General features: G+C 48.9%; 3 protein-coding genes across 14 annotated transcripts in view; 2 read left to right on the plus strand and 1 right to left on the minus strand.

The window, feature by feature from the left end:
* Sh2b1 (SH2B adaptor protein 1) overlaps window positions 1–8,130 on the plus strand; it is a 9,245-nt gene extending 1,115 nt beyond the window's left edge. The window contains exons 1-10 of one of the 8 annotated variants that reach the window (XM_052712185.1): window positions 1–53; window positions 1,984–3,014; window positions 3,272–3,373; window positions 3,568–3,659; window positions 3,767–3,942; window positions 5,780–5,983; window positions 6,154–6,365; window positions 6,484–6,652; window positions 7,076–7,175; window positions 7,353–7,484. The exon at window positions 1–53 is cut by the window's left edge and continues 80 nt beyond it. In XM_052712185.1, coding sequence (XP_052568145.1) covers window positions 2,073–3,014; window positions 3,272–3,373; window positions 3,568–3,659; window positions 3,767–3,942; window positions 5,780–5,983; window positions 6,154–6,365; window positions 6,484–6,652; window positions 7,076–7,175; window positions 7,353–7,371 — 2,016 coding nt within the window. In that variant the 5' untranslated portion in view covers window positions 1–53; window positions 1,984–2,072 and the 3' untranslated portion in view covers window positions 7,372–7,484. Of the gene's footprint in view, window positions 54–123; window positions 434–1,983; window positions 3,015–3,271; window positions 3,374–3,567; window positions 3,660–3,766; window positions 3,943–5,779; window positions 5,984–6,153; window positions 6,366–6,483; window positions 6,706–7,075; window positions 7,176–7,352 lie in introns of those variants that run through there. The other 7 variants (XM_052712180.1, XM_052712178.1, XM_052712179.1 and 4 more) reach the window with 7 other exon arrangements.
* A 3,980-nt stretch (window positions 8,131–12,110) lies between these two features.
* Window positions 12,111–29,817, plus strand: Atp2a1 (ATPase sarcoplasmic/endoplasmic reticulum Ca2+ transporting 1). Of its 2 annotated transcripts, XM_052711963.1 has the most exons (22): window positions 12,111–12,517; window positions 12,812–12,829; window positions 13,191–13,273; window positions 14,622–14,726; window positions 15,798–15,936; window positions 17,564–17,644; window positions 18,502–18,587; window positions 18,720–19,017; window positions 19,191–19,357; window positions 22,940–23,028; window positions 23,257–23,359; window positions 23,572–23,703; window positions 25,483–25,608; window positions 25,711–25,929; window positions 26,772–27,107; window positions 27,278–27,498; window positions 27,613–27,815; window positions 28,004–28,089; window positions 28,171–28,304; window positions 28,444–28,561; window positions 28,721–28,838; window positions 29,545–29,817. In XM_052711963.1, exons 1-22 carry the CDS (start codon window positions 12,400–12,402, stop codon window positions 29,568–29,570), a joined length of 3,006 nt encoding a protein of 1,001 aa, XP_052567923.1. In that variant the 5' UTR covers window positions 12,111–12,399; the 3' UTR covers window positions 29,571–29,817. The 2 variants fall into 2 exon arrangements, with proteins under 2 accessions (XP_052567923.1, XP_052567921.1); XM_052711961.1 differs by lacking the exons at window positions 12,111–12,517; window positions 12,812–12,829; window positions 13,191–13,273 and having other exon boundaries at window positions 14,628–14,726; window positions 29,114–29,817.
* On the minus strand, window positions 29,772–46,073 carry Rabep2 (rabaptin, RAB GTPase binding effector protein 2). Of its 4 annotated transcripts, none has more exons than XM_052711964.1 (13): window positions 45,808–46,069; window positions 45,197–45,406; window positions 39,347–39,504; window positions 36,639–36,749; window positions 36,205–36,549; window positions 35,684–35,779; window positions 35,496–35,594; window positions 32,914–33,069; window positions 31,340–31,517; window positions 31,225–31,236; window positions 31,079–31,134; window positions 30,713–30,829; window positions 29,772–30,372 (listed from the first exon to the last, which is right to left on the minus strand). In XM_052711964.1, exons 1-13 carry the CDS (start codon window positions 45,866–45,868, stop codon window positions 30,271–30,273), a joined length of 1,701 nt encoding a protein of 566 aa, XP_052567924.1. In that variant the 5' UTR covers window positions 45,869–46,069; the 3' UTR covers window positions 29,772–30,270. The 4 variants fall into 4 exon arrangements, with proteins under 4 accessions (XP_052567924.1, XP_052567925.1, XP_052567926.1 ...); XM_052711965.1 differs by having other exon boundaries at window positions 45,841–46,068; XM_052711966.1 differs by lacking the exon at window positions 45,808–46,069 and adding an exon at window positions 45,635–45,721.
* Window positions 46,074–68,909: the final 22,836 nt, after the last annotated feature.

The following is a 68,909-nucleotide window of genomic DNA, read 5'->3' on the forward strand; positions in this document are numbered from 1 at the left end:
CGCAGCTGCCGCCGCCGCCGCCGCCGGAGCTGAGCGCGGGGACCGAGATGCAGGTGGGACCGGAACCGGAACCCCCCTCTTTAAGTGCCTCTATCCTCTCCGGGACTCGATCCTGGCGTCTGAGGAGCCTGGGCGGGGGTGGGTGTGAGAGCTCGGGGCTGGAGGGGTGCTTGGCTCCGGAGAGGGCAGCAGATAGGGCTGGTCCCCCGGAGGCTCGGGCCTCGGGGCATGTGGAGGGTGTCCAGCGATTAGGATCGGGTCCGAGTGATTGGCCACGGGGCCTGGAGGGTCCGAACCTGGAGCGCAGCCTGCACCCTCCACCACCCGCCCTTCTGGAATGTCAGAACTAAGCCAAGAGGCAGGTGCACCGGGAAATTGTGACTGAGCTTTCTTGGCAGAAGAGAAACTGAGTCACCAATCCAGGAACCGCAGGGTCAGCGGGCCTGAAGGGGGCTGGGTCGGTCAGTGGTGCTGAGGACTGGGTGGGCCTGTGTGAGCCGAGTTATCCTCTGGCTGGGGACCATCTCTACTGTGCCTGCACCTCTTGGCCGGGTTCCCCTGTGCTCTGTGACTCCCGCATCTCCTGGCAGCGTCTCCATGGTTTGGAGTTGTCCCTGTGGTTGGGGCCATCAGAGGGTGTAGGGCTTAGGCTGAGGAGGAAGGGGAGGCGGGTCTCTGACTTAGAGCCGGGTTGTAGGTTTGATGAGGAGGCTGACATCACTGATAGTGTGGGGAGACTTTCCTGAGCTGTCCTGGGCATTCACCTTGCCTTATATCGTGGGGCAGGACCACTCACCGAAGAGCTACTGTTTGTAAATTACATGCCGAGCTCTGTCACTTTCTAATTGTGACTTAGAGTTGTGACACCATCAGAAGCTCTTCTCTCTGGTCTCTCTTAGAGCAAGAGCAGACAGGACCCCATAATACTATTCTCCCCCATGTAAATAGTGAAGATGGCAGTCATGTCTTGTGTGCTTACTTTGTGTCAAGCACAGACATGTACCTTGTCATTTCATTTTTCCTGACAACTGTAGCAGGTAGAGATTATTAACTGTGTTTCACAGACACAAAAGCTGGGCTCACACAGCTAACAAGTGGGCTGAGCTGGGGCTTTGGTCCAAGTCTCACAGGCTTTAGGGCATACTCCCCAGGGAGAGAGAAGTCTTGAGCCCTAGCTCCTTGTGATGTCTTACTTATGTGGCCAGTAAAGACTTGCCCTGACCCAGCACACCATCTCTTTTTCTCTAGGGCTGCTCCAGTCAGCCCTAGACAAAAGGGGGCAACCCAGAGATTGGTCTTTGGCCAATCTCCACACGGGGCTTAAGTGCTGGGTTGTAAAATCAACTTCTAAGACAGCTGATCCTTCAGTCCATCATCCTCTCATTGGGCCTATGAAGCAAGGGCTCTAAACTCTGTAATCCCGTTACCCTTTTGACCCCCTGAGACCAGAGCAATAGGAGCTGTGGTTGAGGCTGGTCCAGCCAGTCCCTAGAGACTAGAACTATGCAGTGGAAAACACAGTAGACTCTGAATTCTGGAATTTGTTTGAAATCTCTGCTTCCTATCCGAAGAAGTTATTAAGTTTTCTAAGGAAAGGTAAAATGACCTATGGAACCCACTGGAATGGCATATGGAAAGAATATGGAAAGTGTGTGGTACTTAGGAAGGCTTTGCTTTGAGAAGGGACAGTGATGGTCTGGAAGAGTCCTCTGTGGCGTAAGATGCTTCGAGGCCCCCTCTCTCCTGGATCCCACACAGGGAGAGCAGCTGCAAAGGCAGAGGAAAGATGCAGTGTGAACACTGGCCGGGCATCCCTATCCCTGCAGTCTGTGTGGGGCGTGGATCTTGAAGAGGGCAAAGCAGTTCAGTTCTCTTCCCCTGGTGCCCCTGAGGGATCTGGATGGGAGTCCCTGGCTTGGTCTGGGACACACCCCAGTCTGCCCTCTGCAGTGACTCGATGTGTATACCTCTTTCTTCCCACAGCTGTTGCCGCTCACCCCGTCTCTTCTGGCCGCTTCCTTCTTTGCTGCCCCTCCTCACAGGCTCCCCCTGTCCTCCTCCTGGGGCCCATCATGAATGGTGCCCCTTCCCCAGAGGATGGGGCCTTCCCTTCTCCGCCAGCACTGCCACCACCCCCTCCCCCAAGTTGGCAAGAGTTCTGTGAGTCGCATGCAAGGGCTGCTGCCCTGGATCTTGCCCGCCGTTTTCGCCTCTACCTGGCCTCGCACCCACAATATGCAGAGCCTGGAGCAGAAGCTGCCTTTTCGGGCCGTTTTGCTGAGCTGTTTCTGCAGCACTTCGAAGCTGAGGTGGCCCGGGCCTCAGGCTCACTCTCCCCACCTGTCTTGGCCCCACTGAGCCCTGGTGTGGAGATTGCACCACCACATGACTTGTCCCTTGAAAGCTGCAGGGTGGGTGGGCCCCTGGCTGTGCTGGGCCCATCTCGCTCTTCTGAGGACCTAGCTGGCCCCCTTCCTTCCTCAGTCTCTTCCTCCTCTACAACGTCCTCAAAGCCGAAGCTCAAGAAACGCTTTTCCCTCCGTTCAGTGGGTCGCTCAGTCAGAGGTTCTGTACGAGGCATCTTGCAGTGGCGGGGGGCCGTTGACTCTTCCTCCCCATCTGGGCCTCTGGAGACCACATCAGGCCCTCCAGTTCTAGGTGGAAACAGCAACTCCAACTCCTCTGGTGGTGCCGGGACAGTTGGTAGGGGATTGGCTAGTGATGGCACATCCCCTGGGGAGAGATGGACTCACCGCTTTGAGAGGCTGAGACTGAGTCGTGGAGGGGGAACCCTGAAGGACGGAGCAGGAATGGTGCAGAGAGAAGAGCTGCTCAGTTTCATGGGGGCTGAAGAGGCTGCCCCTGACCCAGCAGGAGTGGGTCGTGGAGGAGGGGCGGCTGGGCTGACCTCAGGGGGAGGAGGGCAGCCTCAGTGGCAGAAGTGTCGCCTGCTGCTCCGAAGTGAAGGAGAAGGAGGAGGAGGAAGTCGCTTGGAGTTCTTCGTACCACCCAAGGTGAGCCCACAGGAGGGGGGTAGCTGGAAGTGACAGCGGCTGAAGAGGTAGTGCGGCCCTGTAAGACAGCCCTTGTACGCAATGTTGGTGTCTGGGTGCAGCGCTTGCTGTGGGCTTTCATTTGCCATTGATTCTGAGACCAAAGAGCTATTCCTATTTCATCTCACCTAGGAAGGAAAGGTGGAGGGAGGGAGGGAGGGACGGACAGCTGGTCCTGGCACACCAAAGGACTGATTCGTACTCCCTTTCCCACCTAGGCATCCCGGCCCAGACTCAGCATCCCCTGTTCCACCATCACTGATGTCCGCACAGCCACGGCCCTAGAGATGCCTGACAGGGAGAACACGTTTGTGGTTAAGGTAGGAGCTCCAGGCTCTGCCCCCAGAGAGTGCCTGTGCTTGAGAGAATGCGCTTGATAGATTTAGGCAAGTGTCTTTGGCAGCAGGATGAGTATATGTCAGGACAGGCTTTGAGTCTGTCCCTGGGGCTGTTGGGTATGGCCTGTAGGCCTGGTACCCCGTCTTGGCTGAAGCCCAGCCTCTTGGCCCTGTAGGTGGAAGGCCCTTCAGAGTACATTCTGGAGACAACTGATGCACTTCATGTGAAGGCCTGGGTATCTGACATCCAGGAGTGCCTAAGCCCAGGGTAAGAAGCTTGCCTCTGTTCTTGAGGGGATCTGGAGGCGGGTGGGGAGCAGCCTTGGGTCTTTCTCCTGGTGATTTCTCCCCAGCACATTCTCCCTATCTTTGTAGACCCTGCCCTGCTATCAGCCCCCGTCCCATGACCCTTCCCCTGGCCCCTGGGACCTCCTTCCTCACAAAGGATAACACAGACAGCCTGGAGTTGCCCTGCCTGAACCATTCAGAGAGTCTGCCCAGCCAGGACCTGCTGCTGGGACCCAGCGAGAGTAACGACCGCCTGTCGCAGGGTAAGGTAGAACCTTCCAGAGCTGCTGGGCCAGGGTCTTATCCCTAGCTGCTCTACCTACAATCTGCTGATTGCTTGTTTTTGTCTCTGAACATACCATGTGCTCTTAGGTCACGGCTTGCTGTTTAGAATCCTTACTGTCGCCACCCTGCATGGTTTCCACCAAACTCCTGTCGAACCTTTCACACTCAGCCCTGTTACTTTTTCCATACGCCTATAGAATATCACTGTGTGGGGAAGTAATAGTTCTCTTCTGCAAGCTTCCAGAGTTTGTGGACATCTTTGTTTTAGTCTTGTCATGCATCTCAGCATATGTCAGTAACCTCTGCACTTTTTCTTTTGGTCTGACGTACCACTCATATACTGAGAAAGATACATGTCTGTCTGGCCCAACTCCCCTTCTGGCCTCTGCTTCCACTCTGCCCTTTTCTCCTGACCCTTGGTTCTGAGTTTGAGCTTCACAGTGCCTGGTGTACAGGCTGCATTCAATCAACAGAAGAGCTTTCCCAGACTGGGATTGTTAGAGCGAGCATAGACCTTACATCAGATTGCAAGTAGCCAAGACCACAGGGAGGAAATGGATTTCCTGAGGTTTCTGACAAAGATGGGCTATGCTAACCTAGTTCCTGACATGCCTGTTTTCTAAGCGGTGTGGTGATATGTCTACTGGCCTAGGCCTGAGGTTTGACAGATGTTCAGTCAGGCCCTCGTATATCACTAGCTGCATGCTAGGCTCTGAGATGGATAGGGAACTCAGATGTTTCAAATGGCTCCTTGGTCTCCTTGGGTTCACTGTTGCTGAATTGGTAAGACATTATTCCCAATAAAAAGCAGGTCTCCAAAATGGGGGTTCTGCTTAGTGTCCTCTGAGCAGCCCAGGCAGGGAGCATCTTGGGAACTCAGGAGGAAGGGAACAGGGGAGACAGGATAGACAGAATGCTGCACAGAGGGGAGAGAAGAGGGTGGCTTCCGGGAGGCCAGGGCCCTCGCTGACCCTGCCGCTGACCCTGCCGCTGACCCTGCCGCAGCAGTACCAGGATGTATGGGAAGAGGGCGGGCTGGAGTGACACCGGAAGAGCTCCCGGTGTGGTCAGTGTAAAGAGCCAGTCCATTTGGCCTAAAGGGTTAATAGGAAAGCGGAAGATTTGTTTTTCCTTTGTCTCTGATGATTGAACCCAGGGCCTTGCTCTCTTGGTAGGCAAGCACTGAAGTATGTTCCAGCTCTTTGTGTGCTTTAGGCTAACCTGCAAGCCTCCAGCCTTAGCCTTCTGAGTGCTTGGTACAGGAATGTACCTCCTGACAAGAACTTTTGATGGGCTTCACATTGGTAGTTTCCTTTCTAGTCTAAACAGAGGGCTCCTTTCTCCTTTTTTGTTTTTTGAGACAGGATTATCTGTGTAGTTTTGGTGCCTGTCCTGGAACTCACTCTGTAGACCAGGCTGGCCTCGAACTCACAGAGATCCACCTGGCTCTGCCTCTCGATTGCTGGGATTAAAGGCGTGCGCCACTGCCGCCTGGAGAGGGCTCCTTTCTAATGTGGACATTTTTCAAGGTTTCTATCCCTCACCCCACCAACCATTGCAATAATCTTTCAGCTGTTGATTCAGAAAAGACATAGGGACATTTGGATACTAGGACCTCCTTGAAATAACCATGGTCCTCAGCAGTGCAAGCAGTGTAAGTCAGAACCATCGTAAAAGTCGATCAGGGTCAGTCCTCCAGAGGTGTGTGGGGGCTGGGCACACAGGTGGACAGCCACCGGGGAGATGGCAGGAGCCCAGGCGTCTAGGAGAGGGGCCTGTGGCGTTCTCAAGTTTGCCCTCCTCCGTTTCTTTCAGGGGCGTATGGGGGCCTCTCTGACCGGCCCTCAGCATCCTTCTCCCCTAGCTCGGCCTCCATTGCTGCCTCCCACTTTGACTCAATGGAACTGCTTCCTCCAGAATTGCCCCCTCGCATTCCCATTGAGGAGGGGCCCCCAGCGGGGACAGTTCATCCCCTCTCAACCCCCTACCCTCCCCTGGATACTCCAGAAGCAGCCACAGGTACTGGGTGCATGCATATCTGTCCTTGGTTTGTGGTCCTGTATTGGAGCTGGAGGGGTCAAACCCAGGAGGAACCAGTGACCTGGCTGGGGAGAAGGTGTCTCAAGGGGAAAACAAGGCTGGGGAGAAGCCTCTGACACCCTGGTTTCCCCTCTCTCTCCTTCCTCAAGGGTCCTTCCTGTTCCAGGGGGAGTCAGAGGGAGGTGAGGGGGATCAGCCCCTCTCGGGATATCCTTGGTTCCACGGCATGCTCTCTCGACTCAAGGCTGCCCAGTTAGTGCTAGAAGGAGGCACTGGCTCCCATGGTGTCTTCCTGGTACGTCAGAGTGAGACAAGACGTGGTGAATATGTCCTCACTTTCAACTTCCAGGGCAAGGCCAAGGTGAGTGGTCCTGGAGAACTCTACCGGGCAGTGTTGGGGTGGATCTGGAAATTCCGCTCTCCGGGGAGGAGGGATTGATAACTGGACCTGAGCTTCTGCCTGCTCGTCCTGCCCTCAGCACCTGCGGTTGTCCCTGAATGAGGAGGGTCAGTGCCGAGTCCAGCATCTGTGGTTCCAGTCCATTTTCGATATGCTCGAGCACTTCCGGGTGCACCCCATCCCTCTGGAGTCTGGAGGCTCCAGTGACGTTGTCCTTGTCAGCTATGTGCCCTCCCAGCGGCAGCAGGGTGAGCAGAGCAGGTCTGCAGGGGAGGAGGTGCCCGTGCACCCGAGAAGTGAGGTGTGTGTGCCAGGAAGACGGGGCGGGGGGGGGTTGGAGGAGAGGCCCTGTTAGTGGGGAACAGGGCAGTCAAGGTACCTGGGCAGGGGCCTAAAAGGGACTGCAGAAGGCTGACAGGATGCAGGCAGGCAGAGGCTCCTCATGGGGCCTGGGGTAGTGGAGAGTGGGGTGGTGCATTCCCATTCCATCGGATCCTCCGCTCCATCATTGTCTGTCTCCTGGACCCATCCTCCTTGGCCTCGTCTTTGACCATTTGGGGGTTCGTGGTCTGACCCCCTCCTTCCTCCCTTGATGTCTGATGTCCCTGTCTGATCTCTCACTTTCCCCCGCCCCACCATCCCATCTGTCCCCACGCTGCCCCTCCCCCCAGGCCGGGAGCAGGCTGGGAGCCATGCAGGGGTGTGTGAGGGCGACCAGTGCTACCCCGATGCCTCCTCCACCCTCCTGCCCTGCGGAGCGAGTGACTGTGTGTAAGTGTGTCCTCTCACCACCGCCCATGACCCATCTTCCATGGAGGGGGGTTACTCAGGAGACGGGATAGGGGGGAGATAGCACATGGCTCCTTGGGGAGGCCAAGTACAGGGGAGGCCAGCACAAGATCACACTTCCTTCCACAATCAACATGTCTTCTTACCATTCCTGTCCAGAACGGAACACCTCCCGTGACCCAGCCCAGCCCCCTGAACCCCCTCCATGGACAGATACCCCACATCCTGGGGCAGAAGAGGCGTCGGGGGCGCCAGAAGTGGCGGCCACCACAGCCGCAGCAGCCAAAGAGAGGCAAGAGAAAGAGAAAGCGGGCAGTGGAGGGATCCAGGAAGAGCTGGTCCCCGTGGCTGAGCTGGTCCCCATGGTTGAATTGGAAGAGGCCATAGCACCAGACACTGAGGCTCAGGGTGGTGCTGGCACTGGTGGGGACTTGGGGGTGTCCCTAATGGTGCAGCTCCAGCAGCTACCACTAGGGGGCAACGGAGAAGAAGGGGGCCACCCCCGAGCCATTAATAACCAGTACTCCTTTGTGTGAGATACCTGCCCACCCTCCATTTTCCTGCTCCCGGCCTTAAGTTATGAGACTGGGCTGGGTAGGGACACCGAGGAAAGTGGGAGTCCCCTCCCCACATGCTTCCTGACCCTTGTCAGCCAAGGGCATGTATGTTGGTACAAGTAGAGGTTCAAGAGCCCTGTTAAGTCCCCAGTTACTACACTACAGGTGCCCTTGCCTCGAGGCCAAGGACTTGGGCTCCATTACCTCCCTGAGGGGCTCTTATGGTCAGCCCCATCATTGGGGGCTACTTCCCCACTAATAACCCCCCAACCCAAGCAAGGGTGAGGGGGAAGGGCTGTCAGTTATATTAAGGTTGTTGTTGTTGTTTTAAACAAAATGGAAAAGCATAAATAAATAAAGGGTTTATCTTAGTTCCATCACGATGGCTGTGGCTAGTGTTTGGAGTGGGCTTGGGACAGGCAGATAAGTCTGTCTCGGGTCGTTAAAGCTGTTTTCTGAGCTCAGAGACCGAAGAGCTGGCCTGGATCCAGTCCTTTCCACCTCTAGTCCAAGGCCTTCGGAACCACCTCTCTGAGTCCGCTGGGCCGCTGAGTATTGAAATGCAGAACTCAGCCGTGCTTCTTGGGGGTTCCAGCGTGTTTGGTTTTTCAGGGTGAGGGTTTCTTTGAAGACAGTGTCTTATGTAAGCAGAACTTGTGACCCTCCCGCCTCAGCTGCCTGTGTGCTGAAGGGATTATACTGCTACACCCTGCCAGCTTGCTCTTTTAATGGGACAAGACACTGAAAGATGGGATTCATGATCTCCAAAGACCTTTGCTTTGCTGAACTTTCTGAGTGAGCTTCCTATCCTAGGAAGAAAGTAGGCAGGAGATGCTGGAGCCAGAGTTGGAGGAGACTAACTGCAGCAGTCCGGGTCCGACTGCAGAGGGCCAGGGCCAGGCTAATTGTCCCTTTGTCAGTCAGGCTGGAGACGATGACAATACTAGCTCTGAGTCCTGGGGCTGCCTCTCATTTGCTATATGGACTTAGGGCAAGGCAAGCAACTCTGTGAAATGTGAAACTCCATCTTAGTGGGTGCTGCTGACATGATTTGGCTAAAAGTTTCTCTCCGTCTGAGTTTATACACGTCTCAAGGCTTCCCTTGAAAGTCGCAAGTTCCAAGTCGGGCAGTGGTGGCGCACACCTTTAAACCTAGCACTTGGGAGACAGAGGCAGGTGGATCTCTGAGTTTGAGGCCAGCCTGGTCTACAGAGTGAGTTCTGGGACAGCCAGGACTACACAGAGAGACCTTGTCTCAAAAAACCAAAAAAGAAAAGAAAAAGAACCAAAATCGCAAGTTGCAGTTGTCTGCGTCCAGCTCCTACACATCGCCCATCCTACCAGCTGACTTCCCTGAGGTCTCGGCTGTTGGCATGGGGTTTACAACCACCCCCACCCCCACCAAACTCCCGTTTTTAAATACAGACCCTTCCCTGAATACATCTTTCGGCACTGCATCCATGACCTCCAGCAGGGGTGCCCTGGCTTCCCAGTTTAGAGGTGAGGGCCGGGGTGCTAGAAGGCAAGCAGGATCTGTAGACTGTTCCCTCCCTTCACCTTACTGCTGTCTCCCTCCCCTCCCCCACCCACTGTGTTACCCTCCCACCTTACCACTGTCTCACCCCCTCCCCTAGGAAAGTGGAGTGGCCGATCTTCTGTCCCTCAGCCTCTGCCCCACCTCCAAGAGGCCCTACCCACACTCATGACCTTGCTATTCTGAGCCGTGTTGGTTCTGTGGGGAGATGGACAGCAGACAGCTGAGCTCATAGGCTATCTAGGGTGGGGGTTGGTGGGGGAAGCCTGCTGGCTCTTGCTTTACCTTATCCCTGGGGCTCCCCAAATCTTGGCCTTGAATAGGGATTGGATTGGCCTTGTTGTGGAGGTTGGGTGGAGGGCAGCTTTAGACCTGGGTGCTGTGTTCTCCAAGTGAGATTGTTAGACGGCCAATGGCCATTGAGGGCTGTAACACCTCAGAGTGGGAAGGCCTGATCCTCTCCTAATCTCATGGCAACTGGTGCTCAAAGGCTGCCCTCCCCCATGCCTCAACACCTTCAGGGACTTGCCATCCTGGGGTGGGCAGAAAGACACCCCCAGATTACCATGTCCTGGCTAGAAGAGCCCAAGAGACAGTGAGATTCCCTGTAAGGATGTGGAACTGGACAGGGATGGGCCCGGCTCTGCCTTCATGCCCTTCACAGCCTGCCCTCTCCTTTCCTCAGCCTCAGAACTCAGGAGCAAGAACACCTTCAATCTTGGTGTAGTGGGAAGTGGTCTGAAATTGCCTCATCGGCCTTCTCCCACTGCAGATCACAGTGCAGAGGTTTCCCTGCAGCTCTGGCTGGTAGCTTCCTCTCTGGCCTTCATTGATCTATCTGGGAAGCTGCAAGAGGTAGAAGTGATACCCTCAGAGAGCCTCTCTGGCAGGAGTGTCCTGCAAAGCCGCCTTCTCTCCTCACTCCACTTCTTTGAAGCTCTCGTGTCCCTATTCCCCCTCTCCATGTTTGGACATTCCTGCTGCGGGAAGACAGTGGCCCTGTCACTCCTCCAGATGCTCCTGGGGAGAAGCCAGTGAGGGCCCAAGCCTCGATGGCTGTTCAGCCGGCCTCTGGCCCCAGATGGAGGGTCCTGGGCCAAGTGGAGATGCCTTTTTATGTGACCCCCTACATTCCTACTCCATTGTCTAAGCCCCTCCGCCTTAGGTCACAGCAGGACTCTACTTGAAGGGGGAGGGGTTTGTGGGAACTGTGAAAAGAGGGCGGAAAGGAACACCTTGTCCTCACTTCACCCTCCCCCAAGTCTGGGCAGGAGGCAGGATGCATCTGAGGCTCAGCCCTTCATTTCTGTCTGTCCGTGTTGACCACCCCTCACCCCTCACAAGTGGGCCTTTTTCTGCTGGGCTCTGCTGCTGTATCGTTCAGTCTGTCCTGGAGCCCAGGTGCGGGAAGTCCGTCTTGGTTCTTTGCAGGAAAACTGAGGCCTGGGTAGAAGTGGGACCTGTGCTCCAGGGCTACAGTACCCTCACTGACCTTTTCATCTCATTCCCATGGAAACGTCTCTGCCTCAGTTTCCTCCCTGCTTGCATCCTGGCCCATGTACCATGTCTGCTCCTCTAGCAGCTACCTTGGAGGAAACCAAAAATGCCCCCACGGTGAATCGGGGTCGGGAAGGGTGGCTCAGAGCAGCTGCTCTTCGGAGGAAGCTGACACCCAGGCCAGCCCTTCAGCGACAACTTGTGGCTTTGCACCCAGCCCCCGGGGCCCCGCCCCCCAGACTGCACTGCCAGGACCCTGCTGTTTCTTTTCCCTCTTCTCCTCAGACTGAGGAGAGTCTCTGCTGTCTCCTCTGCTCCTACCTTGGCTCTGTCCTCATTCCTTCATGACCACCCCTCCCTGCCTCTCTCCGGAGCCTCCACTTTATCCAGCTTCAGGGGTCCCGTCCTCGGGAACTCTGGCATGGGGGGTGGGGGGTGGGAGGTGGGGGGTGGTGGTGGGCAGGCCCAGCTCCAAAGCACTCCTAAACCAGGCCTGATCCCCACTCTCTCTGTGGGCTGCTGCGTCAGGGCCAGAGCTGCTGAGACCCCCACACCTCTGGGGTCAACCACGAGGCCCCTGGGATTAAAGGCCAGCGTGGGATGAGGAAATTCTCATTCCCCTGCCTCACCCTGAAACACTTATCCCTCCACCTCTGCCATCAGCACATTCTGTAGCCTCTTGGGTTACCTGGGTGTCCCATTTTCCTCAGGGGGGGATTCCCTGCCAGTTTCAAGGGGAGCTGAAGGCTGTGTTCCCAGAGGCTGAGCTACAGCGGTCGTGGCGGGGGGAGTTTAGGAGATGCAGACAGTCCTGGCCTTGCTTACCAGGGCCTGGACACTAAATCCCTTGTTGATGGCTGCAGCCGCCCCTCCCTGGGGTAAGGTTACGGTTTGCCCCGTCCCCTTGACAGATCATCTCCCTTCCCTACTTCTCCTTATCTCTCTGGAGCCACTTCCTCTGTCCCCCAATGATGCTCTCCCTTCTCCTTTGATCCCCCAAAGACTTGGAATACCCCCCCCCCCCCATTCTCTGAACACATAGGCAGGGGAGGAGAGTGACTGGGAAGGGGCTCAGGGTGGTCAAGACAGGAGAGGGCTGAGGGGCCATGAGGCCTAAGGGCAAAGAGGGGTGGTTGGGTGAGCTTGGAATTGGGCATTTAGTGTAACTGGGGAAGTTGAGGCAGGAGGGGCAGGGTCCGTAGCAGATAATAGAAAATGACTTTTTTCCCTGCCCCCCCCCCCCCGGGGCTGGGGCCACCCTTGTGAGTGACATCTCAGGCTGCGGCCCCACTGTTCTTCTCTGTCAGCAGAAATCTCTCTCTCTTCTGACCCCTCCTGCTGGGGTCTCAGCCAGCCAATCCCTGATCTGGGGGAAGGGGGAGCCAGCCCCCCCACTCCCTCATAAGGACCAGCTGGGGGCTGGGGGGGTGGCCGGCTGCTGCAAGTGAGACCCGGGGTCAGAACTTCGTGGAAGGAGGAAGAATCTGGGGGGGGGCAGGCAAGGAAAAGGAAGGAGCCCAGATCGACAGACAGGTGGACGCGCTGAACAAGTCCCCCCTCCAGTGAGAGGCCCCTAAGAAGGAATACATTGCCCCCTGGCCCCCAGGAAGGGAGCACAATGGAGGCCGCACACTCCAAGTCCACAGAGGAATGTCTGTCCTACTTTGGGGTGAACGAGACCACAGGCCTTACCCCAGACCAAGTAAAGCGGCATCTGGAAAAATACGGCCCCAATGGTAAGTATCCCTCCGAGGAGAGGCTGGCATGGCTGCCCTCCAACCCCCGCTAGTGGGAATGCTTCCTCGGGGGCCTGTCGGGATGAGCAGGACAGTTGCCTGCTTCTTGCAGGAGGAGGAGGATACTAAAGAAAACAGTTTTAAGATCTGGAGTTTGGGGAGGTTTTATGGGGTGACCTTGAACTTCAGATGCCCTTTTGAAAGCCTGATTCTCTTAGCCACAAAGTTCGGGGTGTAGGGACATGAGGCTGGACCCCTACTAAATTTGTCCTTTTCTTCTTTTTCCCTGGGTAGAGCTCCCTGCTGAGGAAGGTAAGTTACCTGAGCCTTGAGCCCTCCTGAATGACACCCCTCTTATGTGCCCTATTCCCGGCTCCCCGCCCTCTCCTTTCCAAGACCCACAGCCCTTACCCAAAGGGCAGATATTCTTCCCCAAAGCTTAGTGTCAGACATCTCCAGATGCTTTTTCCTTGAGACTTCCTGTCCTTGAACAATTGTGACAGATTTGAAGAGTCTTTGGGGGTGTTTTATCTCTTTCTCTCATGTCAAGCTGGGTGCCCATCAACCTAGAGGTCCAGGGCACTCTAGACTCTGGACGCTAACCCTCCAGAGCCACAGACCTTCATCTTTTGGATCTTAACCCCTGGGACTCCTCTTCTTGCCTCTTCCCCAGGCAAGTCCCTGTGGGAGTTGGTGGTAGAGCAGTTTGAAGACCTGCTGGTACGCATCCTTCTGCTGGCCGCCTGCATTTCCTTCGTAAGTGCCGAGGGCAGGGGGACTGTCTGAAGAACGGTGTGGGGCGTGTGATCTGCTTGTGGCTACCTACCTACAATCCTAGATGCCCTCATCTATGCCCTAAGCACCCTATTTTCCATGCCGGGGCTGGGGGTGGGGTGCTGATTTGCTTCCTCCCCGGCAGAGAGGTTTTATTTTAAGCCCTGAGAGTGTTCTCAGCCAAAACACTGAAGCTAAGCCACCCTCCCAGCTTCAAGGGTTTCAAGGGCTCAGGTTACCCCCTAAACACAGGGCTCCCAGCTTCGATGTGGGCTGCAGTGTTCACTGTGGGGGCCACTACCGCTCCCTTCCTGTCCTGGTTGGCCCCCACTTTGCTTCACCAATCCTGCCCTGCCCTCTCTGACTTGTGATGCTGATCGGCCAAAAGAAAGACTTGTTCGGAGATGTGGGGAAGGTGCTGCTGGTACCGCAGTACCTGCCCGTGTGCCGTCCAGCCCCTCCAACCCTCCACACCCCACCCCTCAACTGTCCCCAGCCTCTACCACATCCCACTTCCATTAGGGGCTGGCACTTGGTGCCTGCTTCTCTGACCCAGCCTGCTTCATCCTTACCTCTCGGTGTCTCCAGCCCCCTCAGAGCCTTAGCTATCCCTTCTCCTTGTTACATCTCCAGTGTTCACAGCCCCTGCTGCTGGCTCCTGTCACCCACTGTCCCAGCAGTCCGTCTTATATTTTAGAGTTTCTTTAGCATCTTAGCTGGAAAATAAGGCCTAGGAGGCAAAACACGTCAAGCATCCATGGAGGCCCCGTGCACCCTGGGCCTAAGCTGGCAGCCTCCCTTCTCTCTCCTCAGATTTGCTCCTTGACATTTGCCTGTGCCTGCTGCCTGGCAGTGGCAACAGCTGGGGTGGGGTGGGTGCTGGAGGCCTGTAACCCTACTCCCCTCCTGTTCTCTCATGAAATTGGAGCTTCCATGCCTTGGCGGGAAGGGAGGGCTGTGGGTGGGCTGGGCCCTTGGAGGACCATAGGGATTTTCCTACTGGGCTTGGGTCCCTGTGGGATGGATGTGGCTGTAGGGGTAGTTGACCCTGGATGTCCTGGCAAGGTTTGCTTACAAGCCAGCGGTTTGGTCAGGGATACCTGAAGGCATTCCCAGTTAATCCCCACGCATGTGTGTCTGCACGGCGGCGTATCTGCACAGCATCACAAGGGGGGCTGTGTGTGGGGGTGCTTGGAGCTCTGCAGTGTGGAGAGCCTCACACTCCTACACACTGTCTGACCTCTGCAGTGGTCTTCTAAAGCCTTCCCGTTCCCTTCTTCAGTCGTGGGGGGCCTTGTCAGCACCTGTTAACTCTCCCTTCCCCTCTCAGGTGCTGGCCTGGTTTGAGGAAGGCGAGGAAACTGTCACCGCCTTTGTGGAGCCTTTTGTCATTCTCTTGATCCTCATTGCCAACGCCATTGTCGGGGTTTGGCAGGTTAGTGTTGACCCCTTCTCCCCACTTGGGTCTCAACACTGGGCAAGGGGCCAGGCCTCCTTCCAGTTTCCTCCTCCTCCATCATTTCCTCCAGCTTTGCCCGCTCCTCTGGTCTTCTCATTCAGTTGGGACTGGGAGGGAGTGTTAGAAAAAGCTGGGAAAACTCACATGCTTACTGTGTGACCCTGAGGAAATTCTCCATTCCCTAAGCCTGTCTCCTCACCTGAAAATAGGGCTAGTAAGCTAGGTGTGCTGGCACACGCCTACAGCACTCCAGAGGCCCAGTCAGGAGACTCGAGGTCTGGGCGAGCCTGGACTACAATGTGAAATTCTGTCTTTAAAAAAAAAAAGCTATGCAAGGATGAGCACACTCACAATCCCACTACGCGGAGGAAGGAAAGGGGTCGACGTCAGGTGTGGTGACACACACTTTCAGACCCACAGTTGCAGGGGCGGAGGCAGGTGGGTCTCTGTGAGTTTGAAGCTAGCCTGGCTACAGAGAGGATTCCAGGCCAGGCAGGGCTCCATAGTGAGCTCCTGGGTTTTTTGTATTGTTTTTTAAAAAAATGAAAGAAAGAAAGAAATAGAACAAGAAAAGAAAAGAAAAACAAGACCGATAACTGTGTTCCTCAGGCCTGATACAGTTGAAAAGAACCTGAAAGTCCATGCATGGCACATAGTAGGCACTCAATAAGTACTAGTCTGATTTCCTTCTTCCCCTGACATTACCAGTTTACTTTCCTTGCCCCTTGCTTTCTGGTTTTTGTTTGTTTTGTTTTTACTTTTTAAATTCCTTTCCTCTTGGTCCAAACCCTTCCTTCTCGTTTTTAGCCACTGGGGATATTTTGTACAACAAATGCACCCCTGCTGCGGTGTGGGGTTCTGTCCACCTCGTGTGCCAGCCTTTTCCGAAATGTCCTTCTCTCTGCTAGGGTCCCGATTGATCCCTGATTGATCCCTGTTCCTCCCTCTGCATGTCCCTCAGCCTTCCTGCATGTACTCAGACCAGCCTCCTGCGGGTCCAGGACTTCCTCCCTCTCGGACTTCACGCTGGTCTGCTCTCTTCCTCAGGAACGGAATGCAGAGAACGCCATCGAGGCCCTGAAAGAATATGAACCCGAGATGGGGAAGGTCTATCGGGCTGACAGAAAGTCAGTGCAAAGGATCAAGGCCAGGGACATCGTCCCTGGGGATATTGTGGAGGTGGCTGGTAAGTGCTGGGATGGATGGTCTAGGAGGGAAACCTTGGGTCTGAGGCCAAGAAGAGAGCCGGGGGCCTGCCAGCCCTGTTTCTGTATCTGTGAGGATGGTGGCGTCTTTGCTTCTCCTTCCCAGACTCCTCAGGGGTCACTCCAGGACATTCAGGCCACAGCACCCCTCCCCACTAGAGTCTCAATAGGAACAGCTAGTCCTGTCCCTCAGGCAGTAGACAGACCCCCTGTCCCCCCTCCTGTCAGCCAACACTTGCAAGCAACAGGTGGAAGCCAGTTCCTGCCAATGGCCTCATCTCCACCCCTTCCCGATCCTGGCTCCCCTCTCCTTCCACCCACCACAAGCTTGGTCAGCTTTCAGTCTTGACCCCTCTGTGCCCTTGAGGCCTCTCAAAGGGGAAGGAATGAGAGTAGAAGGGAGTAGGGGTGGGGTGGGAGGGGGACTGATGACTACCCCCACCCCCCACCACCATGTAAGGGTAACTCCTAGTGCTCTACGAGCTAGGAGCACGGGACCTGAGAGGAGGCGCTCAAGGAGGGCCCTGCCCCCTCAGGGACACTTAATGCCGGCTCGGGGAGGGGTGGGGCTGGGTAGCTAAGATTACTGGGATTCTGCCCCCTTCAGCGCTTTTTATATTTGCCCTGAGCAGGCCTTTCCACCACTTTAGGTACCTAGTTTGGGGAATGTATATTTCTAAGCTTCCTTCCCTCAAACCATGTCACCGTCTATACCATGTCACCACCAGGAGAAGCATGGGGTGGAAAGTTGGTGGGCTGAAGGCCCCCAGCTCCATCACAGGGCAGCCCTGCTATGGTGACAGTTTGGGGTCAGTGCCATGAATGTCTATAAATACCACTTGGGCTTTGGTGACAAGGGTGTCTGCCTGACTCCATTGCTGACCTCCCTCTCTCCCCCGGCTTCCTCTGGCACTGGAGGAGGGACCTTAGAACCAGGAGAAAGGGAAGCAAGTGAGCTTCATCCCAGTTCCACCCGTGGGACCAAGGTGGCTTTAGGCGGAGGCCTGAGGAGGGGTGTGTGTCCCCCCAAAGATCCCGAGTCTGGCAGTGTCTTCCTCAGCCCCTGCCAAGGTGCTTCCACAGTCCGGCCTCCCACTTCCCCCCCGTGAAGACCTGAGCCACAGTCAGGAAGGCTCCTGCACACTTCCTTCTGTGCGTCCTGCTCAGCGCCATGCTCCACTTTCTCTCTCGCTTGGCCTGGATTTTCTCAGCACCCACCTTGTTCTCCGATCCTCCGTGTCACCCTGTTTTTTCTGCGTTACGTCATTACATTTCCTTCTTTCCCTTTCTCTCGTTTCCCTTTCTCAGTTTTCGCTGGCTGGTCCCCAGCTTTCCTTTCAGTTACATTCAGAATACATTTAATGAGCACACACCACACTCCAGGGATCTGTGAGCTTCCCTTCTCAGGCTTGCAGCCAGTGGGAAGAGAAGCATTCCGTGGGGGACAACAGGATAGTATCTCTGGGGTGGGGATGAACTGGGACTCTTGTGCTGAAGGCCTGTGAATGGCTGGATGCTGTAGGGTTTGAAGGATGATGGTGTGAGGGAGGCAGAGATCGGGAAGAAAGAAAGCTCCATTCCCAGCTGAACTCACTCCTTTCTCTACAGTGGGGGACAAAGTCCCGGCCGACATCCGCATCCTCTCCATCAAATCCACCACTCTCCGGGTTGACCAGTCCATCTTGACAGGTAGGCTGGCTCAGGGAGGAGGGCGTAGTGCGGGAGGAGCTAGGTAGACAGAAAAGGTTTAGGTGGATGAAGCGGGACACCCCACAGTAGGACCTCTTTAGCTCTGAGGTAGCATCCTTGGTGTGGTTCAGCCTTCATTCTGTCACAAGGGGCATGGGAGAGGATGTTTGTGACCATTTTCTATATAGTCTTTGCCCTGCACCTTCTATGTGGACATAAGAACTCACCTCCGCCGCCGGGCAGTGGTGGCGCACGCCTGTAATCCCAGCACTTGGGAGGCAGAGGCAGGAGGATCTCTGTGAGTTTGAGACCAGCCTGGTCTACAGAGCTAGTCCAGGAAAGGCTCCAAAGCTACAGAGAAACCCTGTCTCGAAAAACCAAAAAAAAAAAAAAAAGAACTCACCTCCATCACAAATTGTCCTGTCCTCTCCAACATCCCGAAAAGTCCTCAAATGAGGGATTCTAGGATAGGGTGGGGACTTTGGACACACTTTAAACTCTGGGAAACAGTGTAAACTGGGCCCACAGCAGGAGGACCTGAGCCTCTGTCCTTGGTGGGGAGGCCACACTGGAAGTCTCCCAGGAGTGTGCTATGCAGCTGACAGATGCTTCACGTCCACGGACTTATTTGATTTTCACCAGGACACGAGGAGCAAATGGAAGTTAAGCGATCAAAGTCACACATTAGGCTTGGTCAGTGTCCTTTACCTCTAAGGCAATGGACTTCCTACTTGTCCCAGTCACCTTCCTCCAGAGGCAAGACTGCCGGAGTGTTGGCTTTGCTGATTGCAAAGTGTCAGAATGTTAGGGACAGAGACATGCCGTCGCCTGAAAACTCTTTGGTCCTTTCTCCACAGGAGAGTCTGTATCTGTCATCAAGCACACAGACCCTGTCCCTGACCCCCGAGCCGTCAACCAGGACAAGAAGAACATGCTCTTCTCAGTAAGCAGTCACATGACCAGGCAGAGGAGCTGGGTGTGGAGGGGAGCATGGCAGTGGAAGAAGAGATGAGGCCCCTGGCCTGTGGCATGAGGCCTACCACTTGCCTGACCCTCTCTTTCCTCACCTTCCCAGGGTACCAACATTGCAGCCGGCAAGGCCGTGGGCATCGTGGCCACCACTGGTGTGAGCACTGAGATTGGCAAGATCCGAGACCAAATGGCTGCCACTGAGCAGGACAAGACCCCACTGCAGCAGAAACTTGATGAGTTTGGGGAGCAGCTGTCCAAGGTCATCTCCCTCATCTGTGTGGCTGTCTGGCTTATCAACATTGGGCATTTCAACGACCCTGTCCATGGGGGCTCCTGGTTCCGGGGGGCCATTTACTACTTCAAGATTGCTGTGGCCTTGGCTGTGGCAGCCATCCCAGAAGGTGAGACAACCATCCCTTGGTCATCAGCTCTCTCCTTGGCAAAAATAGCTCCAGATAAAGTAACCGTGACAGGTCCCGTGGAGGTCCTGGCAGCTTTGGTGGCTGTTATGTAGCAACCACACTAGGTCTCCCTTCTCCTGGTTTCTTCGCTCACACCATCTCCACCCCCTTAGGGCTGCCTGCTGTCATCACCACCTGCTTGGCCTTGGGTACCCGCCGGATGGCAAAGAAGAACGCCATCGTGAGGAGCTTGCCCTCTGTGGAGACCCTGGGCTGCACCTCTGTCATCTGTTCCGACAAAACAGGGACTCTCACCACCAACCAGATGTCGGTTTGCAAGGTCAGGAGAAGCATGGGGGGGCGGTGACATGAGCCCTCTGAAGATGGGCTTCTGTGTTAGTGGCTTCTCAGTGTGGCCTGGGAAATACTCAAGGGTAGATTAAGTGCCACCCTTAGATCAAGGAAAGGGCCGTATTAGTTTGTTTTCTGTTCCTTTTTATAAAACTCTGACTAAAACCAGCCTGGGGAGGAGAGGGTTTATTTGGCTTATGTGTCCCAATCACAGTCCATCACTGAGGGAAGTCAGGGCCGGAACTCAAGCAGGAGCAGAAGCCGGAACCATGGAGGAAGCTGCTTACTGGCTTGCTTTCTGTTGCTGTGATCAACACCATGACCAGAGGCTGGAGAGATGGCTCAGAGGTTAAGAGCACTGGCTGCTCTTCTAGAGGTCCTGAGTTCAATACCCAGTAACCACATGGTGGCTCACAACCATCTGTAGTGAGATCTGGTGCCCTCTTCTGGCCTGCAGGGATACATGCAGGCAGAACATTGTATACACAATAAATAAATCTTTAAAAAAAAAAAAAAAGCCATGACCAAAAGCAGCTCTGGGAGGAGATGCTTTATTTCATCTTATAGCTTACAGTCCATCGTTGAGGGAAGCCAAGGCAGAAGCTCAAGCTAGGAGCTTAAAACAAGCCCCATGGAGGAACAGAGGAGTGTTGCTCACTGGCTCGCTCCCTGTGACTTGTTCAGTCTGCTTTCCTAAACACCCCAGGATCACCTGCCTGTGGTGGGCTGGGCCTTTCCACATCAGTCATGATCAAGAAAATGTCCCGACAGGCTAATCTGATGGAGGCAGATTCTCAGTGGAGTTTCTCTCTTCCTAGGTAATTTGTGTCAGGTCAACAACAACAGCCACCCCGAGCCTTGTCCCTGTCCTGTGTGTCTCTCTGATCCTCTACACTAGCCCATTCAGGGACCTCCTCTTTAACCCCACTTTTCTAGCAAGTCAACTGAGGCTTAGGGAGATTTAGGGGTTCACTGAAAGATACAAAATTTATAAATAGCAGAGCCGGGCATAATGGTTCCTGCCTGTTATCCTTGTACTCAAGAGGTAAAGGCAGGGGCATTGTGAATGTGAGGACTGCCTTAGCTATGTGCTTAAAGGCTCGATAGGCCCTGCCTCCTGTATCTAGAGTCTCAACTACTTGGGAGGGTGGGGTACAAGGAACACTTTCACTGAAGAGTTCAAGGCCAGCCTAGCAACAGTGACATTTTGTATCAAAAAAAAAAAAAAAAAAAAAAAAAAGCAGCAGAATTGAGTTCCAAACCTAAGTACTTGTGGCTCAGTAGTTTCTGTTTGTGCAAGCCCATACCCCTAGAGTGACCACTTCATGACAAGGCCAGCAAGCCTGGCATAGGTCCTAAGCAGCATTTCTTTAAAAAATTTAAAAGTATTTATTTATTTCAGAAAGAGTGTATGTTATTCTTTTTCTTCTTTCACCACGTATGTTTCGGGGATTGAACTCAGATCATCAAGCTTGGTGGCAAGTGCCTTTACCCACTGAGCCATTTCACTGACCCCTAAACAGCCAGCCAGCCCTTTTCCCTTTTCAAGACAGTCTCTTTACATAGCCTTGACTGGCCTGGAACTTGCTATGTGGTCCCAGCTGGCCTCGAACTCACAGAGCTTCCTGCCTCTACCTCCTGAGTGCTAAGACTAAAGGTGTGCACCACCACACCTACCCAGTATTCTTTTTAAAAAACAAAAATAGATAAGGTTATAAAATAAGCCATTGATTGAAATACAGCTCTCAAAAAAAATTTTAAAGCAAATGTGTAATTCAGCAACATCTGCTTTATTATTCAGAATAAGCTCCAGCAGTGGGTACAGTGTCCAAGAGCTGCCGAGTGTGAGGTGCTCTGGAAAGCAGGGTGACAGACAGGCATCCGTGGTCCTGTCCTACAAAGCCACAGCTTGGTTTAGAGGTTTTTGTGTTTTTTTGTCAGGGTTTTTCCAGGCTTGTCTTGAACTGTCGGCCTCAAATGATCCTCCCACGTTTGGTCCCCAATAGCTGGGCCTACGGGTCTGTGCCACCCCACTCAACCCAAAGCCCCAGGTGGTGCTAATTCTGATGTGATCCATCCACTGTGTTCATAACTGGAAGACAATGCTTCATGTCAGAAACAAATAAGAGATTTGAATTTTTTTCTTTGTCATCTAAGAATATCAGCCTCTCTCTTTCTCTCTCTTCCCGGGGTAGGATCTCATGTAACCCAGGCTGAGGCTGGCATTGAACTCCTGATTCTCCTGCCTCCCTCCAACTCTCAAGAGCCTGGATTGCAGGCTGATGCTACCACGCTTAGCTTCATGGGCTCTTTTAGGTGTTAGCCGTTGATGCCCCACATGCCCTAAACAGAGTTCTGTGGAATATTGTGCCTTTGACATAAAAATGGCTTTTCTGTAGGGCTGAGGACATAGTTCAGTGAAGAGTGCTAGCCTAGCATGCACAGGCCTGTCTTCTAGCCCCAGCACATAGGGATGAATGAATGAATGAATGAATGAGTAAATGGATGAAAGCCTGGTGTAAACAATCAGGCCTGACACAGGAGGATTGCCAGGAGTTTAAGGCCAGCCTTGTGAGTTCCAGGAGAGCCTGGGCCATAGAGTGAGATCTTGTTTCAGAAAGTAAATGAACACTGGGCAGTGGTGGCACACGCCTTTAATTCCAGCACTTGGGAGGCAGAAGCAGGCGGATCTCTGAGTTCTGAGTTTGAGGCCAGCCTGGGCTACAGAGTGGGGACAGCCAGAGCTACACTGAGATACTTTGTCTTGAAACTGCCCCTGCCAAAAAAATTAAATGAACAAAAATAAGTAAATAAATAAAATTTTAAAAATGGTTCTCTGAAGAACAAAGAGTTTGTAGTAGGATCAAGATGAAGTGAACATGCTGGGTGGTGGTGGTGCACACCTTTAATCCCAGCACTCTGGAGGCAGAGGCAGGTGGATCTCTGAGTTCGAGGCCAGCCTGGTCTACAGAATGAATTCCAGGACAGCCAGGGCTACACAGAGAAACCCTGTCTTGAAGAACCAAAAAGAAAGAAAAAACCAAAAAGATGAAGTGGACAGCGTGGGCAGAGTGAGTTGCTATCCTGAGCATCATGCCCTCTACCTATCTCTAACACATGGGCTTCACAGCCAGAACGCAGGCTTGTAGGAGGTGGCTCTTGCTCCCCTATAAAAATGAATTAAGGACAATGCCGTAGGAAAAGGACTCACATTTTCAGCTCTTCCTGCAGGAAGCTCCAGCATCAGCACTGGAGCTGTAGATGGAGCTGCTGCTCACTTGCAGTACCCCAAGCTGGGGTACACTTGGCCCCAGTCTCCATCACATCCTGTTGTACACATCTATGAACTGATCTGGAGAAGGCCTAGCATAGCCCTTGGTAACTGGATTTTAAGGCCTCTGACAAGGAACATGGAGAATTCTTGCAAAACCCTGGAGTGACAGGGAGCAGTACAGGTCAAGGAGGAGAGAATTGGGGGGAAATGCTGGGAAATTTGCTTAGTCTGAACTTCAGGATGCCTGCGCTCAGGGATGGGGATGTGAAATATCTGTGTGGCCCTTCTCCCCTGCAGATGTTCATCATTGACAAGGTGGATGGGGATGTCTGCTCACTGAATGAGTTCTCCATCACCGGCTCCACCTATGCGCCCGAGGGAGAGGTGTAAGTCATCCAGGAGTGTCCTCAGGGCTGTGTGCAGACCCCCCACCTCCTTTACTTGGGATGTCCTCCTACTTCCCCTTCCATCTTCTCTCCCACCCGACCCTCCACCTCCGAGTTCATTACTGTCTCCTCTCGCTCCCGATGCCCGTCTGCTTCTCTGTGCTCTCTACATCTCATGCTCTGTTCTCCTCCATATCTCTCCTGTCTTCCTTCCCACCTTGCTGCCAGCTTGAAGAATGATAAGCCAATCCGAGCAGGGCAGTATGATGGGCTGGTGGAGCTGGCCACCATCTGTGCCCTCTGCAATGACTCCTCCTTGGACTTTAATGAGGTAACCTTCCACCCCCAAAGCTCCCCCTTCCGTTCCCGCAGCTCGGAGTCTGTGCCTCCTGGGCGTTCCAGGAGGAAGGGGTCTTAGGGAGCAAACATAAATGCAAGGGGAGTGCTTAGCTTCTTCTTGTCCCATCCAGATGAAGATGGGTGTGTTGGGTGAGGACAGGAGATCCGGGCACACACTTCCTCTCCCTCCTCTGTCCATTTCAGACCAAAGGTGTCTATGAGAAGGTGGGCGAGGCCACGGAGACAGCCCTCACCACCTTGGTGGAGAAGATGAATGTGTTCAACACTGAAGTGAGGAGCCTCTCTAAAGTGGAGAGGGCTAACGCCTGCAACTCGGTGAGTCAGGGCGCCCTCCATAGGCCTAGACCCAAGATCCAGGCAGACCCAGACAGACAAAGCCTTGTGTCTATGCTGGAACCCCAACTAGGTAGGCAGTGGCTTCATCCACAGCTTTTCCAAGCCAGGCTGAGCTCTGGTGAAACTCCTTTTCCCTATAGTGATATGGCTCAATACCCTGGAAGGTCACTTCCTCTTGTTGTGACCCAGAGTTGGACAGAGCTGGACGAAAACCATGGTGCCGCCTGCTGGGTTGGCCCTGAGTTCAGCCACAGCACCTTGGTTTCCATCAGCTCTCAGGTCTTTGGTGTGGTCTGGGTTGTGCAGCCATCGATCCCACAAGGTGAGGTCTTCTCCAGGGCACATACCAGTGCTACCACTCACTGAACTCCAGCTGTGAACGCTTGCTGGTTTCTGAGTATCATGTTACTTACAGCTCTCTTTCTTGACATCCTCCAGCCTCAGTCTCCCAAGTGTTGGCATTAACAGTGTGCACCACCGTGGCTGGCTTTCCTCTGTCTCTTCCTATACTTCTTCATTGGTACTAGGAAATGGAACGCAGAACTTATATGTACTAGGCACATTTCTTTCCTTTTTTAAAGAAAATATTACTTCTGTAAATTTTTCCTTTCTTGTACGTGCAAGATACACACTGCTGCTTTTTTTTTTATTATTATTATTTCTTTGTGTGGTGAAGATGTATGATATGTCGTGGGGAGCTGTGTGTACTATGGTGTGTATGTGGAGGTCAGAGAACTTTTGGGAGTTGGTTCTTGTCTTTCACCATGGGTTCTGGAATCAAACTCAGGCTTGTGTGGCCATCAGGCTTGTGTGGCCATCAGGCTTGTGTGGCAAGTGCTTTTACCCACTGAGCCCTCTCTGCTCTGCTTTATTTAATGTAACAAACAAGCGGAGTTTGAGGCTTCACAACTCTGGGCAAATGCCTCCACCGCCACCTCCCTAGCTCTTGTTATTTTTATTTGGGTCTGTGGATGGTTTGTTTATTTGTATATGGTGCTGGGATTGAGCCCCACGCCTCTCACATGCTAGGTTGATGCTTTGCCACCAAGTAAAGCCTTAGCCCCATCTGTGATGTAGTTGGTAAATAAAGGCTAATTATTATTTATTATTATTATTATTATTATTATTATTATTATTATTATTTTCATTTTGTTTTGGTTTGAGATAAAGCCTTGCTGCACAGCCCAGATTGGTCTTAAGCTCACGCCAGTACTCCAGCTTTAGTCTGCAAGTGCTGGGATTATAGGCATAACTCATCATGCTTGGCCATGGCTCTCATTCATTTTTCATTGTGTGCTAGGGAAGCAGAGGCAGGAGAATTACTGTAAGTTCAACACCAACTGGGACTATAGTGAGAGACCCTGTCTCAAAGAGTCTTGGTCAGACTGGCTCTGTTCCCCACTGACACCACATTGGACGGTGCAGGCTACATGTCTTCGGTTACTGAATGTGCTGTTGGGTAGCAGCAATGCAAGGCCACTTGGTTTCTCTCGTGCTTTAAACTGGACACTTGAACTTGGGGAGTGGCTCGGTGGTAGAACACTTGCCTAGAATGTGTGAGCCATGAGGTCTGTCCTCGGTACTACAAAACTGAAAATCAAACAGCCCACGGTGGAAATGGTATGCACCAGCCCTGGAGTTTCTGCATTTGTCTTGTGGGTAACGGGCTTTACCTTAGACTCAGCCTCAGCACGGGGTCTACTCTGACATCCAGATCCTTTCAGACTGCTTTAAAGGGATCTGGTCTTTACCTCCCAGGTGATCCGTCAACTAATGAAGAAGGAATTCACCCTGGAATTCTCCCGAGACAGAAAGTCTATGTCTGTCTACTGTTCCCCAGCTAAGTCGTCTCGGGCTGCTGTAGGAAACAAGATGTTTGTCAAGGTCAGAAGCCTTCTCTCTCTAATATTGGGGCCCTTTCCAGTGCCTGCCCTTGGTATCCTGGAAGGCCGGCAAGAGTCTCTGAATGCCGTTCTGGTTTTCTAGGGTGCCCCTGAGGGGGTCATCGACCGCTGTAATTACGTACGTGTCGGCACAACCCGTGTGCCACTGACAGGCCCCGTGAAGGAAAAGATCATGTCAGTGATCAAGGAGTGGGGCACTGGTCGGGACACCCTACGATGCCTGGCCCTGGCCACCCGGGACACACCCCCCAAACGAGAGGAGATGGTTCTGGATGACTCAGCCAAGTTCATGGAGTATGAGGTGAGCCAGCGAAGGCCTCCTTCTGTTAACCCAGCCCTCAGGAGAATCGGGTAGGCCGGCCTCAAGTACACAGGCAAGACCCTGTTTCAAAAAACAACCACAAAAACAAAAGCCAAGGGAAGATGATTTAGTCCAGTACTGCTTTGCGTGTGGTGCTGGGGCTGGAACCTGGGGACAGGCAGGTGTGTGATGCCCGAGCTGCACCTACAGCCACCATCTACATTAACTGTGCTCTGGGGACTGGTGATGTTGCATTCCAGAAGGGAATCCTTGTCACCCAGTGCAGTGTCTGAGCTTGTTTTGAGGCGACTGATGTACTTCCTGATACAGGCTTCCCGCTTGCTGTGGGCTCTGAGCAGCCCCAAAAGCTCACTGCCTGCTTTATGGGGGCAGATTATGGCCTGCTAGGTGACAGGATGTCCTCAGAGGGATGGGCTAGTGACAGGTCTGCTAAGGAGACATTACCATGCTAACATGTAGCTTTTCTTTTCTTCTTAGTTTTACTTATTTTTTCTTGTTGTTGTTGAGATGGTCTTGTTAGGTAGCCGGGGCTGGCCCTGAACTCACACTCATGATCTTCTCTTTACCTCCTGAGGGCTGGAGTCCCAGGTGTACCCACCACACCCAGCTTCAGCTCTCCTTTTTGCAGCAGGCCTCGGCACTGCAGAGTACGCAGGCATTATAAGGAATGAGAAATGTTTCCTGCCCGTGCTTCCTGTGTAGATGTCTAACACCAGGCCCCACGGCAGCATGCTCCAGCCTCCCCAGCATCACCGCCCATCTTCCTCCTGTTTGTACCAGATCACTCCTTAACCGGTCGCCACCCATGTCTTTTTTTCCAGATGGACCTGACATTTGTTGGTGTTGTGGGCATGTTGGATCCACCCCGCAAGGAGGTCACAGGCTCCATCCAGCTGTGCCGTGATGCTGGGATCCGAGTGATCATGATCACTGGGGACAACAAGGGTACAGCCATTGCTATCTGCCGACGAATTGGCATCTTTTCGGAGAATGAGGAGGTGACAGATCGTGCCTACACTGGCCGTGAGTTTGATGATCTGCCCCTGGCTGAGCAGCGGGAAGCCTGCAGACGCGCCTGCTGCTTCGCCCGTGTGGAGCCCTCACACAAGTCCAAGATTGTGGAGTACCTGCAGTCGTATGATGAGATCACAGCCATGGTGAGCAGCTCCAGAGGGCTGCCTGGGTCAAGGCTCTGAGTGTCCCCATGCATGCTCAGAGGCCCCAGTGACATGCACAGAGGAGAGGGAGTCAGTTTCTGCCTGGAGTCTGAGGGAAGGGCATCAGGTGTCTGGAACTTTGTCTTCTCACTTTCTCCTTCTGCCTTCAGACAGGGGATGGTGTCAATGATGCCCCTGCCCTGAAGAAGGCCGAGATTGGCATTGCCATGGGATCTGGTACTGCGGTGGCTAAGACAGCCTCTGAGATGGTACTAGCTGATGACAACTTCTCCACTATTGTGGCTGCTGTGGAGGAGGGCCGAGCCATCTACAACAACATGAAGCAGTTCATCCGCTACCTCATTTCCTCCAACGTGGGCGAGGTGGTCTGGTGAGCAGCCAGGGCGGGCATCCAGAAAAAAAAAAAAAAAAAAAAAACCAGGGCTGAAAGGGGTGACCATGGGACTTGGGACAGGATCAGTGTATGGTCTCCTTCCTTTGGCAGTATCTTCCTGACAGCTGCCTTGGGGCTGCCCGAGGCCCTGATCCCTGTGCAGCTGCTATGGGTCAACTTGGTGACCGATGGGCTCCCTGCTACGGCTCTGGGATTCAACCCACCTGACCTGGACATCATGGACCGTCCCCCCAGGAGTCCCAAGGAGCCTCTCATCAGCGGCTGGCTCTTTTTCCGCTACATGGCAATTGGGGGTGAGCAGGAAGGGACTCAACAACCCTCCGAGCCCCTGGGACTGACCTTGTCCCTGATGCTAATCTCTCCCAAGTCAAGCTGCCCAAAGGCACCTCTTCCTCAACCAGCTGTCTCCAGCTGTGGAAGGCCCTCCTGATACCTTTTATCTCCTCAGCCCTGACCTGAACTCCTTTTCTCCCCTCCACAGGCTACGTGGGTGCAGCCACTGTGGGAGCAGCTGCCTGGTGGTTCTTGTATGCAGAAGATGGGCCTCATGTCAGCTACCACCAGCTGGTAGGAGGATGGGGGTGGTGGGCACTGGGAGGCATCTTGAAGGCTTTTGTGGATCTCAGACTGCTGTCTCTTCTTTTATAGACCCACTTTATGCAGTGCACCGAGCACAACCCTGAATTTGATGGCCTGGACTGTGAGGTCTTTGAAGCCCCTGAGCCCATGACTATGGCCTTGTCTGTGTTGGTGACCATTGAGATGTGCAATGCTCTCAATAGGTAGGTCCTTTCCACTTGGGTGGGCCTGATGTGCCTTCTTGAGCCTGTTCTCTTGCCCTCCGCCTCTCCTCCCGCTACTCTGCCTCACCACATCTTTCTGTGTATCCCTATCCCTCCATCTGCCTGGCCTTTGCCACAGCCTGTCTGAGAACCAGTCTCTACTACGGATGCCGCCCTGGGTGAACATCTGGCTGCTGGGTTCCATCTGCCTGTCCATGTCCCTCCACTTCCTCATCCTCTATGTTGACCCCCTGCCGGTGAGCCTTCTGCTGTCCCCTCTCCCCGACTCCAGGGAGTCAGTCCACGTCTGGGGCCATAGGGTGCTCACAGAGGAGGGTAGTTCGCAGCACCCTGGTCCTTCTTTTCTTCCTGAGAAAACACTTTGTCTTTCCTGATGGCTGCTGTCTCCACCCCAGATGATCTTCAAGCTCCGGGCCCTGGACTTTACCCAGTGGCTCATGGTCCTCAAGATCTCACTCCCGGTCATTGGCCTAGACGAGCTTCTCAAGTTCATTGCTCGGAACTATCTGGAGGGTAAGGGACATCCCTCTTCCCTAGTACTCAGTCCTGAGCACAGCCCCCGCCCTCTGCGCCGCGAATCCGTGCCACACCTCACTCCCCTCTTCCTTTGCAGGTGGGTAAGTTCCTTTTGGCCCTGGCAGGACCAGTGTCCCCAGGGAGGGCAGCCCAAGCCCTGTCCCCACTCCAGTCATGACTGGTGGGATTTTCCCCCAGCCTACTCAGCCCTGTGGCCCTGTGGGCCTCCTTCCCCCTTGATAACGGCCTCTCTCTGTCCTCTCTGGCCATAGGATAACCGTCCCCCTCCTCCATGTCTTTGAACGTGTCACAGGTATTTCCCTACACACCTTGCCCCAGCTGCTGTACCCTGCCGCTCGCCCACCAGCCCACGCGCACCCCTGCGGTCACTTGCGCTCGCAGCTCTCCCTGGAGCCGCCGCTGCTGCTGCCCGCTTCCACATGAGGGCCGTGCCCTTCCTGTGGGCACTGGCAGCTGTGAGGCTGCGTCCTGGCCTTCCAGTCTGCTGGGCTGCGCTGCGTCGCGCTGGCTGTCTCTGCTGCTGGGGCTGTGGTGGCTGGGGGCGGGCTGGGGTCTGGCACACCGCAGGTGAGTAGGGAAGGGGGCCACAGGCCCCTCCAGGTGAGAGTGACGGAGATGCACGAGGAGATGCAGCTCTCCCTCCTGTGCCCACCTGCTCTACCCGCCTCCTTTCTTCTTCCAGATCCAGAAGATGAAAGAAGGAAGTAACCAGCCCTTTCGCCCTGTCTTCCCCACCCTAACAGCACCGCATCTTCAGCCAGAGCTGAGACACAGACCCTTCTTCTCCCCCAATTCTGTTTATAAACAAAGTTCCCTGCCCCTCTGCCCCCTTCAGCAACCTGCCCTCCCTCTGAACCTTGTAAATCCCCTTCCCAATCTCGCGGGGCTGGCGGGGACAAGGCGACTGACTGAGCTGAGCTGCTTATTTATTGAAAATAAATGACAGAAAAGTCTGGCCTGGCCTCCATATATCTTGAGGCCTATTTCTGGTGCCTGTGGACAAATACCTTAGTGTCATACAGTCTAGAAAGCAGCTGCGTGTCCTGGGGCCTATGAGGAAACCACTGATGCCAACAGCTTCTCGCCACAAGCTGGACGTGCCTCAGAGGGGGACTGGCTGCTGGCTAGAGGTGGCAGGGCAGAAGGGCAGGGTCCATGAGGCAGCATGGCAGCCTGGGAGCCACAGGGCTCAGCCTGTACTTTGGTTCTGGAAGGAGGCTGGGACCCTCCTCCAGGCATCATCCCTGAGAAAAGGCCCAGCCACCCTGGGTGGGAGCAGGGGCCCTGGTGACACTACCATCCAGGTTTGGAGTGGGTGGGCTCCATTCTGAGACCTGCAGTCCGTGTCTCACAGTTCTGGTAGAGAAAGGGGTGGCTTCCCCAGCAGGGAAGCCTCTCGCCTGGCCCCTCAGGAGTCCTTGATGTCCTTGATGTCCCTGAGGGGTGCCTCATCCAGGATGCTGCGCACTTGCTCCAGAGTCTCTGCTTGGCGAATCCGCTCCAGGCGTACCTGTGTGGTTGGGTGGGAGATATGGAAAGTCCTGCTGAGGAAACAGCCCCTGCCTGAGCAGCCAGCCTCTTGGGTCAGCTCTGCAGAGGCAATCTGTGTTCAGATGGGGTCGAGGGAAGGAATAGGTCCCAGGAGCTTGGCCTGAGGAAGTCTGGGTGTTGCTGGCCATTGATGGGGCTGACAGCATGAAGCTGGCATGCAGCTGAGGTGTGCAAGAGAACGTCCATGTTTCTGGGCAATAGCTCAGGAGGAAAGACCATGCCAGGCCTAGAAAAAGGACCTTTCCTAATTGGGGGCTACCTCTGTGAGACCCAGGACAAGTCACTCAGAGCCATCATACCTGTAGGGCCTGGGACAGCCGAACGAAGTCCCTCTGCACCTGTTCACTGGTCTCCAGCTCGGCCTGCAGCCGCAGTGCCTTGGCCCTCTGTTCCGAGAGGAGGTCTGTGAGCTGGGCCTGCAGGGACAAGATGTGGAGCTGGGGCCTGACTCATCTTTGGCTAGGTGAGAGGGTGGGTGGCCAGAGTCATGGGATGACCCGCATTGGTGTCCCTTCAATACCACCAGACTCTGGCTTCCTTTGGTTCAAGCCAGGTGGCTGATGCAGGGCTTCCTGCTACCTGGTCTGAGGGAGACAGGAAGGGTGTGAGGTGGGACATAACCACACAGGTGTGTTACCCACGCCATGCCACCGGGTGCCACTCACCTTGCATTGCTCTTGCTGGACTCGCTCTGTCTCTATCCTCAGGCTACACAGGGAGGCTGGGAAGTCAAGGAGCAGGGAGAATGGGAGTCAGGCCCCACGGTCCCGTCCTACTGTGTGGCCCTCCACAAGGTGCTGACCCTACTCACCCTCCAGCACATCTGTGGGATCGAGAGAGAGAGAGAGGTCAAGGCTGGATCTCCCTGCACCTCCTCCACCCGTGCCTGACCCAGGGGGCCCTGCGGTGGCTTGTTCCTCCCCGACCTGTCTCTTCTCGTTGCGCCCTCAGCTGTCCCTCCAGGCTGGCCCTGGCCGCTGTTTCCTCCTCTAGTGCCTCGCGCAGCTTCACGATTTCAATGCGCAGGCGCTCAGCCTCATGCTCCTGCGCCTGTTGCCTGGCCCGCGCCTGTTGCTGGGTGTGCCGCACCAGCAGATGGAGCTCCTGCGAGAGACACAAGGGGTCTGCCAGGCACAGGGCAGCAGAGGAGGGCAGGAACCACTGGCCAGATGCAGAGTGTGGAAGGAGGGAAGGGAGGGAGGAGGGCGTTAAAACAGAAAGGACGCCAGATGCCACTGTCAGAGTGGTGATCCGGCTGCAGACTCATAGTGGGATGAAGAAATGGCAGATCACGACTGCCACATGGTATGGAGGGCTTCCACGAACAGTGTGCAAAGTTCCAGAATATCTATAAGTTTCCAAACAACTCAAGTTAAGGCTCCATTATGTATATAATGAAAACAACACTAAAGGAGAGCAGGGAGGCCTGGGGATGCTCAGCTGACAGGGTGCTTGCCTAGCAGGCATAAGCCCCAGGTTTGATCCCCAGCACTATATAAAAACTGGGGACAGTGCTGGAGTGCTGGTGGCGCACACCTTTAATCCTAGCACTCGGGAGGCAGAGGCAGGCGGATCTCTGTGAATTTGAGGCCAGCCTGGTCTACAGAGTGAGATCCAGGACAGCCAGGGATACACAGAGAAACCCTGTCTCGAAAATCAAAAAACAAACAAGCAAAAACCTAAACCAAACCAACCAACCAAACACAAAAAACGGAGGAGAGATGGTAGTGTGGGACTGTAATCCCTGCACCCCTGAGGTGGAAGCAGTGAGGCCAGAAGGTCAAGACATCCTTGGCTACACAGCGAGTTCCAGGCCAGCCTAGACTACAGGAGACCGTCTCAACAAAACGAAACAACACACACATACACAAACCAACAAAAAAGAACAGGAAATCGAGACTAAAGACTACGGGGTCACAGTGAAGTGGATGCTGGCAGTAATTCTCGGGGAAGAAAGAACAACCAGGTGACCTACAAGTTCACGAACAAATTGTTTATAACCAACACAGACCACCATGGAGGATCGGTTCAAAGGTTCTGAAGAATTCAATCTTAAGGTCCTGATGTCACTTAAAAATAGCAAATAGCACCTGGTGTGGTTTGGGGCCTATGATTCCACACTCAGGAGGCCAGCCTGTCTCAAAGAGAGACCTGTCGCAAAAAAAGAAAAAAAGACAAGAAAAGAAACAAGGGCTCAGAGTATGGTCAGCTCAGCGGGACAGTGCTTATCCAGCCCGCAGGGGACTGTGGCTAACCCCTGCAGGGAGGACAGTGCGGGCAGCGTGGGCTGTAGTCAGATGGCAAACACAATCACCGCTCCCTTCGCTTGTGGCCAGCACTTTTTAATTCTTTCTCTTCATGCCAACCCTGGGGAGATGGTATGGGTCCATTTATCAGATGGAGAAAATAAGTCTTAGACACGGCCAATTCATGAGAGCCAGGGTCTGTCCTCAAGTGTCCTTGGAGAGGGGTTGACATCAGGCATTCGGGTGCCATTTACCTGGATGGAGTTGGGCAGAGCCTCACCCTCATTCTCCCACGGCTCTGGGCCCTGGAGGGCGGAGGAGGGCAGCTGCTCAGCCCGGAGTCCTTGGTTTTCTTCATTCAGTCTCTTAACCTCAAGGTGCAGGCACTTGTGAGAAGTGGCCAGCTCTGCCTGGGGACATACAAAGTACAAGGCAATTAGAGGAACTGGCCTCTCTAGTCCCTGAGGCTAAACCCAGAACCCCAATGCTAGACTGCTATCTAGAAAGCCCTGGCCGCCTGACCCGCTGAGAAAAAAATGGAACCTTTTTCTCTGTGTAGTCCTGGCTGTCCTGGAACTCACTCTGTAGACCAGGCTGGCCTCAAACTCACTGCCTGCCTCTGCCCCCTGAGTGCTGGGATTAAAGGCGTGTACCATCACTGACTGGCCCAAGAAGAAACTCTTTATTGCCCTCTCTGGCTCTAACTTCTTCAGATTCTGTCCCTGCTGACACACTGGCATCCACAGCCCACCGTGGGTATTTCATTTAGATGGTATATTTTTCTAAAAAAGATTTATTTCAGCCGGGTGTGGTGGTGTACATCTTTAATTCCAGCACTTGGGAGGCAGAGGCAGGTGGATCTCTGTGAGTTCGAGGCCAGTGTGGTCTACAAAGGGAGTACCAGGACAGTCAGGCCTGTTACATTGAGAAACCCTGTCTCAAAAAACCAAAAAAAAAAAAAAAAAAAAAAAAAAAAAGGATTTATTTCAAGTGTATGAGTGTCTGCCTACATATATGTATGCACATCCATATGAGACAAGTGTGCTTGGTGCCCATGGAGGCCAGGAGGGGAGGTCAGATCTCTTGGAACTGTGGTTACAGATGGTTGTGAGCTGCCACATGGGTGCAGAGAACTAAACGTGGGTCCTGGGAAAGGAGCAACCAATGCTTTTAGCCACTAAGCCATCTCTCCAGCTGCCCCCTCCCCTTTTAGAGATGGAGTCTCACTATGTGTTTCAGGTTGGCCTGAACTGGTGATCTTTTGTCTCAGTCTCCTGAGTGCTAGGACAGGTATGTGCTACATCTGGCCACAACACGTTTTTTTTTTTTTTTTTTTTTTAAGTCCAGGCTGGCCTCAAACTTGCTGGCAGTCAAGGATGGCTTTAAACTTCTTTTTAAAAAAACTTATGAACATGAGCATGAACATTTGCCTTCATGTGGTATATGTATCATGTGTGTCCTGGTGTCTGAGGAGGCCACAAGAAGTATTGGATACCCTGAATCAGGAGTTACAGATAGACGTGAGCCACCATGAAGGTACTGGGAACTGGACTTAGGTCTTCTGGAAGACAAACGAACGTTCTTAACCACTGAACTATATCTCCAGGCCCTTCTGCCTCCACCTCCAGAGTGCTGGGATTACATGCATGTGCCACTATACCTGGTCTGTTTACATGGTGCTGGACATTGAACGCAGGACTCTGTGCATGCCAGACAAGCACAGTTCTGCAATGTGTTTCTAAAATTTATTTTTATTACATTGTGTGTGTGTGTGTGTGTGTGTGTGTGTGTACTGTGTAGTGTATCATTCAGGCTAACTTCAAACTCATGATCCTCCTGTCTCAAACTCCTGCCTGCTGGGCTTGCACCTGACTTGGAGGTCAGAGGACAACTTGCCAAGTCAGTTCTCTCATTCCACATGGGTCCTGGAGATCAAACTCAGGTTGTTAGGCTTTGTGGCAAGTGCTTTTACCCACTTGAACCATCTTTTGTTTTTTTTCGAGACAGGGTTTCTCTGTGTAGCTTTGTACCTTTCCTGGAACTCACTCTGTAGCCCAGGCTGGCCTCGAACTCACAGAGATCCACCTGGCTCTGCCTCCTGAGTGCCACCACCGCCCGGCTTAAACCATCTTGCTAGCCCCTCAAACATGCTTTTTTAAGTGCCAAAGTAATTGCCAACTTTATTTAATTTTTTAAATATCTATCTATCTATCTATCTATCTATCTATCTATCTATCTATCTATCTATCTATCTATCTATCTACCTACCTACCTACCTACCTACCTACCTACCTATCTATCTATCTTTATGTGTGAGTGTTCAATCTGCATGTATGCCTTTATACCAGAAGAGGGCATCAGATCCCACTACAGATGGTTGTGAGTCACCATTGCTGGGACTTGAACTCAGGACCAATGGAAGAGCAGCCAGTGCTCTTAACCTCTGAGCCATCTCTCCAGCCCCATGTAATTGTCAACTTTAAAACTTGGAGGCAATATACACATTTCCAGATCTCTGGCTTCTCTTTAAAAGCAGGATGTCTGACCACACAGATCTCGCACACTTTTGGGTGGAACTGGTCGGTGTGTGATTTGCTTTCAGTCCTAATTCTACAGACTGGATCGCATTAGCTCAGTTTACAGATGGGTAAGGAGTACATTCTAAGGTTGTGGGCTTAGTTCAAGATTACATAGTTCTGGCCACAGTCAGGCCACCCCCAAGGCTTTCACTCACCTAGTGAGAGCAGCTGGGTGGGGGGCAGGGCTGATACTTGGCTTTCCATGCCCTCCAGGGCCCCAAGTGCTCTTGACCTCTTACCCCAGACGAGGCACTCACCATCTGCAGCTGCACACGTTCTTGGGCCTGGCTCACGGTCTCTTGCAGAGTCCGAAGCAGTTGTTCTGAGTTCTGGACCTGGGCCAGGAGCACCTGCATCTAAGGAGGAAGGAAGGTAAAATAAGAGAGATGTGGGGGTGGGGGTGGGAGGAGCCTCGGGTGGCCCCAGGAAAAGAGGCTGAACTTACTTGCTTGGCACAGTCCTCATTGCTCCGCCTCAGCCCCTCTTGCAGCTCATCTCGTTCACGGCTGACACTTTCCAGGTCCTTCTGCAGCTGCCGTCCCTGCCAGACGGAGACCCCAGACTTGTCTTTCAGCTCTGCTGGAGGGGATTATGCCTATTCTTCCCTTCCCCATCATCCCTCAGGAGGTCCCACGGAGCCTCCAAAGTGGAGAGACACGTTTCACTTCCTGCCATCTCTGCTGCCATCTTCTGGGCTACTTAAAATTTCTTCTTCTTTTTTCCCCCAGTGCTGTGGACTGAATCCAGAGTCTTGCACAGGCTAGGAAGTGCTCTACCACCGAGCCATACCCCACCCCTTTTCAGTTTTGTTCTGGGCATTTCTCACCATAACATTATCTTCTACAGCATCCCTACCCATGCTCTGCCCAACTTCCTTTGCCGGGAGGGGACCTTTCTCCCCACACTGGCCTCCCCAATGGAGCTTTAGTGCAGACATCATACATACCAAGCAAGGGATCCACTCACCTCTACCTGCAGCTGCTCCCACTGGCTATCTGGAACAAGTTGGTACCCAGGAGGGGGTAGGTAGATGCCCTCAGGGACCAGAGTGCCAGTGGACACCAGAGAAGCCGTCTCTTCCTGCTCAGGGCTTAGGCCCTGGGTGCCTCGTAGGGAGGTACCACTGGCCGCCCCACCGAGGGAGAAGGAAGAGATGGAGGCACTGTCGTCACAGTTGTGGGCAAAGGCCTCTGCCGCTGAGCCTGCGTCTCCACCTGGCTCCTCCGAGGGTTCCAGTGGAGGCGAGGGGTTCCTTGACAGTGGAAGCAGCTCCGTGGAGCCGTGCAGGGAGGCAGGCTGCTTTGGTCGTCTCTAGGGAAAAGTGGGAGGGAAGCGGCTGGCAGCCAGCGTTCTGGCACCCCTCCTTCCCTCAGCACCCCGGGTGTCCCCCTTCCCCTCACTTGGATCTCCTGGATCAGCTCTTCCGCCCTCAGCAGCTTCAGTTTCAGCTCCGCGATCTCCTGCTCCATGGGTAACACAATTTCCCGGAGCTTCTCTGAGTCTTCATGAGCCTGGAGGGATGGGGCGTTGGGCAGTGACAGCCCCTCCCTCCTGAATGATGGCCACCAACTGTTCTAATCCTCCTGAAGGTTATGCCCACCCATAAGATTCCAGAACACATGCTCTAAGTGCTTCCAGGGAAAGAGGCCCAAGGCCGTGACTAGCTTCCTCTTGTCCACTCATTCTTCGTCCCGACATGCACATTTTATACCATAGGACCTCCTCTGGTTTTTAACTGGGCACGTGCTCTCAGTTCTCTATTACCATCTACAGCTCTCAGCTTCTCTGGAAGTAAAGGTGATCACACAACGTAGTTCTAGCTAATGAGATGTAAGCACATATGTAATATGTGAATTTACAGGCCAATTCCTTAAAGGAAGCTGTGCCTTTCTTTATAACTCCTGCTGACTGAATGTGGATATGATGCCTGGCATTCAAGCAATCATCTTGGACCGTGAGGCCATCTACTAGCTATAGTCAAACAGCAATACAGTAGCCTAGGTTTCTTTTCTTTTTTAAAAAAAAATTAAGTATTTTATCTTATGTGTATGCATGTTTTGCTGGCATATGTACATACATCGTGTGCATCATCTGGTACATTCAGAAACCAGAAGAGGGCGTCTGGTCCTCTGGAACTAGAGTTACAGACAGTTGTGAGCCATCAAGTAGGTTCAGGGAACTGAACCTGGATCCTCTGGAAGAGTAGCAAGTACTTTCTTAACTGCCGAGTCCTCTCTCCAGTCCCAGAAGTCTGGGTTTCTAATGACTGTTCTATCAGTATGGACTTTAAAGAAAAAAATAAAACAAGCAAACAAACAAAACTATCTTATTTAAACTACTGCTGATTTGTATCTCTGATTGCATGCAGCCAACCTCATCTTAACTGACATGTCTTCCCATCCTGCCATCCCAACCAGAAGGCTGATCATTTCTTCACTATCTCCTTTTAAGCTTGGGATCCTGCATGGGGTCAGTAAAAACAGTCCTGCTGGGCGGTCGTGGCACACACCTTTAATCCCAGTACTTGGGAGGCAGAGGCAGGTGGATCTCTGAGTTCCAGGCCAGCCTGGTCTACGTAGTGAGTTTCAGGACAGCCAGGACTACACAGTGAAACCCTGTCTCAAAAAACCACAAAACAAACAAACAAACAGTCCTGCCCCCTGCCGCGTGCTCCAGGCAACGTGCTCCAGTCATGCTTCATCTGTTACCATCTCTCTCAGCTATTTTGACCACTTGAATCCCTCAAAGTCTCCTTAGACAAACTAATTTAACTGTACATGTCACAGACAGGGTGTCTGAAGGTGTCTGAAGACCTGGAATGCATGCTCTATGTACAGCAAAATACACGGCACAGCTGAATAAAGCATCAGAACCTGCCTGACAGACTTGAAGCTCCTTCTGCTCTTCCAGGGGCTGCCACTGAGCCACACCCTGTCCTCAGAAGGCCTGGAAGCGAACAGCAATTTCTAGTGGAGGCTGCAGGTCAAAGACTTCCTTTCCTGGGCCCCACATCCCAGCTGGCTTTGACCCTGAGCTTCTGATCCTTCCACAGTGCCAGCACAGACATGTGCCACCGTGCCCGGTGTTATGCAGGCCCGAGACTGAACCCAGGGCTTCACACACGCTAGGCAGGCACTCCAGCGACTGACCACAGCTCCGGCCCTGAGCTCCTGTTTGACCTTTGTTTTCACGAGTGGGAAATGGACTCTAGCTCTTGTTTCCTTGAGATCTAATTACTAGCCTCACAGAGCTTCTGCAAAGATCAAGTAAGGTAAGAATGCATACTGCTCATAAGAGGAAGCATATGGAAATATACACGTCCTGGAATTTAATTGTTTCCATTGTCTCTTTGGTGGAAGGGTTACTACGTACCCCGAGGCTGGCCTCAAACTCCTAATTCTTCTGCCCAGCTTCCCCGGGGCTGGATTATAGGTATGTACCACCACGTGCAGGTATTAAAAATAGAGAGAGTTCTTGCCTATCATGCACAAATATATATATATATATATATATATATATATGTATGTATGTGTGTGTATACACTTGTACACACACACACATACACCTCTTTTTCAGGTTTCTAACTGGCTATGGGTGTGCATGCCTATAAATCTCAGCACTCAGGAGCTGAAGCAGGAGGCCTTTGGCAAGTTCAAGGCCAGCCTGGGCTACACAGCAAGATCCTGGTTCTTACTATGTTATCCAAGCTGTCTTGAAGCCCTGGGCTCAAGCCATTCTTCTGCCTCAGCCTCCCAAAGAGCTGGGACTATCAGTACCTGTCGCCACACCCAGTTTCCTATTGTTATTAATGACAGAAACAATAAAGGAGGCATTATACCATAGGGACCGAGTACAAGGACAGTTCACACTGTTGAGCACTCAGCAGTGTCCAGCACAGAAAGGGTTAGTTTCCTTCCTCCACGTGACTGACCTTGTTTATAGAGGTAAATAAACTTGGTCACTTCTAGCAAGGATCCTGCCAAGCACTCAACAATGGAGAGGCTCAGTGTCTACCTGGAGTCATTACTGTGTCCAGTGACAGGCTATGAGACACCAACAATCACTATTGTTCCAAACCCCAGGGATAGGCAGTCCATCCCACCCCAACCTTTTCCATTTGCTTCTCCAAGGAGTCCAGGGGGTGGGCCCGGGCCAGCAGCTTTTTGAGGTGACCCAGCTCTCGATCCTTCTCCTCAGAGTCCTGCTGCTGCTGCTGCCGCTCCTGTTTCAGGGCTGCTATCTGGGTCTCGTAGCTGCTGATGGAGTCTGTGGGAGGGAAGGGTGGGTGCTTGGTGTCTGCTCTCTCCAAGGTGGTCAACTGTAGCAGTTACCACGGTGAGCTGGGCAGAAATGGACCTGGGCAGGACCTTGGCACCTCTGTGTACTAGTGTCCTCAGGAGCAAGAGGGAGTGTGTTTGACCCCGGGGGGTTTCAGGATGAAGTGAGACGATCTATGGAAGGTGTCAATCATCTGACATACATAAGGGCCAACTGCACAGTATGCTGCTCAGATACATTCCAACTGAGAACTGGCCCCAAGGTATTTTTACTAAAATCAGGCAAGTATGAGGCCTTGTTATTAGTAAAAACAAAGGAAGTAAGATATCATAAGGACTAAGAACAAAAACAGAACCCACTCCCATCCCAGCACAGCAAACACAACAAACCCAAATCCCCCAAAACCCAAGTTGAAAAGTCATTTAATAGGAGACTGTTTGGGCACATGCAGAAAAGAAAACTGAAAGTATTCCTTTCACATCATTCATAATGCATAAATTCACTCAAGTGTGAATCCTCCATTTTGCCAGGAGGTAATCTCACAAAGAAACAGATCATCGCATTTTGCTTAGACATAGTGAAAGCCAAGGACAGACTGAATGTCATGAGACACGAGACACAGCCTGCAGGATGGAGTGAATGGGAGAGCTGGCTAAATGATGCCTTCTGAGATAGCCAAGTTGGGCAGAATGGTGACCGACAATTTCCAAATAGCCAACAGCTGGCTGATGGGTGTACCTTCCCTCTCAAGCACAGTGTGATATTATCTTGATTTTGTGGCTAAAACAGGACCTGGACCCTAAGACAAGTCAAACACAGTTCAAGGTCCTGTTTATGTACCCTGTGACAGGAACTGCAGATTCTGACTGCAGTATGGGCTAGAATTTCTATTTATTTACTTATCTATTTATTTATTTATTTAGACAGGGTTTCTCTGTGTAGCTATGGCTGTCCTAGAATTCACTCTGTAGACCTTGAACTCACAGAGATCTGCCTGCCTCTGCCTCCCGATTACTGTGATTAAAGTTGTGTGCCACCACTCAGCAAGCTGGAATTCTTATTATGGAAATTGTCACTTTCTCTGTGACTTATGCAGTGGTAAACTGTACCACTGAAGAATCAATTATGGTAGCCAAAGGCTGGGCATGGTGGTACACCCTTTAATCCTATCATTCATAAGGCAGAGGCAGGTGGATCTCTGTGAGTTGAAGGCCAGCACGGTCTACACAGTGAGTTCCAAGACAGCTAGGGCTATGCAGAAAGATTCTGTCTCAAAAACAAAACAAAACAGAAATAAAACAACAACAACAAACCTTTATGGTAGGGCAGGAATCTTGGTGTTTGGGAGGTTGAGGCAGGAGGATTGTAAGATTGAGGCTAGCTTAAGATACATATTGAGACCTAGTGTCAAACAAATAAAACTAAACTAAGCTAAAAATATCACAAATGTAGGGCTGAAGATGGCTCAGTTGGTACAGTACTTAGCATGTAAGTATGAAGTCCTAAGTTCAAATCCCAGGTATCCACATTTAAAAAACAAAAAACAAACAAACAAAAAACCAGAGCTCAGTGGCTGCTCTTCTAGGGAACTCCAGGTTCAATTCCCAGCACCCACATGCTGCTCACAACCATCTGTAACTCAGTTCCAAAGGATTCAACACCCTTTTATGGCCTCTGAAGGCCCTGTGCGCAGCAGTGCAGACATACATTCAGGCTGAACACCCATACACATAAAATATAAATAAAGGCTAAAAAAACAAAGATGCACAACAGCACGTGCCTGTGACCCCAGTGGTGAGGAGGCAGAATTGGGCTCCCTGGCAGGTCAGCCTAGCTGAATGGTGAGCTCCAGATTCAGTAAGAGACCCTGCCTCAAAAATAATAAACCAACAAGTAAATAAGTAAAGATAAGGTGGAGAACAACTGAGGAGACACCTATACTGACCTCTGGCTTTCACATGGAAGTGTGCACATGTATGCACAACTGTATACAAGTACATACATACAAACTTGTACAAATGCATACAGAAAAAAGGAAAAATCTGATCTGCAAAAACACAGATTGCCCAGTTATTTGCATAACCAATGCTGAAGACCTTATATATATTCCTATTAACATGTCTCGAACAATCAATATTTGATAATAGTGATGAATATTTACTTTAGGCTGTGTAGATACAGCAATTAATCACACAGGCCCACCACCCGGCGCTCACAGCTCAGTGAAGATAACCATGACAATAGCAAGGATGTGGGGTGAGGAGGCCCACTCTCCAAACGATGGATCCCAGAAGAAGGAATGGTGTCCTGCGAGCCTGGCCAGGAAGGGGTGCTGGCTAGAGATAAGGGATGGAAGACAGAGCAACAGGGTCAGCATGGGCTGTTGTGTCTCGACATGCTGGCACACCAGAAGAGCCCAAACATAAGGGTGCACAAAGGATGTAGGAAGGGTGCAAAAGTGAAACCACGTGGCTAGCTCTCAAGGCTTTGAAAGCCAAACTAAGAGGTCTGAAAATAAGCTATAGATTTTCGGCATCTGGAGGTGGTGTTAAGTAGACATTAACATTTTGTTTTTTCTCAGTTACTTACTCATTTATTTTGTTTTGTTTTGTTTTCTTTCTTTCTTTCTTTTTTTTTTCAAAGCAGAGATCCTTCAGACTCTGCTTCCAAACTGCTAGGATTATAGGTGTGTGTTACCATGCCTAGTCAATGTTTATTTTCTTGAAATAGTGTCTGACTGTGTAGCTCTGGAATTCACTATATAGACCAGGTTAGCCTGGAACTCAAAGATATCTCCCTGCCTCTGCTTCCCAAGTACTGGGACTCAAGACATGTACCACCATGCCTGGCTCCTTTATTTATTTTGAATTTATTTATGGCCTTCTACCATGTTCAGGCAGGTTCTCTGGTTTGTGCTGTAAGGGGTAGAGGTCAGAGCACACCCTGAGGAGCTGGCTTTCTCCTTCCCCCTTGTGGGTTGCGGGGATTGTACTCAAGTCATCAAGCTTTACCCACAGAGCTACCTCACTGGCTCTAGGGCATTATCTTAATATGAACTAGCATTAGATACAGAAGTTGCCAGACTGCCTGGGTTCACATCTGCTGCTATGTGGCTCTATCACTCCAAGCAAGTGAACCTGTCTGTGTTTCTGTGCTTTTTCTGTAAAACAGTCAGATATTAACTCCTGCTTCCAAGAGTTTGTTAAGAAGATTAAACACAGCCAAGGATGGTAGCTCCTACCCAGAACTCTAGTACCTAGGAGGCTGAAGCAGGAGGGTTACCTTGAGTTCAAGGCTACGCTGGACTATAAAATGAATTCCTGGCTAGCTTGGGTTACAGTGTAAGATCCTGCCAGGAAAAAAAAAATAGGGCTGGGGATCTGGCTCAGGGGGTGGAGTGCTTCCCCAGCACACACCAAGTCCTGGGTCAGATTCCCAGTACTGCATAAAACCAGGAGTGGTAGTACAGGCCTTAATCCCAGCACATGGAGAAGGGAGATCACAGGCTGAAGGCCATCGTGATGATTCAGTGGTTAAAGGCGCTTGTCATGAAAGGCTGATGACCCGAGTTCAGTATCTGGAACCCACACAAAGGTGGAAGGAGAGAACTGAATCCATAAAGTTGTCCTCTGAGCCAACATGTGTAGCCCAGCATGGATCACACACACACACACACACACACACACACACACCCCTAATTTTAAATTAAAAAAAAAAAAGATGAAGAAGTTTACATACAGTTTGAAACCAGCCTGGACCTTGTCTCAAAAAGTTAACTAATAAAAGTAAAAGAAACTAAAAAGATTACTTTATAGAGCATTTAGCTCTGTGTCTGGCATGTAGTAAGTGCTCAATAAAGAGAAGCCATGGTTATAACTTAGGATATAACTTTTTCTTTGGTGTGTGTGTAGGATAAAAAGGAGTCAAGGGAAAAAAAACACCCTGACTCTGACTTGACCCCAGGACCAGGGACTGAAATCCCACCAATCCCTGAGCTTGTCCCGGAATCAGGCCACAAAAATCCACTAATCCCGCTGGGTGGTAGTGGCAAACACCTTTAATCCCAGCACTCGGGAGGCAGAGGCAGGTGGATCTCTGTGAGTTTGAGGCCAGCCTGGTCTACAAAGCGAGTTCCAGGAAAGGCGCAAAACTACACAGAGAAACCCTGTCTTGAAAAACAAAAACAAAAACAAAACAAAAAAACAAACAAACAAAATCCACTAATCCCAAGGAAACCCCCCCCCCCCCCCAATCCTATATAAGGTCTGTGGCCCTCTTCAGTTTGCTACTGTTCTTACAGGAGGCAGCCACCCTCCTGGATTCTTCCTTCCCAATAAATCTTTAGAGTGAGGTTTGTTATGCAATGTGACATTTTTGCTGGAGCAAAGCCCAGCTGTAACAATTTTCATGGGAGCAGAACTGTAACACTTTGGCTGGGGAAACTTTCCCTTGGGGAGCAGAGCTGTAACAATTTTTGCAGAAGTAGAGCAGAGCGGAACTGTAACACTTTTGCTAGGGCTACTTTCCTCTAGTGGAGCAGAGTTGTTGCATTGGGGCACCTGAGCCGAGTTAATAACAACTTCCGTAGGAGCAGAGCAGAGCTGTAACACTTTCGCTGGGGAAATTTTCCCTTAGCAAGCAGAGCTGTAACAACTTTTGCTGGGGAAAACCCTCCCCTGCTGGAGCAGAGTTGTTACACTTGCATCTGGGAACCCTTTACCTGGAGCAGAGCTGTAAGCAGCTATGCTTACAATGACTTTGTGGTATTCCTTGGCTCCTGACTGCCAGGATACCTTTTCATCCCAGCTGGAACATTTACAGTGTGCACACTCACACAAGCCAGAGGTCAAAATCGGGTGTTTTCTTTAGTTGCTCTCTATCTTATTTTTTGAGATAGGGTCTCCCACTGACTTTGGAGCTCTCCATCTTGGCTATTCTGGCTGGCCAGCAAGCTTCTAGGGATATGGTCAATCTGCAACCTCCAGAGCTGGGATTACAGATAAACTGCCATGCCTGGTAGGGTGAGATGAGAATTTTTGGCAGTTTACTCTGGAAGCCAAGGTCAAGGGCAGACCACAGAGGGAGATCTGTAAGAGGATGGGGCAGTAGTTCAATAGAACTGGCCATAGTAATACTACTGCAGGACACAGAGTAAGGGCAGGTCTGCCGTCCTTGAAGGGACTCTGGCCTCACCCCAGAGAAGAGTGGAGAATAGGAAAAGGTGAGGAACCCTGGGACCAAGAAAGCTGGTGTCTATCAATCCACAGAGGCCATGAGGCAGAGGAAGAAAAGGAAGGAGATGCATGTATTTGTGTAGGGTGCTGAGCGGGTGCTTTGGAAGGAAACCACAGGACTAAACTCAGAGAGAACAGGCTGAGTCTAGAGCCCTGAGGCCCTGAGGGAAATGACAAGTTTCTGGCTCATATTCAGGGCTGATTTGACATCCTCAAGGATGAGAAACGACAACCGTGAGGGAATGGGTAAAGGTGAGTGCTACACCTAGCTGTGGCTGACAAGAGCTGATGTGACAACACTTGTGTTTCTCCTCAAACTGGGACACAGACTTCTCTCTGCTGAGCTACATGAAGCTCACTCGAAGCCTTTCCCGTTCTGTATTCTCTGTTAGAGGGACAGAGGTTGACGGTCTGGAAGGTGGGTGTATTGGGGATGGGTTCCTCACCTTTCAGGATGGCCTGCAGGGAAGCCACCTCCTCTTGGCACTGCCTCTGCACTGCGGCCACGGCCTCCGCCTTGGTGCTCTCGCTCACCTCCGCTACAGCCTTCATGGTTTCCATTTCTGCCAGTGCACTGGCCAGTTCGGCACGAAGCCGTCCGAGCTCACTTGACTCGGACGCGTCCTTTTGCCCATCTTGGGGCTGGGGATGCAGCGCTGTGGGGGGACAGGGACCAACCTTTCTTCCCACGGTTCGCAGGTCTCTTCACACTTCAGGCCACCCAGCAATCCGGTAACCCGGTCCCAGACTTCATCTGCACTCGCCTCAACCCACTCAACCCACTGGCCCGGCCCCTTCCCGCCTCTAGTAGTGTACTTATGAGCTCGACTGTCCAATTCCTCCCAGCGGCCCCGCCCCCTTTCCTGCTCCTCCCCACCTCTTACCTGTTCAACCCTCAGGCCACGCCCAGGCCAATAGCCAGGACCCCGCCCACCCTGGCGGGTGCTGTGCACCGCCCCCTTCCCAAGCCTCCGCCTGGCCGGCGGCCGCCAGCCGCCGCATTCGGCCCCGCCCCCAGCCTCCTGCTACCCACGTGCATGGCGGCGCCCTCACGCACCGACCCCTGGCCGCCCGCGCCGCCGGTCCTCACCTAGGGCTGCCGGCGCAGCTGCTGCCATCGTCTCAGCCCAAACGGCGGATTCCCGCACTCTCTGGTGATGGCACTCCCGCTTCCGGGTCCGCTCGGTTGTTTCCGGATCCGCTCGGCTGTTTCCGGATCGGGTCCAAGGGGCCGCGGAGGTGGAGGTGGGCGTCGTGCCGAGAGACGCCGAAGGCGTTCGAGTGGCTGCGGGGTTTGGGCGCCGCCTCTCTCGGGCCGCGCGCCCGTGTCGTCCCCCCCCCCCCCCCCTGCTCCCTCGCCTCCGGGAAGACCCGACGGCTCCGGATCTGCGGCAGTCTTCCCTGGTGTCTCCTAAGACTCCACTCGAGCCTACGTCCTGGGACGCCGGGCCTTAGCCCTGGAGGACGCGGCCTCCCCCTTCCCTCCGCTCGGCCGCCCTTCCGCCGCAGCCCGGCTCGCGTTACAGCGTAGCGCTGCCCAGCCCTCCCAGCACCTCCGCTCCGCCGGCCAGGGCTGGGTCGGCGTTCTGAAGCCTGGCGCAGTCCGTGGAGAGGTGCGAGACCTGCGTGTCTCCACCCCCATTTCCATACGGCTTCCTGCAAATCCCCTTCTCCACTCCCAGAGCTGTAAATCTTTCCTCTTCAGCCTGGGTCTAGGTCAATCTCTCATTATGTACGACCTCTCGCTTTGGAGGGTCACAGCAATTCAAACAAGTACAGAGACTGGATTCCCCTGCCTCCAAACCGGTTTTCTTTAAAGGACGCTTGCTTGAACTTGGGAAGTCCTTGATTCTTTGTGACCTCCTTGGAAGTCCTGTAAACTAACGCCAGTGTACTTTTTTTTTTCTTTCTAAACATCTGTAATATTGTTTTTATTACTAAGTTTTTAAATTTTATTTTTACTTACCGACCAGTTTCCCCTCCCTTCTGTCCTCCTGTTCCTTACCCCCCACCTCCTTTCTAACCCCCCTCCCCCATTCACTCAGAAAGGATAAGGCCTCCCATGGGAGTCAATAACGGCATAGCATATCAAGTTGAGGCAGGACTAAGCGCCTCCCCGCTCCTCAGCATCAAGACTGTGCCAGGCATCCCACCATAGGGAATAGGTTCCAAAAAGCCAGTTCATATGCCAAGAACGGATCCTGGTCCCCACTGCTAGGGGCCACAAACAGACCAAGCTACACAACTGTCTTCCACATGCAGAGGGCTTAAGTTGGTCCCATGCAGGCTCCCTAGAGTCCCTGAACTTCCATGAGCTCTGATCAGCTGTCTCAGGGGTTCCCCATCTTGACACCCCTGACTCCTACAATCCTTCCTTTCTCTCTTCAACAGACTCCTGGAGCTCGGCCCAGTGCTTGGCGGTGGATCTCTGTATCTGCTTCCATCACTTACTGGATGAAGGTTCTATGATGACAATTAGGGTAGTCACCAATCTGATTACAGAAGGCACCCTCTCTGCTATTACTAGGAGTCTTAGCTGAGGTCATCCTTGTGGATTCCTGGAATTTTCCCTGGCACCAGGTTTCTCCCTAACCCCCTAATGGCCTCCTCTATCAAGATGTCTCTTAAGTTGCTCTCCCTCTCTATCCCTTCCCCAACTCGACCATCCTGATCCCTCATGATCCTTTTCCCCCTATCCCCTATCCCCGCCTCAGTTTACCCAGGAGATCTCATCTATTTCCCTTTCCCAGGCTGATCCATGCGTCCGTCTTAGAGTCCTCCTTGTTACCTAGTTTCTCTAGGGCTGTGGATTGTAGCCTGGTTATGCTTTGCTTTACATCTACTACCCACTTATGATTGAGTGCATACCATGTTTGTCTTTCTGGGTCTGGATTACCTCACTCAAGATGATTTATTCTAATTCCATCCATTTGCTTGCAGATTTCATTATGCCATTTTTTCTTAAACCACCGAGTGATACTCCATTGTGATTTACCACATTTTCTTCATCCATTCTTCTGTTGAAGGGTGTCTAGGTTGTTTCCAGGTTCTGGCTATTATGAATAATGTTGCTATGAACATAGTTGAGCAAGTGTCCTTGTGGTATGATTGAGCATCCTTTGGGTATATGCCCAATAGTGGTATTGATGGGTCTTGAGGTAGATTGATTCCTAGTTTTCCGAGAAACTGCCATACATCCAGAGTGGCTGTACAAGTTTACACTCCCACCAGCAGTGGAGGAGTGTTCTTACTCCACATCCTCTCCAACATAAACTGTCATCAGTGTTTTTGATCTTAGTCATTCTGACAGGTGTAAGATGGTATCTCAGAGTCATTTTATTTTGCATTTCCCTGATGACTAAAGATGTTGAGTAATTCCTTAAGTGCCTTTTAATCATTTGAGATTCTTCTGTTGAGAATTCTCTGTTTAGATCTGTACCCCATTTTTAAATTGGATTATTTGGTATTTTGATGTCTAGTTTCTTGAGTTCTTCATATATTTTGGAGATCAGCCCTTTGTCAGATGTGGAGTTGGTGAAGATCTTTTCCCATTCTGTAGGCTGCCGTTTTGTCTTATTGACAGCGTCCTTTGCCTTACAGAAGCTTTTCGGTTTCAGGAGGTCCCACTTAATTTATTATTATTATTTTTTAAAGATTTATTTATTTATTATGTATACAGTATTCTGCCTGCATGTATGCCTGGAGGCCAGAAGAGGGCACCAGATTTCATTATGGATACTTGTGAGCCACTGTGTGGTTGCTGGGAATTGAACTCAGGACCGCTGGAAGAGCAGCCAGTGCTCTTAACCTCTGAGCCTTCTCTCTAGCCCTGAGGTCCCATTTATTAATTGTCACTCTCAGTGTCTGTGCTACTGGTATTATATTCAGGAAGTAGTCTCCTGTGCCAATGCATTCAAGGATACTTCCCACTTTCTCTTCTATCAATTTCAGTGTGACTGGATTTATGTTGAGGTCTTTGATCCACTTGGACTTGAGTTTTGTGCAGGGCAATAGATGGATCTATTTGTATTCTTCTACATGTCGACATCCAGGTATGTTCATCCATTTGTTGAAGATGCTTTCTTTTTTCCATTGTATGATTTTGGCTTCTTTGTGAAAAATCAGGTGTTCATGGGTGTGTAGATTTATGTCAGGGTCTTCGATTCAATTCCATTGATCAATGTGTCTGTTTTTATGCCAACACCAAGCTGTTTTTTATTACTGTAGCTCTATAGTAGAGCTTGAAGTTGGGGTGGTGATGCCTCCGGAATTTCCTTTATTGTACAGGATTGTTTTAGCTATCCGTCCCCCCCCCCATATGAAGTTGAGTATTGTTCTTTCCAAGTCTGTGAAGAATTGCATTGGGATTTTGATGGGGATTGCATTGAATCTGTAGATTGCTTTTGGTAAGATTGCCATTTTTACTATGTTAATCCTACCTATTCTAGAACATGGGAGATATTTCCATTTTCTGATATCTTCTTCAATTTCTTTCTTCAAAGACTTAAAGTTCTTCTCATACAGTCGTTCACTTGTTTGGTTAGAGTTACCCCAAGACATTTTATATTATTTGTGGCTATTGTAAAGAGTGTTGTTTCTCTGATTTCTTTCTCAGCCCGTTTATCTTTTGTATATAGGAGGGTTTCTGATTTTTTGTTTTAGTTAATCTTGTATCCCACCACATCACTGAAGGTGTTTATCAGCTGTAGGAGTTCCCTGGTAGAATTTTTGGGGTCACTTATGTATACTATCATATCATCTGCAAATAGTCCAAGTTTGACTTCTTCCTTTCCAATTTCTATCCCTTTGATCTCCCTTTGTTGTCTTATTGCTCTAGCTAGAACTTTGAGTACTGTATTGAATAGATATGGAGAGAGTGGACAGCCTTGCCTTGTTCCTGATTTTAGTGGAATCGCTTTGAGTTTCTCTCCATTTAATTTGATGTTGGCTGTCAGCTTGCTGTATATTACTTTTATTATGTTTAGGTATGTTCCTTGTATTCCTGATATCTCCAAGACCTTTATCATGAGGAGGTGTTGGATTTTGTTAAAGGCTTTTTCAGCATCTAATGAGATGATCGTGTGTTTTTTTTTTTCAGTTTGTTTATATGGTGGGTTACATTGACAGATTTTCATATATTGAACCACCCCTGCATCTCTGAGATGAAGCCTACTTGATTATGGTAGATCATTTTTTTTTTGCATCAACTGTAACCTCATAAAAGGAGTTTGGCAATATTCCTTCTGTTTCTATTGTGTGGAACAATATGAGGAGTATTGGTATTAGCTCTTCTTTGAAATTCTGGTAGAATTCTGCACTGAAACTGTCTGGCCCTGGGCTTTTTTTGGTCAGGAGACTTTTAATGACTGCTTCTGTATCCTTAGGGGTTATAGGTCTATTTAAATTGTTTATCTGATCTTAATTTAATTTTGGTGTGTGGTACCTATCGAGAAAATTGTACATTTCTTTTAGATTTTCCAATTTTGTGGAGTACAGGTTTTTGAAGTATGACCTTATGAGTCTCTGGATTTCCTCAGTGTCTGTTATTATGTCCCCCTTTTTGTTTCTGATTTTGTTAATATCTTTGGATATTCTCTCTCTGCCTTTTAGTTAGTTTGGATAAGGGTTTGTCTATCTTGTTGATTTTCTCAAAGAACCAACTCTTTGTTTCTTTGATTCATTGTATTGTTCTCTTTATTTTATTGATTTCAGCCCTCAGATTATTTCCTGTCTTCTATTCCTGGGTGAGTTTGCATCTTTTTGTTCTAGAGCTTTCAGGTGTGCTGTTAAGTCACTAGTGTGAAATTTCTCCAAATTCTTTATGTGGACACTTAGTGCTATGAACTTTCCTCTTAGCACTGCTTTCATAGTGTCCCATAAGTTTGGGTATGTTGTGTGTTCATTTTCATTGAATTCTTTGAAGTCTTTAATTTCTTTATTTCTTCCTTGACCCAGTAGTGATTCAGCTGAGCATTGTTCAGTTTCCATGAGTTTGTAGGCTTTCTGCAATTTTTGTTGTTATTGAATTCTAATTTTAAGCCATGGTGATCGATCTGATAAGATACAGGGGGTTATTCCAATTTTTTTTTGCATCTGTTGAAATTTGTTTTGTGACCGAGTATGTGGTCAGTTTTAGAGAAGGTTCCGTGAGGTGCTGAGAAGATGGTATATTCTTTTGTTTGGGTGAAATGTTCTATAGAAGTCTGCTAAGTCCTTTTGAGTCATAACATCTGTTAGTTCCCTTATTTCTTTTAGTTCCCTTATTTCTTCGTTAAGTTTCTGTCTGGAAGACCTGTCCATTGGTAAGAATGGGGTGTTGAAGTCTCCCACTATTAGTGTGTGGGGTTTGATGTATGATTTAAGCTTCAGTAATGTTTCTTTTACAAATGTGGGTGTTCTTGTATTTGAGGTACAAATGTTCAGAATTGAGACTTCATCTTAATGGATTTTTCCTGAGATGAATGTGAAATGTCCTTCTCCATCTCTTTTGATTAATTTTACTTTGAAGTCTATTTTGTTAGATATTAGGATAACTACACCAGCTTGTTTCTTAGGTCCATTTGATTGGAAAATTTTTTCCAAATTCTCTACTCCAAGATAATATCTGTTTTTGAAGTTGAGGTGTGTTTTTTGTATGCAGCAGAAGGATGGAGCCTGTTTTCATATCCATGCTGTTAGCCTGTGTCTTTTTATAGACAAATTGAGACCATTGATATTAAGAGATATTATTGACCAGTGATTGTTATTCCTGTTATTTTTTTGGATTTGTTGTTGGTGGTGGTAGTGTGTGTGTTTCCTTTCTTTGTGATTTTCAGGTGTGAGATAATCTATTGCCTGTGTTTTCATGGGTGCAGCTAACTTCCTTGGTTGGAATTTTCCTTCTAGTACTTTCTGTGGGGGTGGCTTTGTGGATAGGTATTGTTTAAATATGGTTTTGTCATGGAATATCTTGTTTTCTCCATCTATGATGATTGAAAGCTTTGCTGGGTATAGCAGTCTGGGCTGACATCCGCAGTCTCTTAGTGTCTGCTAAACATCTGTCCAGGACCTTCTGGCTTTCAAAGTCTCCATTGAGAAGTTGGGTGTTATTCTGATAGTTCTGCCTTTATATGTTACTTGGCCCTTTCCATTTGCAGCTCTTAATACTTTTTCTTTATTCTGTATGTTTAGTGGTGATTTGATTATTATGTGGTGAGGGGACTTTTCTTTTTTTTTCTGGTCCAGTCTATTTGGTGTTCTGTAAGATTCTTGTACCTTCATAGGCATGTCCTTATTTAGGTTGGGAAAGTTTTCTTCTATAATTTTGTTGAATGTATTTTCTGTGCCTTTGAGCTGGAATTCTTCTCCTTCTTCTATCCCTATTATTCTTAGGTTTGGTCTTTTCATGCTGTCCCAGATTTCCTGGATGTTTTGTGTTAAGAATTTGTTGGATTTAACATTTTCTTTGACTGATGAATCTCTCTCCTCTATTGTATCTTCAATGCCTGAGATTCTCTCTTCCATCTCTTGTATTCTGTTGGTTATGTTTGCATCTGTAGTTCCTGTTCGTTTACTCAGATTTTCCATTTCCATAATTCCCTCGGTTTGTGTTTTCTTTATTGTCTCTATTTCAATTTTCAAGTCTTGAGCTGTTTCCTTCACCTGTTTGATTGTTTTTTCTTGGCCTTCTTTAAGGGATTTGTTGATTTCTTCCAATTTTTTGTCTTTTCCTCCATTTCTTTAAGGGAATTTTTTAAAAAAGATTTATTTATTTATTGTATATAGTGCTCTGCCTGCATGTATGCCTGCAGGCCAGAAGAGGGCACCAGATCTCATTATAGATGGTTGTGAGCCACCATGTGGTTGCTGGGAATTGAACTCAGGACCTCTGGAAGAGCAGTCAGTGCTCTTAACCTCTGAGCCATCTCTCCAGCCCTTCTTTAAGGGAATTTTTCATTTCCTCTTTAACAGCTGCTATCATCTCCATAAAGTTGTGGGTTTTTTTTTGTTTTTTGTTGTTTTTTTTTTTTTTTTTCTAGACAGGGTTTCTCTGTGTAGCTTTGGAACCTTTCCTGGAACTCACTCTGTAGCCCAGGTAGGTCTCAAACTCACAGAGATCTGCCTGGCTCTGCCTCCTGAGTGCTGGGACTAAAGGTGTGCACCACCACTGCCCGGCCATAAAGTTGTTTTTAAGGTCGTTTTCTTCTGCTTCATCTGTGTTGGGATGTTTAGGTCTTGCTGTTGTAAAATCACTAAGTTCTGGAGGTGCCATATTGTTCTTCGTGTTGTTGAATGTATTTGTACACTGTCAGTTACCCATCTGGGTTTGGGATAATTATAGGTACAGGTGTTACAGGTGTTGATTCTTGTGATGTCTTTGTTGGGTGGGTCTTTTGTTTCTCTATTGTCTTTTGCCCTGAGTGACCAAGGGTTCTGGTGATTGGCTGTTTGTCAGGTCCAGTAGGGTTGTCTCAGCTGAGGTTTGTGGGGGTTTGGGTGTCTAGATCTAGCATATTGTCCAGTTCTTCTGGCTGGTGTGGGCTTTACTTGTGTCTGTGGGCTCTGTTCTTCCAACTGGTGTAGGTTTTCCTTGCCTGTTCTTTCAACTGGTGTGGGTGGCGTTTGTGCCTATAGAATTTGCTGATACTGCTGGAGAGGGCTGTTCATGGCGTGCTGCTCTTCTTCCAATTGGTGCAGGTGGTGCATGTGCCTCTAGGGGCTGATGATTTTGCGAGGGATGGTTGGCCAGGGGAAGGATGGTAGGCTCAGTAGTTTTGGGCGGCAGGATGGGTCTTGCAGGTTACAGGGTCCAGTGGGTGGCAGAGTTGGTGTAGCAGTCTGCCTGCAGGACTCTTACCTGCTGGCTGGCTGCTGGGGCTGAAATGGGAGGGAGGGGAGCACAGGATGCATTGTGGGGCTTAGGGCCTAGGGATTGGGGCACTTAAACTGGGAGATCAGTCACTCACCTTTGCCAATGTACTTATACCAGGATGCATTCTTCATTTCTTGAGCACTAACACCCAGTTGTAGTACCCATCACCTCTCCTGAACTGGCAAGATAACTCATCGCCTCCCCTGCCCCCATGTGCCTACTGGTGGGCTTTTAGTGATACAGGGGCTCACCAGAGATGACGGACCACTTAGACACAGTGTATAGCCAACTGAAAGTCTTTACTCCAGCAGGCTGGGATGACACTCAGGGACCCAAGTGTAGTACTGAGCTTTCAGAGCAAGGGGCTTTTAAAGGCAAAAAACTGCATCCTGTTACTGTGCTCTTGAACTGCAGGGAGAGGTTTTGCACAATTGGCTTAATAGAAGCTAAGATAAGCAGTTAGCTGGAGGGTTTGCACAAGCAGGCAGTTTAACTGAAGCTACGTTAGCTGAGGCGTCTTGGTCTTAGGTTCCTAAAGTAGTGTTGATTAACTTTCCACAGGGCTTCCCATCAAGGAGATCAAATTCTAATTAAACCTAAAATGGCTTCAGCAAGAAGACAAGTTAGAGGAACCTCTGCACTGTCTTGCCCTGTCACATTAGCCCCTTTAGTTAATTTTAAATGTAGCCACAGTGATCTTCCCAACGCATGAATCAAGTCTCATCTGGCTTAGAGTGGTCTAGTTTAAACATGTTTGAAGGGCAGACTGTTGTTCACTGATGTCACAGGTGGCAAATATTCTCATGAAAAGGGACTTAGCTATTTTTTTTTTAATCATTAGCTACTACAGAAATGCAAAATAAGCCAGAGAGCTATCGACACACTCCTCTCAGAATGAAAGAGTGATGACAGCAAATGCTGCTGAAGATGTGGAGTACAGATGGTGGGAGTGCGAGATGGGGCAGCCATTCCAGGGGAGAGGGCAAACGTGAGAGGCTGGGGAGATGGATCGGGGGTGAGAGAGAGCACTTGCTGTGAGAGCAAGAGGACCTGAGTTCACAGCCTCCGCACCCACAGGAAAGCCAGATATGGCTGATAGCACCTCTGATCTAATCATTGAGAGGCAGAGGCATGCGGATTTCTCTGAATCCCAGTCTAGCCTGGTCTACATTAAGAGTCTTCCCGGCTAGCCAGAGCTACATAGTAAGTCACTGTCTCAAACAAACAAACAAACAAACAAACAAACAAAAAAACACCCATTAATTTCATTTTAAAGCAAATTTGCCAGCAGATGTGGTGGTATAGGAATGTCAGATCTCACTTGGAAAGCTGAGGCAGGAGAATTGGAAATTCTGATCCAGCCTGGGCTATATAGCAGGACCCTGTCTCAAAAACAACACTCCCTAAATCCCAAAGCTTAGTAGCTCATGCCTGTAATCCCAGCACTTGAGAGGTCGAGGCCTGAGGATCAAAATTCCAAGGTCATCATGAACTATTTAGGGAGTTTGAGGCCAGCCTTAGGAAATGTGCATAGGGACAACGCTCTACTTAGCGGCTGTATTAGCTATGGTGTCATATCATGGCTGCTGCTGCTGACATGTCCTGCTTGGTCCCTGAGAACAGGCCAGTGTAAATGCCTGAATGCTAACATCTGTTACCTTCTGTTTGAAGTCTTATCTGAGGTTCCTAGGGATTAAAAGCATATGTAGTCTTGGTTGAAGGACAACCCAGAAAACTATGGTACTTCTTTACTGAGAATTTGCATTTGGCATTGTTCCTTTGGGGAACTTAGATAAGAGGTTTTGGTATATGGAATTGACTAGCTAAAGGTGTGATTGTTAAACAATAAAAGGACCCTTTGCTAAGCTACAGTGAGTCAGTCTGGAGATATTGGTCCTCCTGCAGCTGGAAAGGCTGGAGATCATCCTTAGAGTGCTCTGTGTCATCTTTCCATGGACCCTCAAAACCCACACCAGATATACAACATTTTGGTGCCCAATGTGGGGCTTGCAGGGCAGAGGATCAGGACACTTTTAAGGACTGGAAGAAGTTTGCTCTCAGGGTAAAAGGACTCCAGGATTGGCAGGGTCATGGGGAATTTAAACTCCCCATCTCAGGAGTAACAAAATGTATAGTTGCTAAAATGCTTCTTAAAAGAAAAAGCAGTAACTGCACAATTTTTAAAGATAAAAATAAAATGGCTCCTGAGACAATAAATAAAAGAAGAAGGCCCTTTCTAAGTAGAGAAAAGGGAAGAGAAGAAAAAAAATCTTCATAACAGAGCAGATGGAAGGAAAGAAAAGAAAAAGAAATTTCCCGATAGAAATGGGAGAAATGCTTAATCAAGAGAAAAGGATTTTCCAATTTAAAAAGGGGGGAAATATTGAATCAAGGCCTAAAAGTTAAAAGGCCCTGTAAACAAACAAAAAACAAACAAACAAACAAAAAACCCAGCCTTTTCCCTGTAAAAGTAGAGGGAGGAAAAAGGTTCTTTCTGGTATAAGAAATTGAGTATCGGGGCTGGAGTGATGGCTCAGTGGTTAAGAGCACCAACTGCTCTACCAGAGGACCTGGGTTCAATTCCCAGCAACCACATGGCCGCTAACAACTGTCTGTAACTCTAAGATCTGACACCCTCACACAGACATACTTGCATACACCAATGCACATAAAATAAAGATAAATAAATTGTTAAAAAAAAAAAAGAAATCGAGTATCAACAAAACTCAGAGCTCTCTCTCTCTGGCCTCACATAGCCTGTCAGCACAGAGCAGTGGCAGTGGAATTATGAAGAATGACAGCAGGTGACCTCCCTGCTGCAGCCTGAGCCAGCACAGCAAGCCTAGAGCTTAGAATTTTCTTGTCTTTTTGCTTAAATATTTCTTGCTTTTCCCTCTGAGTGGGAATAACTCAATATTAAAGAGTCCTCCATTGGGAATGTTTTTTAATTTTTCCCTGATAGTGGGAATAACTCATTATCAATGGTCCCTTCATGGGAGAAAGGAAAAATTTTAATCAAGCCCAACTTATAGTAAAAAACAATTGCAGTCAAGGCATAAGGTACTAAGTCAATGCTGTTTGAATTTCCAGAGTTGTTAGTTTTTCCTTGTATAGAGGATGTTCTCTTCTCTTGATTTGTCTAATGTCTAAAGGAATGTTTAGTTTTCATAGCAAATGAACTAAAAGAACAAAATTCATGGTTTTTAACTATAGTATTGGGTATGCTATTGTCTGTTTATTATTACTGAAAATTTGGCTTTGCTTTTTAAGTAGCTTTCTAGAAATTCTTGGTTAAATTCTATAAAAATGTAACACAGAATGAGTTACATCTACATTTACATCTATAAAGCAGAATGAGTTGTTAGGTTATTAGAAAATGTGGTTACTTAGGTAAAAGCTCATAAAAATGATCTCTTACTGATGAAGAGCCTAAAAAATTATTTTTCCACTAAATAAAATACAGGTAATTGTTTGTTTCTCGCTGTTAATAAACGGCAAGTTGCATTAACATGTTCCTTGGGATCTATAAAAAAGGATCCTCCTTTTATAATTTTATAAAAATATTCCATAGTATTACCTAAAGTTACCTCTTAAAATCCTATACATATTGTTTTTAATGCTTTTAAAGATGGCTCATGTGAAAAGGACTAAGCAAATAAATGCTGATGGTAAAGTTGCTCAGTTGTTAATTCGTCTGCTCCCGAGGCTGAACAGGACAGGGCTGAGTAAATGCCGGCTTACCATCTCTACCATCATCCAGTTTGGCCATCTAACAAGAGGAAATGAATATGAAATTCCAGCAATAAGAAATGAACAAAGATTGGAGCTGAGATCCTTTCTTAAAAGAAAAAGAAGAAAGAAAGAAGGAAGAAGAGGAGGGAATTTTTTCCCATTGCCTAAAAGTTCTCGGCCTGAAGACAATATGTATATATTTGTTGACATGAAAAGAAAAAAAATAATGTATATATAAAGTTTTCTTTTTTTTCTTTTTTAAGGAAAATCATAGGGCTAGAAAGATAGTTCAGTCGTCAATAGGACTTACTCCTTTTCTAGAAGATCCAGGTTCAATTCCCAGAACCCAGATAGGTGGTTTACAACTGCCTGTGACTTCAGTTCCAGGGTATTCATTGTGCTCTTCTGGTCTCTACAGGCACTGCATGCACATGGTGCCCATACACTTGGACACATACACATCAACCAAATAAGTCTTTTAAAGGAGGAAAAGCATAATTCAGTAATTCTCAAAGTGTGCTTCCAGTAATAGTGGCTTTGTGTGCATATGTGTGTGTTTCATCATACCCCTCTTAGGATCCTAAGTCAGTTAAAAACAAAACAAAACAATAAAAAATTTACCAAAGGATGATGGAAATGTATATTTTTGGTACCTAAATCACTGCAGTTACTGATTTGGGATGAGCTCAGAAAGGGGGGGGGGGGGGGAGAGTGAATGGTTTTTCCAGCTCTTTGTTTGACTGAGGCAGGGTCTTGCTGTGTAGCCCAGGTTCCTGCTCCTGCCTCAGCCTCCCAAGTGCTGAGAGTGTTGGGATTACAGGTGTAAACCACCACCACATCCAGGAACATCTGTATTTTAACAAGTCTTAGGAGCACTCCAATGCCTGGCTGTAGATGTATCCAACCGTCTTATTAAATAAGAAACACAGAGCCGATTCAGAGAAGAAAGCCAAGAGGTCAGAGCATAATGTAGTATAAAAGATCAAAGGCCAGATCTGAATAACACCATCAAAGGTGACATTTATTAGGAAGGTGTTTTCCCATGAGCTCACACAGGCCCACAAGCATCTCATGGAGTGTTGTTGACACTGCTATTCTCACTTGAAACATGAGAAAGTGGGGTGCAGAGAGGTAAAGTGACTATTTATTCAAGCTCACACTGTTGGTGGATGGCAGAGCTGGGAACTCGGTCAAGACCCTGCCTTCACTTACCGTTAAGCACCATGGACCAGCATTGCCAAGCAGGCCCACTGACATAATTAGCAATGACAGGATAGTTTCAGAGAGCACAAGGATGGTCCTATTATTTTCTGAGACAAGGTGTCACTATGTATCCTTGGCTAGCAGGGAGCTAAATAAGTAGACCAGGCTGGCCTTTGTGACACACAGTGTGTCACAAAGGCTGGATTACCGCATTATTTTTAAAAGTCTTTTTTTTTTTTTTTGGTTTTCTGAGACAGGGTTTCTCTGTGTAGCTTTGCGCCTTTTTCTGGAACTCACTCTGTAGCCCAGGCTGGCCTCGAACTCACAGAGATCTGCCTGGCTCTGCCTCCCGAGTGCTGGGATTAAAGGCGTGCGCCACCACCGCCCGGCTAAAAGTCTTTATTTCTTTAAAATTAAAATATAATTACATCATTTCTACCTTCCATCCCTTCCCATGCATCCCACCTGCTATGGGATGGTCTGTATGTCAAGTGTGTTCCTGATTGGTCAATAAATAAATCACTGATTGACCAGTGGTCAGGCAGGAAGTATAGGCAGGACAAGGAGGAGAATAAAGCTGGGAAGTGGAAGGCTGAGTTAGAGAGACACTGCCAGCCGCCACAATGACAAACAGCATGTGAAGATGCCAGTAAGCCACGAGCCACGTGGCAAGGTATAGATTAATGGAAATGGATTAATTTAAGCTGTAAGAACAGTTAGCAAGAAGCCTGCCACGGCCATACAGTTTGTAACCAATATAAGTCTCTGTGTTTACTTGGTTGGGTCTGAGCGGCTGTGGGACTGGCGGGTGACAGAGATTTGTCCTGACTGTGGACCAGGCAGGAAAACTCTAGCTACACCCACCCTTTCTTGTTCTTAATTTAATGACTGTCTTAGGGTTTTTATTGCTGTGAGGAGACACTATGACCATGATAACTCTTATAAAGAAAAACATTTAATGTGGCTCACTTACAGTTCAGAGGTTTAGTCCATTATCACCATGATGGGACATGGTGGCATGCAGGTGCTAGAGAAGTAGCTGAGAGTGTATTTAATGGATTATGGTCCTTTAACCTCTTCATGATCTGCCACATATGACATTTTAAATATTTAAGTTTTCTGCAGTGAACCATGACCATGCCTAACAGCAATCTTTGAAGTCTCCAAAAGGATGATGGGAAGCCACAACAACAATTCCACCTGGATTATAGTAATGCCACTAAGCTGACAAATGCACCCAAAGATCAACTTTGGACTACAAACTACTCAGGGCAATTTCAAGGTGGCTAGATGATATGGTCCAGCCTCATGTACTATTCCAGCCAGGACTTCAGATAAGCCCTACACTTTCCCATTACACAGAGACTGGCAACAAATGATACAGCTAGCTCTCCCAGGACTTGACCATTATCTCAATTTTCTCAGGGTCTCCTAGAAATGCCATCACCTCCCAGATAACAGAAGCAATCTAGAGAACATGACACCCATATTCCTAAGAGGTGGGGTGGGTGGTTTTTGGTCATTCAATGGGTTATGGATATTTGTCCTCATTTAGGGGGGTTGGTTACAAGTTATTGGTAACAGTCAGGAAAAAGCTGGACAATTGAGATTAGATTTAGGAATCTCATTCTCCAAAGAAAAAGAGGGGATTTAGAAATGATAGGATAAAAGGGTAGATTGTTGAATATACTTTTAAACTAAAAAAGCAACTACTAGTTTTAAATATTTTACGTTGGTATGGATTTTTATATATTGATGCAAATTTAAGATTATTTTTGTTATGCTGCATATATGTTTCTACTCTTGTTTAAGGTATGTATGTATATTGATACAAATTTAAGGCTGTTTTTGTTAGAACATACTGTTCATGTGTTTCTACTCTTGCTTAAGGTATTGTATCTTTGCAGCTCACTTAACAAGGTAATGTAAATTTCTAGTCCTTGAAAGTTGTTATTACAAACTATTTAGGTTAGCAAAGAAATGCAGGTTAGTAGTTAGTCACCTATAACAATCAAACTTGTAGTTACATTAGGTATGTTTTCAAGATCAAACAGAGTTATATTTTAGATGGACAGGTGGTCTTCAAACAGTTCAGAGACCTACAGAATATGAAATTTAAGATGTTTTAATAACGTAAGGCTTTTCATAACAGTGAGACACATTTGCTCCTGGCAGCACCAACCTGCTTCAGAGAAGATGATGGGCATCAAAGAACCTCCATATAGATAGAGTTTGCTTTATTTATGGCAAAAGTTAGCCACTGGGCAAGAAACTGCTCTTGCCTTGACTGCTGACAGTATGCTGTCCTAATTGGACAAGCAGGACACAAAAGAAAGGACTGGCAAACTTTTCCAAGACAAAAATGGGACAGTCCTTCAAAATTCCTGCTTTACAGAAAAGTCTGTCAGCTGTTCTAGGCCTGCAGGCTGAAGATGGATGCCCCAATATTGCAGAGGAACCTTGGGTGACTGTCCAGGCAGCCAGCTGTTTCTGTCATTTCTATAGTTTTGGAATTTGCTTGCTCTGCACTTCCTGTTTACTCAGGTAATATTATATCCTTCTTGGGTCTCTGATGGAGTTAAAGACTAGATAGTTGTAGTTACAATTTTCCTTCTTTCCAAATTCAGAAAAGAAACTCACAAAAGAGGTGTAAAGTGTATAAGGTTGATAGACATAAAAGCTTAAATCGTTTATTTAAGAAAATGTTTTGATGTCTAAAAAAATAGTTTTGGGTTGTTAATACAAGTTAGGATAGAAAGTGAATTAGATACAAAACTTGGGCTCACCATGATAGGATAGATAATGGAGTATTTTCTATGAATTTGTCAAATGCAAATGGACTGGATATTGTGAATGTGATTCTTACCTGATAATTGCTCCTACTATATATAGTTTTTCTGTATCAGAGTTAAAACCTTCTCTTTTTGTTTAGACAAAAAGGGGGAAATGTATGTGATATTTTGACTGCATTCTGATGCTCCCAAGACTGCAAAGTTTGGTTTGAATCAGAGGGCAGAGCTAGCAACTAGCTGACCAAAATTAGCCATAGAGGTTTTGGAGGACTGAGGACAGATAGACATAGGAAGTAGTAGGGTGGAGCTGAGAGTGGGTCTCGGCCTTTTTGGGTCAAGGAACAATAGAGAGAAGAGGTCACTGGTCACTTCTCTGGCTCTTCTCTAATCATTCGGGTTCTTACCCTGATATCTGATTCCCGAGTTTTTATTGATAAAGAATAATTAGATCAACACTTCAAAGTGACCAAAAAAATTTCACTGGGAAATTCCTACAGCTGATAAACACTTTCAGCAAAGTAGCTGGATACAAAATTAACTCACAAAAATCAGTAGCCTTCCTATACACAAACAACAAAGAGATTGAGAAAGACATCAGGGAAACAACACCCTTTACAATAGCTTGTGAATATTTTGGGGGTAAATCTAACCAAGCAAGTAAAAGACTTGTATAACAAAAACTTTAAGACACTAAAGAAAGAAATTGAGGAAGATATCAGATGGAAAGATCTACCATGCTCATAGATTGATAGGATTAATATTGTAAAAATGGCCATCCTACCAAAAGCAATCTAGAATTTCAATGCAATCCCAAACCAAAATTCCAACACAATTCCTTGAAGATGTTGAAAGGGCAACTTTTAGCCTCATATGGAAACACAAAAACTCAGGATAGCTAAAATAATACTGAATAATTAGTAAAAGAAATGCTAGTGGTATCACTATCCCTGCTCTCAAATTGTACTGCAGAGCTAGAGTAATAAAAACAGCATGGCATTGACATAAAAACATATACATTGATCAATGGAATTAAGTTGAAGATCCATAAATAAATCCATACATTTATGGATACCTGAATTTTGATAAAGAAACCAGAAATATACACTGGGAAAAAAAAGATCATCTTCAACAAATGGTCCTAGTCAAATTGGATATCTGCATGTAGAGGAATCCAAATAGATTCTTATTTATCCTGCACAAATGGATCAAAGACCAGAACATAAATCCAGGTACACTGAACCTGAAAGAAGAGAGAGTGGGAAATAGCCTTAAACTCACTGTCCCAGGAAAAGACTTTCTGAGCAGAACACCATTAGCACTGGCACAAAGATCAACAATTAATAAACGGAACCTCATGAAACTGAAAATCTTCTGCACAGCAAAGGACACCATCGCTATGACAGAACAGCAGCCTACAAGTAGAAGAAGACTTACCAGTTACATGTCCAATAAAAGGCTAATATCCGGGCAGTGGGTGGTGGCGCATGTCTTTAATCCCAGAACTCAGGAGGCAGAGCCAGGAGAATCTCTGTGAGTTCGAGGCCAGCCTGGTCCAGGACAGGTTCCAAAGCTACGCAGAGAAACTCTGTCTCAAAAAAAAAAAAAAAAAAAAAAAAAAAAAAAAAAAAAAAAAAAAGGCTAATATCCAAAATATATAAAGAACTAAAAAAAAATAGTTATCAAGAAAACAAATAACCCAGTTTGAAAATGGAGTACAAATCTAAACAGAATTCTCAAAAGAGGAAACTCAATGACTGAGAAATACTTAAAGAAATGTTCAATATTCTTAGTCATTAGGAAAATACAAATCAAAACTACTTTGTGATTTCATCTTACACTGTCAGAATGGCTAAGATCAATAAAACAAGTGATAGATGGTGCTGGTGAAGATGTGGAGTAAGGGAAGCAATCATCCATTGCTGGTCGAGTGCAGACTTGTACAGCCACTATGGGAATCAGTGTGGTGGTTTCTCATGAAGATGGGAATTGATCTACTGCAAGATCAGCAATACGCTCTTGGGCATATACTCAAAGGATGCTTCCTCCTACCCCAGAGACACTTGCTCAACCCCATTCATTGCTGCAACCTAGATGTCCCTCAAAGGATCAATGGATAAGAAAATATGACACATTTACACAATGGAATATTACTCAGCCATTAAAAAATGAAATAATAGTCAGGCAGTGATGCCACATGCCTTTAATTCCAGCACTCGAGAGGTAGAGGCAGGCGGATCTCTGTGAGTTCAAGGCCAGCGTGGTTTACAGAACTAGTTCCAGGACAGCTGGGGCTACACAAAGAAACCCTGTCTCAAAAAACAAACAAACAACAACAAAAGAACAAAAAGAAAAGAAAAAAATTGCAGGCAAATGGAAGGAACTAGAAAAAAATCCTGAGTGAGGTAATCCAGACCCAGAAAGGCAAATGGGTATTAACTTATATGTAGATATTAGCTGTTGTCAATAATAACCACGCTACAATTTGTGGAACCACAGAAGTTAGATATAGGGTAAGGGATGGGGTGTATGTGTGGGGGGGCAGACAGCTCTCCCTAGCAAAGGGAAATAGAATAATAGACAGGTATAGATGGATGGTGAAACACTGGGACCTGAGAATCAAATGGGCGGGATGAAGAGGGAGTTGAGAAAGGGAATATGGAAAGAGACAACTGAAATTAAGGGCCATTTGAGGGGTAGTATAAATCCTAATACAGTAGAAGCTTTGTAAAATATACACATATATGAAGGTGATTTAAATGAAATTGCCAATAACAGGGAAGACAGAGTCCCAACATCTTGTCACCAAATGAAGCTTTCAGTACTGGGAATGGGCTACATCTCATTGAATTGTTGGCCAAAGGGATCCCATGGGAATCCCCAAATAACTTAGGCTCTTGCCAAGACTATAGTTTTCTCTCCACAAACTGATGGCTAGGCCCCTTTGCTGAAGATAACTTCTACACAACTCACTGAACATGGAGAAGTCAACTGGTGCCTCCATAGAGCCTTCCCCCTACATGGTAGTGTCTTTTGCACAGGAAGCTACTCCACACACTGTCAAAGAAGAAACAAATACCAACCCAGCCACAAACACTCTCATCTGTAATTGTGTCCTGCCTACAAGATATGTTAGTGCAATGGTAGCCGTCTTAGTTAGGGTTGCTATTGCTTTGATGAAACATCATGACCAAAAGCAAGTTGGGGAGGAAAGGGTTTATTGCCCTTACTCTTCCACATCACAGTTCACCATCAAAGGAAGTCAGGACGGGAACCCAAGTGGGGCAGGAACCTGGAGGCTGCAGCTGATGCAGAAGCCATGGAGGGGTGCTGCTTACTGGCTTGCTCCTCGTGGCTTGCTCAGCCTGCTTTCTTATAGAACCCTTCAGCTCAGGGATGACTCCACCCACAAGTCCCTCCCCCATCAATCACTAATTAAGAAAATCGCTTATAGCTGGATCTTTTTTTTTTTTTTTTTTTTGGTTTTTCGAGACAGGGTTTCTCTGTGTAGCTTTGCGCCTTTCCTGGAACTCACTCTGTAGCCCAGGCTGGCCTCGAACTCACAGAGATCCGCCTGACTCTGCCTCCCAGTGCTGGGATTAAAGGCGTGCGCCACCACCGCCCGGCACAGCTGGATGTTATGGAGGCATTTCCTCAACTGAAGTTCCCCCTTTCAGATGACTCTAGCTTGTGTCAAGTTAGCACAAGACTAGCCAGCACAGTGGCACGAAACTTGTGGGAGTAACCAACCAATGTCTGATTTGACTTAAGGCCCCCTCCAGGAGAATGAACCCATACTCAACACAGATTGGGTGACCAAGAACCTGAAACTAGATAGCCCAGGGAGGGACTTAGGGGAAAACCAAATACTACTGTTATTAAAAAAAAAAAAAAAAAAAGTACCAATAAAATGACTCTTAAAACAGTGGTTCCCAACCTTTCTAACGCTGCAACCCTTTACCATAGTTCTTGTTGTGGTGACCTCCAACCATAAAATTATTTCATTGCTACTTCACAACTGTAATTCTGCTACTGTTATGAACTGTAATGTAAATATCTGATATGCAGGATATCTGATATGTGACCTCAAAGGGGTCACAACCTACAGGTTGAGAACTACGGCCTAATGACATTCTGCTCTACTCATAGATCAGTGCCTTGCTCAGCCAATATCCGAGAAGCTTCCTCCTGCAGCAGATAGGAGCAAATACAGAGACCCACAGCTAGACATTATACGGAGAGTAGAGACCTTGGAAAACTCAGCCTTAAATGGGACGTCTCCATCAAATCTCTCCCCTCAGGACTCAGGGAACCCTGTGGAAGGGGGTGAGGAAAGAGTGTCCTTTATGTATATATTATGCCTTCCAGTTCACAAAGACATTAAAAAAAACCCACAAAATTTATGGGCTTTCTGAGTGTGCAATCAAGTGGTTCTGTGTCTGTACCTTTTCTCGTGCCTTTTCTAGGGCTCTGCTCCTTCTGTTTGTTTTGTCCTATTCTGATGTATTAGTTTTTGTTTTATATTTTATTTTATTTTACTATTAAAAACAAAGCAAAAAACTGACTCTTGTGTATGTTCAGGGTTTCTACAGAACAGGGCAAAATGATGACTAGATACAACATCCCAGTCAGCTTGAGGAGAGTGTGATGGTAGCTATCTGGCTTGGAAATGATTGTGTGGGTCCTGGAGCCACTGAATGCTTTAGAAGTGGAACACATGACTAATAAGGTTTATTTGGGAACCACGAGACTTGTGTAGAATACTTAGTTCTTATAGACGACTGACCTGGAAGATACTCCAGTTGGCTTTGTCCTGGCAGATCATGTCTTTAGAGAGTGGGGGGAAGGCGCCAGAATCTTGATAGACTGTTAGCACCTTAGTTCCCTCTAGTACATGGGAGCATCATGATGTCAATACAGGTCCATGAGGTGTGTAGTAGAGATTTCATGGGCCTAGGGTCCAAACATGTGTAGTACCTTGTGGGAGCCTGTTCTCGGGTTCCTCATGGCTTTACCCAGCAGGTCCGCATAGAGGATGATTAGACCACGGGCCTGAGTGCAGGTGTCTGAAATGGTCTGCACTTGGCTGTGCTGGGGGAGGAGGTCTTTTGCTCCACCCCTTGGCATCTCTATAAAAACCCTGGGGGCAGAAACAGTCGGGGCCCGTTGGAATAGGTTCCAGGCCCTCTCGAGGCTATCCTTTACTTTCTAGCTGTTTATCTCCGCAATAAATCCTTCTATCTAATATTTCCTGCTGCTCGCACTCAAGAAAACTCTGGGGAACTGTGGGGGTGGTTGGGTAAACGCCCCACAGAATGGCGCCATGAACAGGGACTAAAGAAAAAAAGGGGGGACTAAAGACAAATGAACAGGGACTAAAGACAAAGGAAAATAATAGTTTTATTACAGAGTTTTTGGTGAAAGTGCTGAGTCAGCCCTGCCAGTGGATAAGGCATGCCGGTGTTATGGAAAATATATTTTTTATATATATATTGAGAGGCAGGGGTTTTATCCTCAAGAGAAAAGGAAAGTGGACTGGAAGGATGTCCGATGCTGCAGCGAAATTCTCTTCTGTCAAAATTTTCTATCTTCTATCCCTTTCTCAATTTCTGTGAAAAATAAGGCATAGGGTAGTAAAATAGTGTAGGAAAAACTTAGAAGTGTAAGATTGTGTAGGAAAAAATAAGTAAGGCAACTAGACAGAAAAACTCTTCAATTTTCTAACTTTGGGGGCTATGAATGCAAACTGGGGAAAAAATCTTTCTTTGGGCTTTACGGGTAGTAAAACTCTTCTTTGAGCTTATGGGGAAGAAAAAGTTTCCTATGGAAGCTTTTGACCTGGGGACAGCTGAAATGCTAAGTCCAAGCGGCAGGAGAAAGTGATTTCTCCCTGAGGCAAAAATGGGGGTGTAAAAAGCCAAAGTTTAAAGTTGGGAAGTTTTGGGAAAAGTTGGTCTTTCTCTTGGGGGAAAAAATCTTTCTCTTAAACTAAAAGCTTTTCTTGGAAAATTTGGGGGAAAATCTCTCTAAAAAGCCTTAATCTTAAACTAAAAGCTCTCAAACTTAAAAACTAAAGCCTTTAACTTTCTCAGAAGGACAAAAATTAGAATCACCTGAAGATATTAGTATGGGGACTACCTGTGATTAGCTCTAAGGGAAAACAACAAATCTCTTAAGACAGCAAAACCTAAGTTCTTTCAAGCTTTAAAAATCCTCCCTGCAATGCAGGAGGCAGGGACAAGTTCCTAAAAACCTCTCTTCTAAGCTCTATCTCTTCAAGCAAGTAAAAGACAGTGGGTCAGAGTACCCTGAGGGAAACGCTTGGGAGAGTGTGGGTAAAGAGCTACAGAGAGCCCAAAAGGGCGGGAAACTTTACTGGGAAAAGCAAAAAAGCCAAGCTTTTCAGTTATAGCCGAGCTGAGGCATCAAGGGTTTTGTTTGAGCGTTTCAGAAAGAAAAGGTGCTCCTAATCATCCTAATGCAAAGATCCCCTGAAGCATTGTATCCTTGCTTCTGACCAAAAACCCAGAGGCGACTGGCCAGCGTCTCTGAGTTGGAGTGCATTTCAGGGATACTAGGGTTCCTGCAGTTGTAAACTTCCAGGAGCACAGAGCTGAGGCAGGAAGGTGCAGGACCCAGGGGAAGATTGCCAATGAACAAAGCTAAAGCCAGTGGGAACGGTACAGTTGTCCACTTTCCTACAAGTCCCGGGTTGATAGATCCGCAGCTGCAAAAAGACATCTGAGAAAAGCTTTCCTATCAGAGTAAGGACCTTTCTGGGAAAACAGTAAAGCTGAACTGTGTCTGAAGCAGTTGTGCTGCTGAGTCAGAACGCTGTCTGGGGAAAGAGCCCAGCCAGGGCAGAACAGAACTATCCAGGAGTAAAGCTTCCTTTTCTGTCAGAGAAAGCACCTCTTTGAGAAAAGCTTTGTTTCAACTGACTCCCTGAGATGAGGGAGTGTAGCCCTGAGGGGTGATTGCCTCTGGCATAAGCTCTGTCCTTGAGCACCCAGACAAGCAAACACAACCCACTGGGGGACTGGGCCGGGTGAAGGCCTGATGAGGCAAAAAATCTGTCCTAATGGGAGTTTAGAAATGGCAAAAACCTCCCTTGTTAGATTTTCAGTCTGTATGCAAACCACACAGACCCCGAAAACAGAAACCGACAAAAAGCCCCTACCTTTCAGTAGCAGGGAAAGCCGCCACTGTAGTGTCGGAAACTTTCTGGGGTAGAGGGGATAAACTGAGACCAAACTGGATACTGTCAGGGAGAAAGACTCTGAAGAAAGAGAAGGGACATATTCCTCCCCAGAAAATACTTGACCTGTAAAAAGCTGCTAGAATTTGAGGCAGATTCGGGGGGAGAAAAAAAAAGCCCCTACCTCCAAAAGCAGCTAGCAGAGGAACAGAGCCGCAGACAGATACCTGAAGCTCTGCATCTGGGGAAGGAAGGAACAAGCAAAATGAGAATAAAATCAGTAGGAGAAAAATCTCTCTGAAGGAGCTATGGAAAAGCTCTGTTGTAAATGATCTTGTTTTTCACTGACTGGCTAAGGCAAGCACAAGCCCCAAGGAAAGTTGCTA

The sequence above is a fragment of the Peromyscus californicus genome, unplaced genomic scaffold, assembly GCF_007827085.1.
Source record: "Peromyscus californicus insignis strain IS unplaced genomic scaffold, ASM782708v3 Scaffold_4__1_contigs__length_199733344, whole genome shotgun sequence".
NCBI classification, from domain to species: Eukaryota; Metazoa; Chordata; class Mammalia; order Rodentia; family Cricetidae; genus Peromyscus; species Peromyscus californicus.

Bases quoted from the DNA above. Each gene is read 5' to 3' on its own strand.
- Atp2a1 (XM_052711963.1), top strand. From the start codon at position 12,400: ATGGAGGCCGCACACTCCAAGTCCACAGAGGAATGTCTGTCCTACTTT. The intron at 13,274-14,621 runs GTAAGTGCCGAG...TTCCCCTCTCAG, and splicing joins TGGCCGCCTGCATTTCCTTC to GTGCTGGCCTGGTTTGAGGA. The intron at 27,499-27,612 runs GTGAGCAGCCAG...TTCCTTTGGCAG, and splicing joins AACGTGGGCGAGGTGGTCTG to TATCTTCCTGACAGCTGCCT.
- Rabep2 (XM_052711964.1), bottom strand. From the start codon at position 45,868: ATGGCAGCAGCTGCGCCGGCAGCCCTAGGTGAGGACCGGCGGCGCGGG. The intron at 45,407-45,807 runs GTGCGTGAGGGC...GTCCCCCCACAG, and splicing joins GCGCGGGCGGCCAGGGGTCG to CGCTGCATCCCCAGCCCCAA. The intron at 35,595-35,683 runs GTAAGTTCAGCC...CTTCCTCCTTAG, and splicing joins ATGAGGACTGTGCCAAGCAA to ATGCAGGTGCTCCTGGCCCA.